The sequence below is a fragment of the Danio aesculapii genome, chromosome 7, assembly GCF_903798145.1.
Source record: "Danio aesculapii chromosome 7, fDanAes4.1, whole genome shotgun sequence".
Lineage (NCBI taxonomy): Eukaryota > Metazoa > Chordata > Actinopteri > Cypriniformes > Danionidae > Danio > Danio aesculapii.
In genome coordinates, this window is record NC_079441.1 from 27474673 (window position 1) to 27546761 (window position 72089).

Consider the following 72089-nt stretch of genomic DNA (forward strand, 5'->3'; position numbering starts at 1 on the left):
TTTTTTTTATTAAAAACTGTTTTTATTCTAGCTGAAATAAAAACAAATAAGACTTTCTCCTGCAGAAAAAATATTAGCAGACATACTGTGTAAATTTCCTTGCTCTGTTAAACATCATTTGTAAAATATTTAAAAAAGAAAAAAAAATTCAAAGGGGGGCTAATAATTCTGACTTCAACTGTATGTTTGAGAGTTTTAAACACTAGACCACAGATGTGCATAACGTTTCTTTTATGTCACTGAAAATGATCAAGGACCACACAGGAAACAATTTACCCCCATTTAACCACTTTACTGTATGCTCCTCATCATTACTCACGTTTTAAATGCAACAGCGTTTCTGTCAATCCCAGTGAGCGTAATTAAATTTCGCTAATGCTAGCGAATAACAATGCTAGGCAAATAATATTCTGATTGTGTGATCGTATGACAAAAACATAGAGCTTTTGGTGGATGGATCTAGTTAAGCATTAGTGGCTTCTTCCTCTCTTTGCTGTTTCTTCATCACTTGCTTTCAACTGTAATCCAGCAGCAGCTCATTGTCAGGTAAACCCATTTTTTCTTTGTTCACTGTCTTGGGAATTATTTGTTAGATTCTTTTATTTTTATTTTTGCAGATTATTGGTTACTTCAGATGTTGCTAGTCCATTGTTTTATGTTGTAAATTTGTATAAAGTATTTTATAGATCATTTTTGTGGAGGAAATGAATGAATGCATGATTGTAGACTGACAATGCAGATATATTCTGTCATGTATTTCAGCTTAATACAAATGTAAAAAAACAATCGGACACCGTATAATCACCACCACTTTTAAATGGCAAGTTTAATTAGCAGTTTACAATGCATTATCTAATAACAAGGTTTAATGATGTACATGAAATCTCTGGTGAAGCCTTTGTGTTGTCTAAGAATAAAGCTCCTCTAATCTGTTTCATAGCTTAAAATGAGGTTGAATTAGTTCATGTATTTACTAGCATGAACAAACAATAAACAATTATTTATTACAATCATTTGTTTACATTTTCCCAGAGATGGGCTGCAGCTGGAAGGGCATCCGCTGCGTAAAACATATGCTGAATAAATTGGCGGTTCATTCCTCCGTGGCGACCCCAGATTAATAAAGGGACTAAGCCGGAAAAAATTAATGAATGAATTGATTTGTTTACATTAGTTAATGAATAAAATGTTGTTCATAATTTCAAATTGTTCATCATGTTAATAGTGCATTAACTAATTTTAATAAGTAACAACTTTAATAGTGCAATAGTAAATGCTTCAGTCAAAAAAATTATGTGTTATTTCAACCCATTTCTGAGTGTAATGTGGACTAAACCAACGCCCTGGTTAATTTTTAAAATTAAATTAAAAGGACCAAATTTTACCCAACATTACCCAAATTGGGTTTAAATAACCCAGCATTTCTTACAGTGTACAAGTATCATTCATTATTAGTTTATATAAGTTAGTAAGTATATTAACATTAACTAATTAAACCGTATTGTACAGTGTGACTTTTTAGCTGCTATTTAAATGGATCTTTCATACACAAAAGCTTCCTGCTGAAAATGTTCATGTGTATAGATTGCACATTTTTCTCACTAATGTCTTTTTAGCCATAAACAACTGAATAATGAAATATGTAAAACTATCAAGGAAAAATTATATCATTTTTGTAAAGTTGGACTTTGACGCCATTCATCTGTGCACTGATGTTAATTTCACAAATTGTATTTTCCCTCCAACTGGCTTTCATTTTCATGCAACATTGCAGAGACACTCTCAACATTTGCAGCGTCTTACATTTGCAGTCAGTATCATTCGTCCATTTAGACTGCATGAGGAAATTCTTAGTAATGACATTTTATCAAGACAAAAATCTAGACAAAAAAAATAGGACATGATATTGTGAAGTTTAAGTAATCAGTGATGCACTAACAATCCTGACAACCAATTTGTGTTGCATCTGGTGACACTGTGTAAACTATAAAGCTTAACAAATTAACTGTTTTTATTTTAGTTCATACATCCAGAGCCCATCCAGGACAGGAAATGGTTTGTACTGGAACATTGAATAACAAGACTTTCAGACTGGAAATAGGACAATTTCCATGGGAAATTGATGACTCGAAATTGAAATTCCTGGAAAAGATTTTCTGCATATCCAAAACTGAAGCTGTGATTATCTGGATTATTTTCTCATTTAACCTTTCCCTAATGTCTCTTGCATTCTATGGTTTGTGCTGTCTGTTTAAACCTAACCATTCTGTTCCCATATTTGTCATAAACCTCTTCATCGCTGATGTCATACAGATTTGTTTCAGACCTATCATTACTTTTGGTATGTTCAATCTTATTGTTGGAATCCTCTACTATGTTTATTCTATGGGCATAATAGCTAACATAGGCTTCATGGTCTGTATATCTATGGAAAGATACATCATGATCAAATACCCTGTTTGGTACAGACTTCATAACACGTCAAAGAATACATTTCTAATATGCGTCTTTGTTTGGGCAGTACCATGTGCATGTATGGTAATTGATGTGACTATCGCATTTAAAGGGCATCTGGAACATTTGTTTATTGTAAGTGTGTTTCTTTTTTTGTTGCCTTATCCACTTGTTGTGTTTTCCTTTGTGGGCTCCTGGAGAGCCCTCTCTCATTCAATCTCAGTCACTCCCGATGAAAAGAAGAGGATTTTGTGGATTCTGGCTCTTGTACTTTTCAATTACACAGTGTTGTTCATGCCAAGCATTGTCGAAAGCAGCATTTTGTCATTATCCTTTGAGAGCGGTCGGTCAAATCCTTTTTACTTGCACTCAGTGTCAGAAACCCTAATATACTTAAATCCACTTGCTGACACTTTGCTCTATATTTTCTTAAGGAAAGATGCTAATAGCATGTTTAAATGTTTATGTTGTGAAAGGTCACGTGACGATCAGACGCAGAGAGCAAACTCCGTCAATTCTTTTTCTGGGAGGAGTGAAGTGCAAATCAGTGTCCAAACATAGAGTAAAACTGCTGTAATCTGAGTAAATTTCATTGGTCTGTATAGGTTTGTTGACTCCTAATACAGATGTTTACATTTTTGCAATTGTAAATATACATTTTATGTCTTGTTAAATTATTTAAATGCTGTAAAAACTGATTTAAATGTGATTTGTGAAATATTGAGTGATGGTATAAATGCCCATTACTGCACATATTTACGATACCATCAGTCATTAATCTGGAATTTAGGTATGGAATGATACCTGTATCCTACATATCAATATTGTATACTGCTCTTAATGTTGGTGCCATTGTATTTCTGAAGAATATTTGTGAATAGATATGTTTATCATGTATATACTGCTGAATTCATATAAATACTAGCTTTAGTTGTTAGCCCTGGAAAGGGTCTAACAAAACAAAATGTTCTGCTATATATCTCTGTGAACATAAAAATGTTATAAAAACAGTACGCAAGCATTTCTATTCCACTGAATTTTCTATCACCTTGATTAAAATTGTGGTTAGCAAACTGATTTTTAGAATGTGTTTATTTTTGAAAAATGAGAAGTAACTTTTGGGCTGTGTTGTTTCTTCCCTGACCCACTGCGATAAACTACATTTTATCAGTGCTTTGCTGAGTATGAAAATAAATGATTTTCCCTAAATAATTTCTTCTCTCTGCTCTGATTGTGGTGGACTATTTAAATTCACCAGCAATAGCAGCAGAGGTGAATCCTGCAGCTTTAGTCTGGATAAAAACTAATACACTAGCGGTCAAAAGTTTGGGGTCAGTAGGATTTTTAAATGTTTTAAAATAAGCTTCTCCTGCTCACCAAGACTGCATTTATTTTGATCATAAATACAGTACAAATTGTCAAATTGTGAAATGTTTTTGCACTAAAATAACTGCTCAAAAGTAGTTTATAATTTAATTTAATAATTTATTCCAGTGATTTTAAAGATGACTTTTCAGCTTCATTACTCCAGTCTTCAGTCACATGATTCTTCAGAAATCACTCTAATATTAATAATAATAATAATAATAATTATTATTATTATTATTATTATTATTATTATTATTAATGGTAATAGTAATAAAAGCAATAATGACTGGACTAATAATTTCAATTGAAACTACATACAATAAGTAATAAATAAATATTTAATAAATAAGTATTTAACAATTTAAACATTTTTAAACATTTAATAAATGTTGCCTTGATGATCAGAATAATTTTCTTTAAAAAAAGAAAACTTCAAAAAAAAACTGACCCCACCCAAACTTTTGACTGGTAGTGAATATACTTTTAGAGAAAACCGCTATATTAATGGATCTTTAAACTCTACACTGCATCCTGTTCAAATTCGCAAACCATCATTTATGTCATTCATAAATAATTGAATAATGAAAAAAAAATACAACTGTCAGTGAAAATAAACACAAGTTGCACAGTGGGTAGTGCTGTCGCCTCACAGCAAGAAGGTCGCTGGTTCGAGCCTCGACTGGGTCAGTTGGCATTTCTGTGTGGAGTTGCTCCCTGTGTTCGCGTGGGTTTCCTCTGGGTGCTCTGATTTCCCAGACAAGTCCAAGAATAGGTGAATTGGGTAAGCTAAAAATGTCCGCAGTGTGTGTGAATGAGAGAATGAGTGTGTATGGATGTTTCCCAGTGATTGGTTGCAGCTGGAAGGGCATCCGCTGTGTAAAACATATACTGTACAAGTTGGCGGTTCATTCCGCCGTATCAACCCCAGATTAAAGCCAAAAAGAAAATGAATGAATAATAAATGTGGACTTTGATGCCACTTACCTGTGGAGTGGTGCTAAATGTGCGTTCCTGGTCCTCTAGGAACGGGGTTGAGAAACACTGCCATACACTAACCATTGAACTCCTTTTGTTTTTTCCTAGAATGGAGGTCAATGGTTAGCATACAGGATTTCAGCTTTCTTCAGAATATCTCCTTTTGGGCGGGGGGTTGAGGGAGGGGACCAATGGAGGGGACACAGATAAAGTACCCCAACTCCGCTGGAAAACCGCGGACTTGGCAACACTGGCTTGAGCACGCGCAAGTGGGTGTCGCTGTCAGTCTCTATGGAAACTAGGCAAACTTCAGGCAAACTCTTAAGCTACAGTTGATTGCGGGACACATTTATACATTTCTTCTGCTTTGATTAATGTTGTTTTCCAATATCACTGCGAAATGAAGACAAAAATGATTGTATCCACATCAATGAACGCGGGAGAAAGAGCCAGGGCTGAAGCTGATGACACGGGTAAAGGTGTTGCGTCTTTAGCTACAGGTAACTTTACAGTCTAACGTTACATTTGTCTTTAAAATGACATTAAAATACAGACTTAACGTGACCAACATAGACGTATCCATTCCTGCATTATTTACTATTACTACTACTGCTTTATTGGAATATTATCATCCTTTTCTAAATGTCTACTTGTTTTATGTTGCTGCTCTGACTAACGTTATTAAGTTTGATATTAAAATTTCAAAGTAAACAATACTTTTAAGCATATATGTATACATCATGTTTTCTTGTCAGAAATATTACATGTTTAGCAAGTTATTGTGGTACATGAAATGAAAATTAAACTGGTTATTGTTTAATAAATTAAATTAAATCAAACTTAAATGAAAATACATATGTTGAATCTGTTAGGTTAGATCTGTTAGATTACTAGTTTTAGGGTTTGAGTTATTATGACTAAGGTTAACATTACTTTTAAATGACTTTTTACCTAACTTGTTTATAACATACACTCTAAATCTGTTAAGTAAGACTTGTATTATATTGTATTTTAACTTTAGGTTAAAGAAAATTGGATTTTTTTTAATTACATAAAGTACATGATTAAGTTTTGAAATACTTTTTTTCATGTCATACATTGTTTAACTGAGAGGTGTATCTGTCCCCATTTCAAAAGTTTGCATGGTTTTATTGTGCTATTTGAGTGTGCATAGCCAAAGCTGAAGGATGTGATTTTTTTCTAAGAAAATATACATTTTACATAAAATACATTTAACCCATTATTTGCCTAAAAGGGAATGAAAATGCAATGTGTTCTTTTATAGCATTTCATGTTAAATGCCTAACAGTAAGATTTTTTTTCTTTGAAAGATCTGGATTCTCGGAGTGCAGCTGCTGATGGCACAAAAGTTAATGCCGAAACAACAAAAACCAAGGTGTCAGAGAGTGACACCAAGCCTTTAGGCCCTAGGTGATAAGTGCAGTTTTTAATAATATCCAAATGACATTTGCTTAGATTCATTAGCTTAAGAATAAAAAATACTGATTGATATTTCCTGTATCCTCTTCAGAATTACCAAAGACTTCTTAAGGGAGCACTGCAAGAAAAACAAACTGTACCTGACACCAAGGCTGAATGACACACTTTATCTTCACTTTAAAGGTTTGAAATTGCCTACACAGAAGAGTCTAATGTTGAATCTTCATCTTTCTTTTCAACTCTTTCAATAAAGCTGTCAATTCTCTATTGTAGGTTTTTCTTGTATAGAGGGTTTGGAAGAATATACTGGCCTGCGTTGCTTATGGCTCGAGTGTAATGGCATTCGGAAGATTGAGAATCTGGAGAATCAGACAGAGCTTCGCTGTCTGTTCCTCCATCAGAATCTCATTCACACTCTGGAAAACCTGGAACCACTCAGCAAGCTTTGCTCGCTCAATGTCTCGAACAATTATATTAAGGTCATTGAGAACATATGTGAGTAATAAACTGATTGTCAAACCTTTGACCCTGTCATTTATTGTCATTTATCAATACATTAAAGTTTTGTTTTTCAGCGTGTTTGAGCGACTTGTCCACTCTACAGATCTCTCATAACACACTGGAGAATGTGTGTGACATGGAGGAGCTTTCACACTGTCCATCCATCAGTGTCCTTGATCTGTCCCACAATCACATCAGTGATCCAGCCCTAGTTAATATTCTAGAGAAAATGCCTGACTTGGTAAAATACAGTGCATTTCTCTCCTCAGTTATGCTTGCTTGTAAATGTTGATTAAATTGCTAGTTAATTTATGTTTGTTTGATTTTTCCAGCGGGTGTTAAATCTAATGGGCAATGAAGTCATTAAAAAAATCCCAAACTACAGGAAGACTCTGATTGTGCGTCTGAAGCAGCTGACCTATCTAGACGATCGGCCTGTATTTCCCAAAGATAGGTTAGCAGCAGCGTTTACTGTTTAAAAAATAGCATTGTCAGATTATTATCTGCAGTTTTCTCCACAAAGTTTATATTTGTAACCGGTTACTCTAGAGCAGGGGTGCCCGATACAGTCCTGGAGGGCCGGTGTCCTGCAGAGTTTAGTTCCAACCCCAATTAGACCCACCTGAACCAGCTATTCAAGCTTTTTCTAGGTGTACTAGAAACTTCCAGGCAGGTGTGTTGAAGAAAGTTGGACCTAAACTCTGCAGGACGCCAGCCCTCTAGGACCGAGTTTGTGCAACCCTGATCATAGAGGGTGTTGCTTTATATTTTGCATTATTTCACAGAGCATGTGCCGAAGCCTGGGCAGCTGGTGGTTTGGAAGGTGAGCAAAAAGAAAGGGAATGTGGCAAACAAGAGAGAGAAGGAAGATCCAGGAAAGTTTGGATGCAATGACTGCTATTCGAGAGACTGCTCTGAAACGGCAGCAGGACCGAGAGCTTTCAGAGAAGGCAAACACACGTTCGCTTTACCTATACATTACAGTTCAAACAAATTCAAAGAGTAAACAAGCACTCACATTCTCTTACTCTGGATTTACCATACAGTATCATTAATCCTTTTTTACGATTTTACCCTCAGGAATTATAGAGTTTCCAAGTCCAGTTGCTGAGGACCAGAGCCCTCATGATGAAATATCAGATATTGAACCAGCAGAGAGTGACTCGGATAGTAAAACAACACAAGAACAAAATGATGCATCTCCATCATCATCAGAGATGGGACAACAATTTCAACTCTGCATCTGATGAGGATCAGATTATTCAAACATACTAAATGATTCAGACCAGTCAAAACCAGAATGGATTGAGAGTCTTCATCCATCATTTGACCAGGAACAGATTAGTCAATCAGCAGCATGGGGACTGAAGCCTAAAGAGGAGAAGAATCAGATTATGAGCATCTACACAAAACCATCACAGTCCGATCAGAGCGTTTCAGTCTCAGTCTCAGGTCCCGGTGCTCTTGTCACTGAACTGATCTCTGAGGATGAAATAGAGTCTATCACCCTGTCGGATAAACCGACACTAACAATTGATGTGAGTCTTTACACCATTATAACTCATTTGTTTTTAGAATACAGTTTCATTTGAGTTCTTATAGTATTTCAATTCAAATAACATTTTCGGATTCTCCCTAGGATCTTCCAGATCTTGAAGATGAAGAAAAATAGCCCCATACTCCAAATAACATCACAGGTAGGAGCAGGTGTTTTCTTAGAGATTTCAGACACCTTTGTTATTAGTGACACCAATGGCCGTTTAGTGAACTGCCGCCTCACACTTGTTCACACATAACGGCCTATATAATGCACTAAAGTGTTTTTCAGCCAGTGATAAACTTCCGGTGAAAAGTTGATGGGACTAATTTCAGTTTCATATGGGTTTTTTTAATAGAGCATCGAAAATGTAAATTAATTAAAATAAAATCTGTTAAATAGACTTAAGCATTCATTTAGTTGTTAGTTAGCGTAAAACGTGATGAAAGCCTGTTTAAACGCAAGCGCCTTCAGGAGCAGCAGATGAGTTCAGAAACTCCACTGAAAATACTGTGGTAAAATAAATGTCTATATTTTAAAGACATGACACAGAACAATGTAATTTAATTTAGTGCTTTTTGCCTGTTCTGAAACCCACTTTATATTGTATTTAATCAGGCAATGAAGATGATTGATTTTAAAGAAACCAGATCTTATACGTGGCGATTTTATAAAACATGACAGTTCATCGGAAGCGCTTGAGCTGGCTTACTGAAAAGTAAAAGTCCCTCTCTGTGCATATACCTCATTGTACATGAGTCGGAATATTATTTAATATTTATTATATATATTTATATTTATATATTTATATTTATTATTTAATTCCGGCTCTGGGTAGGGTTGCACCAGCTGTTTGTAAGTTTTTTCTTAAACTGGAACGTAAAGTCCACAGTAGGGGCTTAGTAACTACTAGCTAGTTTGTAACTAAATTCGTTCTCACTTCGGTTGCACCACCACATGTTCTTAAGGCAAACCGTAGTTAGTAGGTCGTAAGCTCTCTGTAAAGTCATGCATAGTTGCATTGAATGACGTAATATGCAATAAAAAGCATTTAAATAATAATAATATCAATAAACTGCTTTTAAATTCTGCAACTAATGCATCTATATGTCCTATGAAAAGTAATAAAAAATCACATTTTTATGGTACATTAAATTACAGTCAGTCACTAATAGCAGACGACGCACACACCTGCATCGCGAGATGTGAATGCATGCGAAATACACATGAAGTTCTCAAGTCGTTTTCACAGTTGTGACAGAAAATTGGGGCCACATCCAATGGAAAAATTACAATTTTTAAATGCTACATTTTTTAGAGTGGGATCCATCCAAAGATTGAGGTGATCTCCGGCAGTGACACAGAGTCAGAAGCTGTTAAGAGTTTGTATCACTGGCCTCAGACAGACACCGTGGCCCTTGATCAATCTCAGCAGCTTATCAGTGTCTCAACTAAGAGAACTAAGAGTCCTGCCTTCACCAGTCTAGCAGAGGCTGGAGATGACATCCCAAAGGCAACGGAAAAAAGAAAGACTGTTCTGATTGAGGAACTGGACTGAGTCTTTGTGATTGAATGGAATAGATATAACCATATTGCGTCTGAAGGCCTTTCAGCACAAACATTGAATATCAAAATATAGGGCTTGTACCATATAGATAAAGATGTTTAATTTGTTAAAAGAATATGTTAATCATTTAAATAAAAATGTCAAATAAATTACTTTGCTTTGAATTTTATTGCAAATATTGTAAATTTAAAATGACACATATACACAAACAGTTCCCTCAAATTACAACTTGTAGTGTCATTTTTACCTGATCCTTTAACACAAACTCAAAAAATGACTTTTACTGCTTGTTCAGTCCACTTATTTAAAATGAGTTGAAACCACAATTCTTAAGGTTTTATGGGGACAACTTAATTGTTTTTAAGATCAATACACTTAAATTAGCAAATAAAAAAAAAACGATCAAAGCCCCCGATCAAATCACATGATTTTTATTGTCAGTTACAAAAGTCACTATGTCAGATTATGCGATTTTTTATTTATTTATTTATTTTTTTGATAAATTTGTATAGGATCAAACGTTTTCTTGCTGCTGCTTATATGCTTTAATTTCCATGCCACTCGCGGCAAGTTCAGGCGAGTAAGTGTTTAAAAAGAAACCCATGGCAAGAAAATATACATTTAGATTTCAAAGAAAATATCTTAATATTATTAAGAAATCATAAGTTTGAGCCTGTCCATGTCGTAAAGAATGCCCTAATGTGGTTATAATGTTGTGGTATAAGGTTATAATAATGTGGTTATTAGTTGTCAGCAAGCATCAGTGTTTCTTGAGATTGAAATTGAAAAATTTGAAATTGAGATAAGAAATATAGTTATAGCAACACTTGTTACTGCTTTGGGAAATAACGGTCATCGTAGATGTCACAAGATGACAGATTGTGAAGAAACGTGTAGTCTGGCAGATTTGTTTCCTACAACAAGTCAAAATTTCATCAAGTAAAAAATCACATTATCTGACATAGTGACTTTCATAAACGACAATAAAAATCATGTGATTTGACTGGGGCTTTAATCGATTTGGGTTGTGAGAACATGAAGGAATTGTGTGGAACCAAGCATTTTTTACAGTGCAATTTACAAATATTTAATAGTGTACACATTTGAACATTGAACATTACTGTTTTTTATACAAAACAAGTTTTTAAACAAGCAAGCGCATAATTAGACTCACCAACTCTCTTACATATTAAATCACACACTAGAGGAAATATCAAATACAAAGAAAAAGACTCTATGCAGATGTGTGCCTGTAGACCCGACATTGCCATCAGTTCGCATTTGTGTTTATCAGTTAGATCCGAATCAGCAGGAGAAGAGAGCAGCATATCAGGAGCAGGTCTTTCCTGACAAAATGAGCGAGTCCTTGAGGGTTTCCTGATTGGTTGATCAGTGTTGGGTACCAGAGGTGTGGTTGCAGTCACAGCTTCAGTACGACTGGCACATATATCATAGAGGTTCCCTGCAAATGCTGTTTTCCGGGACTCTGCCCTCAAAGACTCCCAGATTTCTGCTGCATCGCCGCGACAACCTGACAACACTCCACTAACACACACCTGGAAGGCATCCCATGACCTGCGGATATGAAAATTGCAATGTAATAAGATAATGAGATGAAGCTGTGTTCAATGCGACGTATTTGTCATGTGTCTCACTTGCAAATGGAGTTGATGTCCTGAGGGTTTTCATCTGTCTTAGAGCTCACACTGTCACCCAGAGTGAGCAGACACTCAGCGAAGCCCCTATACACAGCACTACATGGAGGAGTCACTGCTGCACTCAGCACACACCAACAGAGACCTGAGGAAACACCCAAAAAGCTCTGATAGGATTTTGATTTCGGTGTACATCTTTTTCTAATTATTAAACAGACTGGACCACAAGTGTAGATAACAACGGTTAAGGACGTTAATTCCTTTTTTGCTCTTAATTGAATAAAAAAACTGTAATTCTGTTGTTCAATTCTGTCAGTTAATTATGCTGTCAGCATTGTTCCTGTTGGGAACAGATTTTGACGCCATTCATTAAATTTCTTTTCGGCTAAGTCCCTTTATTAAACCAGCATATGTTTTATGCAGCAGACGCCCTTCCAGCTACAACCCATCACTGGGAAACACCCATACACACTCCTACACACACATACACTACGGCCAATTTAGTTTATTCAATTCACCTATAGCGCATGTTTTTCAACTGTGGGGGAAACCGGAGCACCCGGAGGAAACCCACGCAAACACAGAGAGAACATGCAAACTCCACACAGAAATGCCAACTGATCCAGCCGGGACTCGAACTTGCAACCTTCTTGCTGTGAGGCAATCGTGCCATTGTGACTCCCAAATGCCAGTGACAGATTCAAAAACAAGACTAACGTCCAATGCTAATGAGGGAGAGATAATGACAAGTGGGCGGGGCTTTCACTCTCTGATGACATATACAAAGGTAGTATGCCAATCAAAGTGTTTTTGCAGACTGTTCTTATGAAGTGTGATTATAAAAATAAAATGAATATATTTTTAACATTAGCAGCTGGTTATATTCACAGACAGTTGTCACATCCCCTTGAAAAACTGTTTGATAGTTCTAATATCCTGTCAGCCTTGTTACTCCTAGCTAACCGAGTTTGACACTATAGAATTGACAATTTTCCCCCAAGAACTCCACTTTCTACCATAAATAGTATAAGCACATAACATAAATGAAATCGTGATTAAAGTAAGAAACAATTGACAACTGGCCATTGAATTAAAAAAAACACACCCAAGGTGGTGATGTGGAATGGAGTAACGGGTATTTTTCTAATAGCTCATCATCAATTATTTCACTTATACTACAGTTACCACACCTAAAGACTAAATAATTGTTCAATTGTTGCTCTTAAAATAGTTTTGGACGCAGTATAGGTTTCTTATGTATTTTATAGAATTATACATTGACAATCGGGGAGGTCAACTTTTTTCGGTAGTAGTTTGGTAATACATGCTTCAGTAAATCATATTTATGAATGTATTTAAATTCCATTTAATTTATTAATAAAATGTATAAATTTTCAGTGTTTTGTAGGATATTTAGTGACTATTTTAGAATTTACTGTAGGTCAAACTACAGAATATGTGTCTAATTTTTCTTTTCTTTTTTTTTGCTACATGCAGATATAAACACCTAATTTAGAATAAATGTGTTTTGTGAATACTTAAGATTCCTATCGGTGCTCTAGAACTGCCAGTTTCAGACTTTTGAATTATATTTTTCCTTGCATTATTGGCGCAGTATGCTTTCACAATGGTATAAACCAGTGTTTCTCAACCACGTTCCTGGAGGACCACCAACACTGCTTGTTTTGGATGTCTCCTTTGTCTGTCACAACCATTACAGGTCTTTCAGTCGATACTGATAAGCTGATGAGCTGAATCAGGTGTGTTTGGTTAAGGAGACATGGAAAATGTGCAGAGCTGGTGGTCCTCTAAGAACATGGTTGAGAATCACTGGTATAAACCGTTATAGGGGGGGATCAAATGTATATTTATCTCAAGCCTTATGTATTTGTGTCAAGCCTGAGTTTCTAATTCTAAAATACAGTTTTAGTGCTAATAACAGAGGCTTGGGCCAATGTGTGATGTTTCACAATGTTCACAGCCTTGAGGGTAAAATGAAATATAGGGTTTAAACTGATTTGATATACTATACTACTATACAATAGCAATACTATTGTGTTTTAAACCATACTATACTAGTGTGTTTATACTATAGTATTTACAACACTTTGTTTGTAAATTCTACAGTATACTGAAGTAACTATACTAAATTGTAAATAATAAATACCATAATATACTTTATTTTATACTGCAATAACCTGTGGTGTGTATTTGTTGTGTATCAGTGTGTGTTTGTATGAGATCTTTTAGGATCAAGAGTATCGGAAACATAATTGTGCCTTTTGCTGATATAATTGCATATTGGCTTAGAATGTTCATCCACCAATTAGAATCAAGCATTAAACAGTATACAACAGTACAACATACAGTTGAAGTCATAATTATTAACCCCCCTGAATTATTAGCCGCTGTTTATTTTTTCCCCAGTTTCTGTTTAACGGAGAAAAAGATTTTTTCAACACATTTATTTATTATTTTTTTTATTTTATCTTTGCCATAATGACAGTAAATAATATTTTCACACACACACACACACACACACACACACACACACACACACACACACATATATATATATATATTTTTTTTTTTTTTTTTTTTTTTTTTTTTTTAACTAGGTTAATAAGGTTAACTAGGCAGGATAGGCTAATTAAGTAATTTATTGTATAACAGTGGTTTGTTCTGTAGACTATCGAAAAATATATAGCTTAAAGGGGCTAATAATTTTGACCTTAAATTTTATTTTATTTTTTTTATTAAAAACTGCTTTTATTCTAGCTGAAATAAAACAAACAAGACTTTCTCCAGAAGAAAAAATTATTATCAGACATACTGTGAAAATTTCCTTGCACTGTTAAACATCATTTGGGAAATATTTAAAAAAGAAAAAAAATTCAAAGGGGGGCTAATAATTCTGACTTCAACTGTATATGGAAAAATTAACTGACAGGTCTGCTGAAAACTTTCTTGCTTAATTTAAATTTTCTTGCTGTTTCTTAGTGTTTTTTTTTTTTCTAAGTAAAGCCAATTCTCTTTTCATTAAAAATTCTCCATATTATTCATTATTCAGATATACAAACTATAGCAATAGTCTATTGTTTCTGTATGTTAATGTTTCTGTATGTCTATGCGACTTGCTGTACGTCACATGGATTAATCTGAGGATTAGACCCAGAGCAAAAACCATGTTTAATCTTGCTGCAGAACAGCTCAAAAGAACAAATCTCCTCCATTTTACCATTTCCCAACTATAACCACTTGATATGTTTATCTTGAATGAAAAATACAAGTGTATTCAGTAGTTTAGCCAGGTGTTATTCTTTTTGAATGCTATGCCATGGTATATACAGCACACTATATATCATGACTGTGGCTACAACTTCACTTTTATTCTCTGATAAATAACAGAAGAATTGAAAAAGCAAATGTTTGCATATATAACATGCAGGATTTTAGATTAAATTAAAATCAATTATTTGTAATTTAATAATTAAATATGTGAAATAACATTGAAATTAAATATATATATATACATATATATATATATATATATGAGACAAATTATGACATATCACATTATTACACACTCCAAAACAAACAAGCCTGAAAATAAAAAGAAAATAATTACAAATGGACATTTACTCACTGAGGCAGATTGAAATGAACAGCAGCAGATGCATTCCGTTTGAGCAGCCAGAGTTTTGAACTGAAGATCACACACACTGGAACACCTTAATGTTTACACACTTCAACAAACAGTCGAGTATGAATCATCCATTGCTTCTTCAGATGCTTCATTCACCTTCCAGTCGTCAACTGTTGAGCTTGATGGATGAAAGGGAATGCGACATCTGATTATTAAAAGGGGGGAAAACTGTGGGATTAAAGATCATTTCCGGCTACAGCGTTTATTATATCAAAGTGTGTACCTTATATTACAATGGTTCTATATGCTTTAGAGTTATTGGTCTTTGTCTCTCTCTCTCACACACACACACACACACACTCACTTTCTCTCCTACACAAACACAATATACAAACAGATGGAATAACCCCAGTAGGACTGTTATTTTAATTCCAGCATGGTACTTTCTAATAAACACACAGTGGACTCGGTTTGATTGACAGCCTTGGATTATGTCATTGCGTAAATCTAAGGGGAGAGCAGAATAAAGACGGATTACAACCTCTTATATAAAGCCATTACTATCAGCTGCACTCTCTCATTTTCTCTGCTCACTATTTCCTAGTATTTGTTTGTTTTGGACATGGAGTAATGGTGGTATCATTGTGTTCTTTAAGTAGGCTGAGATCCTATAAGTGGAGATAGATTTTGCTTTTCAGAGTGTTAGGGAAACAGTATTTTATTAAATATACTCCGTTTTCAATAATTCAGTGCTTAAATACGATAATTATTTTTTTTTTTTTTTTTTTTTTTTTGCTTTTAATTATATACATTACCAGTCAAAAGTTTGGGGCCATGTTTTTTTCAAGTTTTTTTTTTTTAAGAAAATGATTGTGTTAATCATAGCAGCATTTATTACTTCCATAGTATTTGTTGTTTTTTATTATTATGGACGTTAATGGTAAGAGGTTTCTAGCTTTAAAAAAAATCTTCTTGTTAAACAAACAAACAAAAAAAATAGAAAAAAAAATGAACTTTTATTGAAGGGTAATAGAATGACCAATAGAATAGAACTAATAGAATGGTAAGTGAGGGAGAGTGGGGACAAATGCAACACTTTGGCATTTCCTTCAGCTTCTCAGAGACAACCCAAAATTGTAATATAATAAACCCACATCTATGGACACCACATTGCTAAAATATGTGTACATATGATAATAATATGCAGAATTTAAACTTGAGTTGAGTTACACACAAACGATTTGTGTTGTTACAAACATGAAGGACATAAGTTAACTAATTAGTTTTCAGGAAATTTAAGTGGATTCAACATAAAGCAATTAAATTGTCCCAACGAAAGCTCAAAAATTGTGTTGATTTAGCTCAATTCAAACAAGAAGTTTGAACAAACAGCCAAATGCTATTTTTTAGTTTAGGGGTAGTTGCAACATTCAATAAAATGTAAATATTAAATAAAATCTAAAACATCAGGTTGGATTTTATTTATTTATTTATTTATTTTGTAAACAGACTAAATGTAAATTGATTAAATTGTTAATTGTGACTATTAAAGAACAAGCAACAACCAATTATCAGGCCTAAAAAACGGAATAAATGTTTTTACTGAAAATCTAGACTGAACCTTTACTAAAGTACTTCTTGAACTTTGAAATTAATTAATTAATCATAGAATTCAATTTTTCAAGTTAAATTACACTGAAACTGTGATCAAATTAAAAGTGTATATTGTTAATATGGTAAGCTTTTAAATGAGTCTTGTAATTATTGCAACTGCCCCAACTCTGTCAACCCTAATTAAACTGTCTACGCTAGGAGGATACAATAGCTTTAACGGCTTGATAGCTATACCTATTTAAAGCTAAGAAAACAGTGGTTTAAAATATACGAATGAATAATATTTCACGAAAACAGATTAGATAGTATGAGAACTTTTCTGAACATTAAAAAAAATCTTTTAATACCTAAAAAATAGTTTTATACTGAAGGAATGGTCACACCATGGGCGGATTTCTCTCAGATTGAAGAAGGGTCTAACTGAGAAAATGTACTGTAGTATGAATATCATCACTCTAGCTCATTCCTGGAGGAATGAGTCTTGTTGAAACTGTCCCATGTTGCAACCATCCTCTAAATGATAACATAAAATGAAAAAGAAAGGAAACGCATGGATAGTTTTAGTAGGTTTTTTCCAAATTTATGGTAGAGACAGCTTTTGGGTACGGATCTATTTAACTCAGTTGCCTTTATGAAAATCTACCATTAGGTGGGAGTAACGTCGCATATTAGTCACAGTTGTATGACGCGTTGCTACTAAACGGAAGTGACGCAGTTTGTGTGTATGTGGGGCTGTCATGGATGAAGCAGCTTCACCGGCTCGTCGTCGCGGTGGTCCGACGGGGCTCTCCGCCGTGCAGACCGACACCATCGAGGCTCTGACGGAGCTGGAGGATCTGGAGCGGGTTTACGCGCAGCTGTGTGCCGAAGAGGTAAATATTTACCAGCGGAGGAAGGGTGTGCTCGTTACTTTCTAAGACAGGGACTGCTATGAAGAGTAGATAAACTCTTTTTATATGTGTTAGATAGCGTATTACGTTTAAAAGTGATTGTGTGTGTCAACAATGAGATTAGGAGGATGTTGATATGCGCTGGCATGAACTGTAAACAAATGCACCTCTCTGACAGGCGGAAGTGCAGGTGGAGTTGGACACTCTTATGGGACAGCAGAGCAACATAGAAACAAGATGCCTCTCCCTGCAGAGGATGGGGTGAGTGTTTTTGATTACAACTAACCTAACGTTACACAACAACAGGTGTCCTGACATTTTATCCTACCCATCAGAGTATGCTACCAACACTGTATTTGGTTCTGAGGTTGGGGTTGGGGATTAGGAAGGTTAGGGCGATATAACAGTTTCATATCACACTACTCCACATTAAAATTTACACTGGTAGCAAAATCTTTTTGAATGGGAGGTAGGATTATCTGACAACACCGGTCAAACGTTTGGAATCAGTAGTGTTTTAAAAAGAATCTGTTGTGGTTTTATTTTTCCTTTTCCTTGTATTTATTTATTTATTTGTTTCTCTGTAGTATTGAGACCCATATGTATAAGTGTATATATATATATATATATGTATGTATGTGTGTGTGTGTGTGTATATATATATATATATATATATATATAGAGAGAGAGAGAGAGAGAGAGAGAGAGAGAGAGAAAGAAAGAAAGAGAGTGCGTCCAGAAAGTATTCCTAGGGCTTCACTTTTTCCACATTTTTTTTTGTTACGGCCTTATTCCAAAATGGATTAAATTAATTTATTTCCTCAGAATTCTACACACAATACCCCATAATGACAAAGTAATAAAAAAAAATTTTGAAATTGTTGCAAATTTATTTAAGTAAAATACCTGAACATACCACAGCCTTTGCTCAATACTTTTTGATGCACCTTTGGCAGCCCAATTACAGCCTCAAGGTCTTTTTAAAATATGATACATAAGCTTGGCACACCTGTTCTTGGGAATTTTTGCCCATTCCTCTTTGCAGCACCTCTCAAGCTCTATCAGGTTGGATGGGAAGCGAAGATGTACAGCCATTTTTAGATCTCTCCAGAGATGCCTCAATAGGTTTTGGATTAGGGCTCTGGCTGGGGCCACTCAAGGACATTCGCCGAGCTGTTTGAAGCCATTCCATTTATATTTTAGCACTGTGCTTTGGGTCATTGTACCTGCTGGAAGATGAACTGTCGCCCCAGTTTGAGGTCAAGAGCACTCTAAAGCAGGTTTTCATTCAGGATGTCTCTGTACATTGCTGGATTCATCTTTTTCTCTATCCTGACTAGTCTTCCAGTTCCTGCTGCTGAAAAAACATCCCCACAGCATGATGCTATCACCACCAATCTTCACATGGTGAAATTTTGTGGAAATAAATGAATTTAATTCATTTTGTAATAAGACTGAAACATATAAAAATGTGGGAATACTTGAATACTATGAATACTTTCTGGATGCACTAACAAAACAGAAATCAGCATATAATAATTAATTCTGAAGAATTGTGTAACAACTTTCAATAAGAAAGCAATTGTTTTCTGCTCTCCAAGGCTCTAAATTTTCTCTAAAACTGTTGAGTTGCTTCATATTTTGTTGAAGCTGTAATATAGTACCATTAAAGAAAAGTATGCTTTTATTCATCAAGGACACATTCAATTGTTCAAGAGAGAAAGTAAAGCTATTTATAGTGTAAATTCAAATAAATGCTGATATTTTTTTAAATAAATTATTTTCTTAAAAAATATGAGGTAGCAAAACATATTTTTAACATGAATACTGATATTTAATTTATACCATAAAGATATCAAGCTAAAAACATAAATGCATGTATTCTTCAGGCTAAAAGATTAATTTCTGTAAATCGGAAAAATGCATGCACACCAAATATAGGATGTTAGCTGGAAGAAATGGTTACAAATGTGACAATGGAAAAAATAATATGTATATATTAAGAGATAAATACAAGGATTTTGAGGGATTTGGGGATCATTCAAGTTGTAAAATGTGTTGATTGCTGTATAAGAAGGGTACATTCATGTAAAATACTAAGAAGTTTTTTGTTGTTGTTTTATTTTATTGTTGTTTATTATTTTTTAAATATTTGTTGTTTCTCTGTAGTATTGAAGTCCATAAGTACAAATGTAATAAAATTACATTTAAAAAAAAAAATATTACAGCCATCATAAATGGTTGAGTGGCAACAATAATCAAGCATAATAGAACAGCAAATGTGTGTAATCGGTGACACATTGTAATAAAACATTTGTAATGTTTGTAGTTTGTAGTAATAAATAAAGTTGTAATTAATTTTTACTATGTTTTGATCAAATAAACAGGCATCTTTGAAAATCTTACTGATCCCAAACATTTGAACAATAGTGTATTATATTCCAATAAAAAGTATATGTCAGTGTGCTGATGAATAAAATGTGTGTGTTCCTCAGACCCAACCTGCAGCTGATCGAGGGAGACGCTGTGCAAGCTCTCTGGCATGATCAACTTCACATGCAGCCTGGCAGAAAATGTCAGCAGCAAAGTCAGACAGCTGGATCTCACCAAGGTGCCAACATCAACATCACTCTCATGATCATAGGTGTGTGTCACACAGTCCCCTTCAATTTTGTGTGGTTCTTTACAGAAAAGGCTGTACCAAGCGATTCAGCGGGCTGATGATATTCTGGACTTGAAGTTCTGCACAGATGGTGTTCAGACTGCCCTACGGACAGAGACTATGAACAAGCAGCTGCCCACATTCATCGCTACCTTTCTCTTGACCAGTCTGTAATCGAGCTCAGCAAGCAGGGTGGAGAGGGTGAGCTGTTTTTTGACTGCAAGACGTTTTTTCCTGCAAGTGTTACCATTGCAACTATTGGATGAAATAGTTTTTTGAAAAAACATTTATTTTTTGACAAGGGTGCTGTTATGGGGGAAATTAAATAAATGGCTGATTTGGAGGTTGTTCCTGAACAGTATATAACAATTATTTATTTCAGTAACCCACATTTCTTCAACCAGCCATGTTGGTGAAATTAAATATGCTTGCCAAAAAATAGACTTATTTGATATTTGTTTTATCTTTATTTGGAACTTGAAGGCACATTAACAATTTTATTTATTGAATAGTTAATGGCATTAGTACAAAAACAGCTTAAAAAAGCTCATCTTTTAGCTGGATAGTTGTGAATCTGTAGTTTATTAAGAAAAGTATTAATATATAGTGTTGTTTAAAAGTTTAGGATCCATAAGATTTTAATGTTAAGAGGAAGTATCTTAAACGAAACCATGCTGCTTTTATGTTTTTATTTATTTAATGATTTTCACACAAATTTTTCACACATTATTCTAATATACTAAAGGCTTTGGATTTGTTGGCCAAGGAACATTAATACCTATTAATAGTAATGTTAAAATTAGATATTTTTATGCTATGTCACAGAACCAGCCCTAATACTGTCAACATATATCGGTTAGTTCTTTCACTTCTTAAAGGTGTCAGATGTTGCTTAAACAAAACCAAAAATGTTCATCCATGTTCACAAACACATGTAAAAAGTTACATTCTGAACCACAAAGTTCATTATGAAAAAATAAATACCTGGAATGGCAACAACAATAATAGAAAGATTCCCTTTATGTGTCCGAATTGAAAAGAAACAAAGACCAAATGTGCCCAAACCCGACCCGATCCCCCCTCCGGTTTACACATAAAAAGTCAAATATCAGGTTGCATTTTGTTCCAACAGACATCAAAGTACAATAAAAGTGTCGTACGGACCAGATACAAAAGGAGCGCAGAACCTCTGATTAGAATTAGAAAACTGAACACTCTCAAGCCCAAACCTGGGACATACAACACAGACAAAGACCCACATTAAAGATGCTTAGTGCTGAAGCAGACAAAACTAAACCCCGCGCGAGAAATACAAAGTTTATTATACAAGTTTACTATAATTCTGTATTTTTTGTGGCAAACATATATATATATATATAAAACATAATTATTTTTTCTATGATGTTTTCAGTACTTAAAAAAAAAAGTTCAAAAGAACAGCAATTAAAAAAATACATTATACATGTCTTTACAGAAATGCTTGGTTAATCTTTGTTGAATGAAAATTAATGAATGTATTTCTAACAATAATAATCAATTCGTAGCAATGTTGACTGTTAAATGTGATGTGTAGAAATAATATACATTGTGCATATCTTGTTCAGATTAAAGTCACAAAGGTATTCATAATGATATGCTTATATATTGAATATTTATTGTGTGCTATACATTGCACAGGCAGTGCAGTTGAAGCCAGCCTTGCATTGCTTCAGGAGGCAGAGCGCAATCTGAAGACACTGGTTACCACACGTCTGGAGGAAGCAGTTGCCACAGGCGACTTGCCTCAAGTTGAGCGCTTTTTCAAGATCCTTCCTTTACTGGGACTCCATGAGCAGGGACTTGCACGCTTTGCTCAATACCTTTGCAGTCAGGTAGGAGCATGTTTGCTTGTCCACCCTACATTACAATAAAAATAGTTTGGTTTGGCTATATGGGTTGGAGTATTAAAGTCCCAATGAAATCAAAATTTAGAATGTTTATTTGCTACCGCATGTTGTTAACCTTAAATGGATAGTTTCTTTATTCTGATATTCTCAAAAATGTTGGAAAAAAACAGCCATGGCTTTTCATGGTATTTTTTGTCTTTTTATGATGGATGTCAGTGAATGCTTTTACCCCTACATTCTTCAGAATATCTAGTTTTGTCTTCAACAGAGAAAATTAATTCATAAAAGATCAGAACCACTTGAGTATGAGGAAATGATGAGGAAATTATATTTTTGGGTGAATTTTCTTTTGAAAATGAACAAATAATTTGAAGTTATTCCACTAAAAATAAACTTTTTGTTTTGGTAAACTAATCAAAATCTTACCATTTACTTCTGTTCTGGAATGGCAGTCTTTCTCCGATCCATTATTTTGCTGCAACTGATGTGATCAGGAGTGCAAAAATAAAATCCCACCACGTACTCGTTATTCCATTTCAGTTGGAAATACATCATCATAGGGGTGCATGATTAATCGAATGCGAGTTTTATGCTTATTATGTCAGTGAAGCCAGTTCTCCAGCCACCTGCTTTAAGATGGAGCATGCTTGTTTACTAGCTATGGTTTACTGAGAAGCTACACAAAAAAATAGCAGACTATTTAATCGAAAATAATCATTGGGTGCTTCTCAATCAGCCCCCTTGTTCAGTAGTCAGTGCACTGATCAGGGCATCAGGAAATTTGAGTGCTGTCTCAACTGCAAAATTCTTCCAGTGCACTGAAATATTCGCGTCCTAAAAAGTCTCACAATACATTGATTCGGAAGCATGAAATATGAATCACGTGACCCAAATGATCAAACGTAATGGCAAAAGAGAGACGTTTTTCTAAAATGGATGCATAATTTTTTATTTTGAACATGAATGAACATGGCTAGATAGGTTTAGGAACATCTATCAAATGACTGTACTTGTATAATGGTTGTAATGTTGCTGGTAAATTATTTAGCTGAACTGTACTTTTAAAAACATGGTAAAATTAAAATATGGAAAATTGCAGTTTGGAGTATGTACAACGAGGACATGTCACACTCAGTGTGTCCCAATATTTAGTGAACCAAGCTGATCGCTGTCTTTATCAGTGCCCGAATTAGTGCACACAACCTACTGATGAATGACCTCGGAAGCTAGGGTGATGATTGAGATGATCCCATTCTGTGATTTGACAGCTGTTTGCATCACTTTACAGTAAGAGTGCCCTTTCTGTCGGCGCCAATAGCCTAGTGGTTTGTGTGCCGACACATAGCACCGACATGCCACGGCGACGCGAGTTCGATTCCGGCTCAAGGTCCTTTGCCGATCCTTCCCCTCTCTCTGCTCCCAATGCTTTCCTCTCTGGAATCTCTACTGTCCTATCATAATAAAGATGAAAATACCCCTAAAAAAATAATTATAAAGAGTGCCCTCTCTTAGGAGATTTACTACTGATCACAGAGCTGTGCTTCCTGGACAAGCTGTGCATGACAATCACAGTATTGCTAAATGGTTATTTCAATTTAATTTCAATTTAACATGCTGTCCTACATATTCATACTGGAATAAAAGTCTGCAGCAATGTCCATAATCCCTCAGAAATGAAGACTAATGTGTTTTTCTCACTTCTCTTCAGTTGGCCAGTAAGGCAGAGAGAATTTGATCTTGGCTGTTGGCTCTGATCTCGGTGAACGCAGAGCACCAGTTATCTTTGCTGACACTCTTACACTGCTGCTTGAAGGTACGAGCAGAATGCACTGCATTTGAATACTGACAATGTTTGTAATGGACTCAGAAGAATAGAGATCAACTAGTCTTTGTCTGTATCTGTTAGGTATTGCACGCATTGTAGAAAACCCATCAGCCCATAGTGGAAACATACTATGGACCGGGCCCGACTGCACACACTTCTCGCGCACCTTCAGACAGAGTGCGACAAACAGGCTCAGAAAATAGTGGATAACTTCATCAACAGAGGTATTACAACAATAAGGTTTGTGTACTGTTTGTATCTACAGTCTCTGTAGCTATGTTTCCATCCAAAGATGTGCATTTAATTTATGCGCAAACTGGAATATTGCTATATAAGACATGCGAATAAAGCAGCGTTTCCATCCAAGTAGTCAAAGAGAACAAAATCGTCACTTCCTGATTATCTTGGCGCCAAATATCAAAGGTAAAAATTGAGTTTTCTGTGATAGGAGAAGCTGCGTATTGTGGGGTTTAAAGGCGTAAGACGTGGAGCGCAGACGCTCTTGATTCTGGAGGTCATTAATAATATAATAACACAAACACTGAAATAATTTTAAAAATTTAGAATGACCAAAACAACATTTCAGATGTTTTTAGATGTGCTCAGCCGCTGGTTTGTTCATTCACACACATTTTTACCATCACATGATCTCTTATAACAAAATCACATGACCTTTTTAATGCATATTCTGGAATTTGTTCGGTAAAAAGTGTTTCCATCGTAGTTATATGCGCATCTTTTCTTTTTTTTGTCATGGAATTTTTATTCTTGAAATATGCATTTTACATTTTATTTAAACCCACAAACAATCCCCAAATAAAACAACAACATTTCAAATAATATGTAAGTAAATAAATAAAATAAACAAAATAAAATACAGAGGAAAAAAAATAAAATAAAATAAAATAAAATAATAATAATATCAAACCACATACATACATACATACATACATACATACATACCTACATACATACATACATACATACATACATACATACATACATACATACATACATACACACACATATACCTTCACTCATCCACATCTAAGGTTTTAAGTGATTAAAAAATGCAGTAAATTGTTGCCATTTTTCAAAAAACTGTTCTCCCCTACCTCTGATATTGTATTTAATTTTCTCAAGTTTAAAAAGAAGACCAATCTTTGAGCCACAATGAAATAGAGGGGGGTTGTGGGGAGGTCCAAGACAACACTATTCTGCGTCTAGCGAGAAGAGATGTGAAAGCCACAATGTCAGCGTGTCTCCGGTTTAAACGTTGACACTGAGAGGGAACACCAAAGATAGCGATTAAAGGGCAAACAGCTAACTTGACCCCCAAGAATATCAGAAACAATTTTTAAAAAAGTAATCCAATAATTTGGCAACTTGGGACAAAATACAAACATAGACTAAGGTTACATGGTGAGAGTTTACATTAATCGCACATATCTGAAACATTATGCGCATCTTTTCTTATCGGATAAAAACTTTATCCTACTCAGTTACGTGCAGAGAAGTTTTTTTTATGTGCATATTCAAAATTTATGCGCATCTTGGTGTTTTCAATGAACATTTTGATGCTCATATCCAAAATGCGCATAAAAATAGGTGGATGGAAACGTAGCTTGTGTTGTGCTGTGACCAGATTTATGAACAGTTTGTCTCAGTGAAAAACCCTCTATGGCAGTTTTGGCACACACATATATATGGCATATTTCATAATAATAATACTAATAATAATAATAAAAAGATGTGGAAGGGTTATTTTATGGTTGATCGTATTACTTATAAACTTCCAAAAATTAGGGTACAACATTATTTCACAAATCACACAACAGGATTTACTAAGGTTTGCGTTAGTCCGTTTACTGGAATGTACCATTATGTAACACAAACATGAAATAATGGCTCAAATTTTGGAAGTAAAAAATTACTAATTTTGTACTTCACATGGTATAATAGTTCTTCTAGAAGGAGGAATGCATTGAAAAAAGGGACACATTTCCTTATTTGGAAAGCTTCATAAACGTTATCCCAATACTGCTGCTGTTTGGAAATTGTAATTAAAAATGAGCTGCTGTTTTTGCACATTGTTAGTGGATCACCTGCAAACCTTAACTCTCATCCTTGCTTTATGAAATTTCACTTTCATAAGAGTTTCTCTGGTTTAGTAAACATCCCATGGTGTAAACGTTTCTGTACAATAAATACATTTTTTCCAATAGTTTCAGGTTGTCCAGAGCAGCATGATGAGGGGCATGACTACAGAAAAGATTGAACCCAGGTGCAGTTTGTGTTATAGTTCTGTCATCAAAATTATTTGAGCATTTCGAGAATGTGAATGGTTTAATTTATGGTTGTATGTTTTATCTAGAGACCTGGATCCTGTGTTATGTGAGGTTACCTTAATGAATTCAAGAGCCGAGTTGTATTTCCGATTCTTGAGGCGGCGTATAGTCGCTGACTTTGAGGTTGCAGATGCAATGGCGGATGAAGCTGTTATGCAAGGTAACTCCTACCTTGTTTTTTTTAAGCGCCAAATCAACATATCAAAATGTTTATTCAAAAAATCGCATCTAAAATTAATGTTATTTTAAAGATATTTCCAAAGTATATTTTTGCGAACTGTGTATGCCTTTGTGTATTTAAACTTATGCTTGACTATACTGTATAACTTGCTTGTTTATATTAAAATACAAATATTTAAATTTAATACAAAGTTTTGTATATTTTTGTATTTATTTTTTATCATTTAGCTTTTTATTGCAGTTTCCAAATTTACATTCAGCTGTATGGTACTTAGGGTTTTTCACATTGGGTTCACAAAGCAACCAAACATAGAAATCCAGAAATCGTAGAGATGAAAGATAATATAAAATACAAAAATTCCTTAAATAATTAAAAAAATAAAATTACATGAATGATTAATGGACATTATAAGAACGATCAAAGAATACACTCATAATTGTTTTGTATATCATCATAATGAAAACAGATTTGTTGCTTTTCAATTACTATACAGTTGTGTACTTATTGTATACTTTTTCAAACTATATACGTATGAAACTGAGACGATGTTAAATTCAGCACAATAAATGTTCATTTTTAATGTATTTATTTTTAAATAGGTATTAATCTTCTCACTATTTTTCAATATTTCAATATTTTTACATGAAATAACAATATAAAATTCACATCTTCTGATTACTGTACATTCTATATTATTTCTGGCTTTAATGGGAGAATATATTCTACCATTTTCTCCATGTCTCATTAAACTCCTCAGTCTGTAAACGACCATTCATTGTAGCCTCTCCATCTTATAGATACCATAAGTTATTTCAAACCAGTCCCTAAATTGAGGTATTTCGAGCTGTAACCATTTTTTGGTTATGATTTTTTACAGGCCTTTCAGCAAAATTTCATCAGTTTTTGTTAGATTTTTCTTCTAACATAGGATATTTGAAGCCTAAGTATAGAGTTGAGAGAGAAAAAATCAAGAGGGATATGGGATATAATCTCTAAACATTATGAATTTCTTGCCATGAATGTTAAACTTTTCCAGAATGTGTGTGTATAATTTGCTTTATTTGAGCCACATAGTCTCTAACAGACTGCATTTTTGTTTAGTATTTCTTCTGCTCATGGGTGACATATTTTTAGTATTTCATGTACAGAATGTGTCCGTATTTATACATAAATATACACAGTGCGCACGTGTATAATATTTACTTAATTACTATTTACTTCAGTAGTTTGACAGCACATTTATATATGAATAACACAGCTAGGTTTAATTATAAAACTCTATTTGGCCATACAAACCAGGCATGACTGCAAAAGAAATAGTGCTGAATGAATCCACTGATTTATGCTTATTCTTATTTAGGTGGGATTTAGTCGAAAAGCATTTGCTTGTATTGTTTATTGTTTGTTTGACTTTTTTATTTCTAGAGCATCAGCAGAGTTTAGAACAGTTACTGAAGAATTGCCAGCTGAGCCGCACTATGCAGGAGCTGATTGGCTATTACATTCCTATGGAGGAGTAGTACATGAGAGAGTCTGTCACAAGGTGCTTCATGTATTCAGTAGATAAATCCATATATTCATGTGTAAATCTACATTATATTCGAGTTACAAATGTCAATGACCATTCAAAAATTTGGATGTTTTTTTTTATAAAATGATAGTAAAGAAATGACCAGTGTTGCTGAAATTTGTTGTCAAAATAAACAGTTCTTGTCATGAAATAGCATTGGTTGCTGACATGGCATTAAATAAAAAATACATTACATTGTCAAATAAACAGAGTTCTTTTAAATATTCTCTTTTGAATAATCACGTATCAGAATGGCTGGAGGAATGTACTCATGGGATGTTTAATATGATTTTATATAGGCAGTTGCGATGGACACCGCTGAGGTTGGACAGCTGAGCTCCAGCGTGGTGGATGATGTTTTCTACATTGTAAAGAAATGCATCAGTCGGGCCCTCACCAGCAGCAGCTCTGACTGTGTGGTGTGCCATGATCAATCACGCAACCAGCGTTCTGGAACAGACTTCAGGTACATAGACACACACCTACAATTATCCTTGCCTTACTATTGTCAGATAACATGTCTCTTCATGCCTTATATACTGAGAGTACTTGGATTGATGTTTTTAGAAATATATCCCTGGAAATAATTTATTATAAGTTTCATATATTATATGTATACACAAGTATAATATATCTTAATATAAGCAAGTTATTTATTCATGTTTAAATATAATGTATATATTGTAGTGTCTATCATCTATTATATCATATATCATATCATATCATTATATCATATATTATTATATCATATCATTCTATTATATCATATCATATCATTATATTATATTATATTATATTATATTATATTATATTATATTATATTATATTATATTATATTATATTATATCATATCATCATATCATTATAACATATCATTATATTATATTATATCATATCATTATATTAAATTGTATTATATTATATTATATTATATTATATTATATTATATTATATTATATTATATCATCATATCATTATACCATATCATTATATTATATTATATCATTATATTATATTATATTATATTATATCATTATATCATTATATCATATCATTATATCATATCATTATATTATATTATATCATATATCATTATATCATATCATTATATTATATTATATTATATTATATCATCATATCATTATACCATATCATTATTATATTATATTATATTATATTATATTATATCATATTCAATTCAATTCAATTCACCTTTATTTGTATAGCGCTTATACAATGTAGATTGTGTCAAAGCAGCTTCACATAAAAGGTCACAGTAAATAGGAACAGTGTGGTTCAGTTTGTAGTGTTTAAGTTCAGTTCAGTTGAGCTCAGTTCAGTGTGGTTTAATAATCACTACTGAGAGTCCAAATACTGAAGAGCAAATCCAACGATGCGCAGCTCTACAGATCCTGAACCATGCAAGCCAGTGGCGACAGCGGAGAGGGAAAAAAAACCTCACTAAAGGCGGAAGTGAAGAAAAAAAACCTTGAGAGAAACCAGGCTCAGTTGGGCATGACCATTTTAATTTCTCCGCTGGCCAAACGTCTTGTGCAGAGCTGCAGTCTCAGTGGCGGAGGCTGGAAGCTGGCCTCAGCGAAGACTCGTCTGTCTCTGGAGCGTCACAGGAAACAGTCTAATGTTCTCCACTCTTCCATGACCATCGCAGTAGTTGCTCAGGATTCGGCCAGGTCCAGGATATGGAAACCTTGGGATCATCTCGTCGTTGGTCTTGGATCTAATCAGTGTCTCTGCATAGTCTGAGGGCCTCGGGAAGAGTATCCCGAGGTGGAAATGGAGAATAAAGAAAATAATTAGCGTAGCTGATGTTCACAGTGTATATCAGCAAGATGCATAACCTGTGTGGAAGCCCCTAAGTGGTGCACTAAGTGTATGCTTTACTGAACAGATAGGTCTTTAATCTAGTTTTGAATTGGGAGAGTGTGTCTGAGCCTCGGACGTTATCAGGAAGGCTATTCCAGAGTTTAGGAGCTATAAATGAGAAGGCTCGACCTCCTTTACTCGACTTTGCTATTCTAGGTACTACCAGAAGCCCTAAGTTTTGAGACCTTAAAGAGCGAGTTGGATTGTAGCGAGACAGAAGATTGGTTAGATAAACAGGAGCTAGATTATTTAAAGCTTTATATGTAAGAAGCAATATTTTAAATTCAATACGAAACTTAACAGGCAGCCAGTGTAAGGAGGATAAAATTGGGGTGATGTGATCAAATTTTCTAGACCTGGTTAGAACTCTGGCAGCTGCATTTTGTACTAATTGAAGTTTGTTAATAGAGGATGCTGGGCAGCCAGCAAACAGAGCATTACAGTAGTCCAGCCTAGAAGTCATAAAAGCATGGACTAGCTTTTCTGCATCTGAGATGGATAGCATACTTCGTAACTTAGCGATATTTCTCAGATGAAAGAAAGCAGTTTTTGTGACATTGGATATATGATTTTTAAAAGTTAAATTGCTGTCTAATATGACACCCAGATCTTTTATAGTAGAACTAACGCTAACTTTGTATCCCTCTAATTGTAGGTCGAGTTGTGAGATCTGCTGTGTACAGGATTTAGGCCCAATAAGTAATAATTCTGTTTTGTCTGAGTTTAAGAGAAGATAATTGTTGGTCATCCAGTCTTTAACATCTTTAATACACTCAGTTAGCTTGGACAGATTAGACGTCTCGTCAGGTTTAGTTGAAATATATAATTGAATATCATCTGCATAGCAGTGAAAGCTGATCCCATGTCTTCTAATAATGTCTCCCAGGGGTAGCATGTATATTGTAAACAGTAAAGGGCCTAAAACTGATCCTTGAGGCACCCCGTATTTTACTGGGCTGATTTGTGAAGGCTGTCCATTTATATTTACAAACTGGTAACGGTCAGATAAGTATGATTTAAACCATTGTAGGGCATGTCCCTGGACACCTGTAGACTTTAAGCGATTAATAAGGATACCATGGTCAATGGTGTCAAATGCCGCACTAAGATCGAGTAGAACTAATAGCGAGATGCACCCTTGGTCAGCAGCTAAGAGTAAATCGTTGGTTATTTTCACTAATGCAGTTTCTGTACTGTGATGAGCTCTGAAACCTGACTGAAACACTTCAAAAACATTGTTGGTCTGCAGAAAGGAGCATAATTGAGCAGAAACAACGTTTTCTAGTATTTTAGATATAAATGGAAGGTTTGAAATAGGCCTATAATTAGCTAAGTTGCTGGGGTCCAGTTGTGGTTTCTTAATAATAGGTTTAATAACAGCTAACTTGTAAGGATTTGGAACATGGCCTAAAGATAAAGAAGAGTTGATAACGTTAAGAAGAGGTTCTCCTATAACAGGTAGCAATTCTTTCAATAACTTTGTTGGAATTGGGTCCAATATACACGTAGCTGATTTAGAGCTATTTATAATTTTGTCTAGCTCTTCCTGTTCTATGATTTTAAAGCACTGTAGGTTATTTAGATTCAGAGGCGTGTTTACTGGATCTGAAGTATAAGGCGGTGCAGAAAGTTTAATATCTCCTATTTCTGTCTAAAGCCTTCTATTTTATCACTGAAAAAATTCATGAAGTCATCACTACTAATTTGCGGTGGAACGTTTTGTTCCAAAGATGACCGATTATTTGTTAATTTAGCGATGGTGTTAAATAAGAATCTAGGATTGTTATGATTATTTTCTATCAGTTTGCGGAGGTGCTCAGCCCTGGCAGATTTTAAAGCCCTCCTATAGCGGGACATACTGTCTTTGTATGCAATTCTAAAGACTTCTAAATTAGTTTTTTTCCATTTACGTTCCAGGGCACGGGTTGCTGTTTTGAGAGCGCGGGTATGACTATTATACCACGGTCTAGTTTTATTCTCTCTAGCCTTTTTTAGTTTGATGGGTGCCACAGTATTTAAAGTGCTAGTAAAGATGGCATCCATACTGCTGGTTACTACATCAAGGTCATTTGCGTTTGCGGGTGCATTTCGAAGTAGAGAAAGATCAGGTAAGTTATTTATAAATTCATCTTTAGTGGATGGAACAATAGTTCTACTAGGGCGATATATCGGAGCGGATTATATTATATCATATATCATTATATCATATCATATCATCATATTATATCATATATCATTATATCATATCATATCATCATATTATATCATATATCATTATATCATATCATATCATCATATTATATCATATCATATCATTATATCATATCATTATATTATATCATTATATCATATCATATCATATTGGTCAAATATGGAAATACCAATAAGTTGCTGATGTATTGATAAATAATCAAACAAACATCAAATAATGTGAACTGTTGGAAAATTCATATCTAAAAACGTTCTATAAGTTTTCCATCTCTTTTCCTGTGTCCAGGGAGGTGTTGGTATGCAAGCTGCGAGCGGGATATCCCGTCAGTGCTCTGCAGGACCTGCAGCGAGGGGTCAGCAGTGCCGTCAGCCTGATGCAGAGCAGCCTGCAGCAGGGCAAGATAACGAACCTCACACAGACCCTCGGCATTGAGAGCCAGGAGCAAGCCAAGAGCGCATACTTGGTGAGCATCCAGTCTGCCGACCTGTCTCATCTTACACTTTACAACTTACAACTGTCATTTTGATGTGTTTTCTGTTGTAGTTTTTGTAATTGCTTCAATCAGTTCTTTTTGATCGTCTCCATAGATGTTTCTTGTTTGCTTAGTCTGTATGGACCCTTTCACACACATGTTATGATGTTTTATCAGCATCTTAAATCCTTGAAATGTTTTAATTTTAAGTTTTTTGAAAATTTTAAACGTATGAACATTTATATGTATGTTTTAGGGTTTCACAATACCATTATTTAGTCTTACGATATTATACCAGCTGAAGTATCACGATACCAAGTAGGATTGCGATACTGTAATTCATAACTCAGATTTTAAAGAAAATAGTCAGAAATACTATATTTATGGTATAATAGGCCTACTTGAATGTAATTCGTAATTCCCTTGAGGTCAAAAAGTATTATTTGCACCTCACTTCACCTAAAATGTATTCATTACAAAGATACAAATTATACTGATTTAAATTTGTTACAAAAGAGCGTTTTTTCCTACAAAAATACGCCATATGAAGTCCTCAAAAATTGTTTCACTGCTTCCTGTTGCTATTTTGGGTTTTTCATTTATTTATTTGTTTTTCAGTCTTATCAGGTAACAATCCAAGTAATTCAAAATTTCACTTTGTGAGTGATTCTTTTAAAGAGATTGTTGCGGTTGTAGTAGCTACTAAATCATGTTGCCAGGAGCAGAAGTGACCCAATTAAGATGTGCGTTCCAACTGAAGCATTAGAAAATGTGCAATAGGCGACCATAAAAACCATAAATTCTAAAGTTTTGCAACCTTAAAGGGTTCCACAGACTATTGAAATAAAATTGTCTGTTGTTGCACAATCTTGTGAGCATTTTAGTGACTTTTTCCACATGCAACATTATCTATTGTAGATAAACCATTAATGACGATACTACCATTTACAAACTACAGTGGCACCGCCAGTATTTTGGAGCCATAGCATCACGATACTACCATAGTACTGGTAAACTGTGCAACCCATCTCGCATCAAATTACAAAAAATGAATTACCCGGAAATCTGAAAAGGGTCCATATTTAGCCCTTGTGTTACATTTATCTGTTGTTTGAGTGCTCATTACCTGAGTTTTCTGTTCCTTGTTCTATTTTTGCTCTCTTTATTAAATCTCTTGCACTTGGATGCTTCTCATAGTGATGGGAGAAACAAAGCTTTTTAAAACAAATCAATTAATACAGTTCCTTTAAGCATTAAAGTATTGCTTCACCCAAAAATTAAAACTCGGTGAGAGAATGAGTCCTTCATTCATCTTCAGAACACAAATTAAGATGTTTTCGACTAAATCTGAGAGCTCCCTCATCCTCCATAAGATAGGACTTTCATGATTACTTTTTTCAATTTCTTACCTGTACCTATTTTGTCAGCAAACACACACTCAGGAAGTTTTTAACCCTTTCGTTATGTTTGTGGCAGTTTAAAGGTCTCTCTCTCTCTCTCTCTCTCTCTCACACACACACACACACACACACACACACACACACACACACACACACACACACACACACACACGCACACAATGTGTACTCCATATAAAAGCCAGAAACTAAACTTTTTAGCACTGCAACTGATGATCAACAGTAAAAACAGTAATTACACATTGTACCCCTTCCCAACAGGAAACGCCTCCAACAAAGAAAGCATAATCATGTGATGGCTTTGCAATCAAAATATGTCATTATAATTGAAGTCAATGTGGCAAATACAGCCATAAACTTAAAGAAAAGGTAGTATATTTGCCCAGAGTGTATTGAGTTTTTGAAAATTTGTCTGCTCCCCATGCTTTCCTGTCTACTCTACACTGTCCTGTCCAATTAAAGGTGACACCCCCCATCCAACAACAGTGTTAAAATAAGATTTGTCACCAAAAATCATTCCATTTGCAGATGAAACACAGAGAAAGTTAAATTAGAAATGCAGACTCAAAATGGATGAAAACATCCCCAACAGCATACAAGTGTGAAAATAATGATGTGTTTGTTTCTCAGGTGACTCTCAATAATGTGGAGGTCTGCAGTGAGAATATCAGCACCCTGAAAAAGAATCTCGAGTCTGTGCCATTATTTTTTCTTTTAGCCAACCTATTAAGCACATACTCAGGTTATATGCTCACCCTTAATGCCACAATGCAATTCAAAATAGTTTTGAATGCATTTATAGTTAAAGCAGACCTTTTACAACCCAACATGTCATAAATGTTGCATGTAAAAAAACATATCCTACAATATTTAAATGGCAAGATGAAGATGCCACATACTTAAATTTTCAGACATGTTTGGTTAGGACTTTCATCGATAGCTTGTATATAGTAGTTTGCTGTTCCTGAAAATTAGACATGCCACCCAGAAACCATTTTACTTCATTTAGTCTTATGGTTCAACTAAAATATGTTGAATCTGTCTGCCTAGTGCTGACACAATGTTGTTCCAACTGTCCTAAAATGCTTTCTTTTCTTCACGTTCATCTCAGAGTGATTGTGCCAAGCTGTTCAGCCAGGGGAGCAGGCTCAGATCATGCCAAGGCGAAGATAGACAGCTGTCTGTCTGATCTGGTCAACACCTCCAGCAAATTCAAAGACCTCCTCCAGGTCAGTGGTTGTCTGTTTCTATACTATCATTGAACAGTAAGTGCATAGTATGTTTTTATTTGTAAGCTATACTTTATTAAATGTATTTTTAATGGTTGAAATGAGGTTATTGTAACATTTTATTTGAAATTCATTCATTAAAATACTTGCACAAAGTTAGCATGAAACAGAAGTTTCCATTTTTTTCTTACTGTGATACAGTTGAAGAATCAATTATATCCAGTTCAGAATATCAATTATATAATCAATAATTATTTTTCAAATATTTCCCAAGAGTTTTTTTAACAAAGAGAAGATTTTTTCAACACATTTTTCAACACTAGTTTTAATAACTAATTTTGTTGTCTTTGCTATGATGATAGTACATAATATTTTAAGAACTATTTTGCAAGACACTAGTATTCAGATTAAAGTGTCATTTAAAGGCTTGATTAGGTTAACTAGGCAAGTTATATTAATTATGCAAGTCATTGGACAACAGTGGTTTGTTCTGTATCCAATTAGAAAAAAAATCTTTAGGGGGCTAATAATATTGATCGTATTTTTACTTTTTATGTTTCATTCCAGCCAAGCTAAAAGAAATATGAATTTCTCTAAAAGAAAATATAATAGCAAATACTCTTGCTTGGTTGAACATCACTTGGCAAATATTTGAAATATCAAAAATAAAATTTACTTCTAGGCTAATCATTTTGTTGTGAAGATACAGAAATCAACTGGTGAGTGTCCAGGTCAATGTAGCATCAAAATACAACACAAGATTGGCTTCTGTAGTTCAGGATTCCTTCAAGCGAATATAAAGTAGCTGTGTAGTTCAACGGTATCTGGATGCTGTCTTGATGATGCAAGCTGAGACTGCATATCTCAGTGATGGAATGTAAGACACATTGGTTATTTCTCAATATGCGTTCTTCAGCGATCTTGCGTTCTCATGTAACGTCATCATCAGCTGCCAAAGTTCAGTTCCAATACCCAAGGCCGCAAGAACAGAGGATGTGTTCTTGTGTGTCAGATGTGTTCTTGATGTTGAGGACGCATCGATGCAGACTTGAGCACCGAACCCTCTCGAAAAGTCCCCAGAAGTCATTGTGACTGGATGTGGGAAGCGCAGCAATTAATAGATTTATTATTAAAGTTCAGAGATATCACTTATTTATCTCAGAAGTTTCCCTAAATGAAACGGTGAATATAAACATTACCATGAAATCTTAATAAAGGCGTAAACACATTAAGAGTGTTGATTTGCTGAAATTCCTATAAAAATCTGTTTTATTTGTATTGTGTAGCGTATATTTGTAAAGTCTTCATGCATAGTATAAATTGTGAAAAGGGGAAAAACAATAAATTGTTGTTTGAATGCTGTAATGTTTAAATCATTTTCCATTAAAACACGTGAAGGTCATGTGACCACCAGGAAGAATCCAACATCTCATTTCTCAGAGCATGCGTTATGTGTTCTCGCACTCTCCCGAGTTCGTTCTTCCTAGGTGACCTGGCAGGTCCGTTCTCTGCATTCTTGGAATTGAGAAACAGCCATTGTACTCAATGGAGCTAGTAACATCACTGTGAGGGGTGGGGTTAAGTGAGCACATTAAAAAGCATTGGATGCAGCTGAGATTTAAAGATTGCATTGCACCGGGTCTGCATCCAGACCCCTCTTGTGTAGTTTGTGAGATAGTTCTTGCTGCCTCTATAGCCATCATGTCAATATTCAGAAATATTTTCAAACATTTAAAAGGACGTTTCTCATTTCCTGTCTCTTTTTATGTCCACATTCAATGGCATGTTAAAACACCTGTGAAACAGCTTCTGAAATTAGAGAAAAAAGTAAGGTGGGCCTAATTTAATACTTTGGGAATTGATTGGATCATTACCATGACATGCACACGACAGGAGAAGTGGTTTTGAGGGGGAGGTAAGGTTATGATACTTCATTTAAGATCATGAGGGCAAATGAATTTATTCATAATATTGAAGTGCACAGATTAATCATCACATATGACTTGTGGAGCTGCGCATCGATGGATTTGCTCTTCAGTGTTTGGACTTTCAGCAGTGAAATTTAAACCACACTGAACTGAACTAAACTGAACTTCAACTCTGAAAACTGGATGCAGTTTCAATTTACTGGAACTTTTATGTTAAGCTGCTTTGACACAATCCACATTGTAGAAATGTATATAGATTTAATAGAAATAAAGATGAATTGAACATATAACACTACACTAAAAATAATCATTGTAAATTTTGACTTTATGGCTACTTTAAAGGGCAAGATCATCCGTCTGTTTTTGTGCTAATGGTTTGTATATGTACAGGAGGGTCTCCAGGAGCTTAACAACACTGCTATCAGGCCACAAGTAAAGCCCTGGATCAGCAGCTTCCTGTCTGTCTCGCACAATATTGAAGAGGTATGAAATAACAATAACACACCTGCTACTTGACAAAGTGAAAACACATGTCTTCACTGTTGACAATAACAGCGATAGAAATATTAACAGTACCTTCAATCATAAAGTTTTGTGTTGTGTTTTTATCTTAGGAAGAGTTTAGTGAATATGAAGCCAATGATCCCTTTGTTCAGCAACTCATTGTCCAGTTGGAGCAGCTTATGGCTGAGTTTAAGGTATATAATGTTTAATACACATCTATTCATTAACACACATGCACACAAACCCATTTATTCAACGTTTCTCTGTAGGTTGGACTGTCTCCGGTCATCTCGATACTCTGACTAGTCTGATGACCAGCTTAATTGCAATGGAGATGGAGAAGACTGTGTTCAAATGCACCTTCAGCAGGGTTGAGATGTGAACTCGCCTGCATATATTAACAACATAACTGCTTGAAATCACAGACAATTCTAACAATCTTCTCATTCTTGCCTGTAGCTTGGGGGATTACAGTTTGATAAGGAGCTGCGGGCTTTGGTTGCATACCTGTCTTCCGTCACTTCCTGGGACCATCCGGGATAGTTCGCCCGACTCACACAGATGGCAACTATTCTGAATTTAGAGAGGGTGTGTGACTTTTTTTGGTCTTTGAAAGTGTTATCCATGGCACTGGTCGATGGCTATAAGGACTGTGTTTGATGTTTGATTTTTCTTCTTTCAGGTGTCTGAGATCCTGGATTACTGGGGTCCTAACTCTGGACCTTTGACGTGGCGTTTGACCCCGGCTGAGGTTCGCCAGGTTTTGGCTCTAAGGGTAGATTTCCGCAGTGAGGACATCAAAAGATTACGGCTCTAACAAATATGAATATATATTTGAGATTTTTATCCATGGTGTTTGGAGTACTTAAATGGAGGTATGTTATCTCTAAACATTTGTATACAAATAACGGCCATGCTTTTTTATGTAATAAATGTATAACCAGCCAACTTCATGGATCAAATTCTGTCATTGAACTATTCTAAAGCTTGTACTTTAAATTATTAGTCCTTAGAATTAAAGGGGCTATATCATAGACTGGGATATAGAGTTGAAGTCAGAATTATATTATTTAAATATTTCCCTAATGATGTTTAACAGAGCAAGGAATTTTTCACTGTATGTCTGATAATATTTTTTCTTCTGGAGAAAGTCTTATTTGTTTGATTTCAACTACAATAAAAGCAGGTTTTAATCTTTTTAAAACCATTTTAAGGTTAATATTAGCCCTCCTTAAGCAAATATTTTTGATAGTCTACAGAACAAACCACTGTTATTCAATGACTTCCCTGATTACCCTAACCTGCCTAATTAACCTAGTTAAGTCTTAAAATTGCACTTTAAGCTGAATATTAGTATCTTGAAAAATATCTAGTCAAATATTATTTACTGTCATCATGGCAAATATAAAATAAATCAGTTATTAGACATGAGTTATTAAAACTATTGTTTAGAAATGTGTTGAAAAAAATTAGCTCTCTGTTAAACAGAAATTGGGGGAAAATATACAGGGGGGCTAATAATTCAGACTTCAACTGTGTATAACATTTGAAGATGTTACTGACTTTTATTAAAAGTTTTAGTGTATAAAGTGCTAGGAAATGGGTGAAGAGATTATAATGAAACAAAACAAGGCATTTTCAGAAGTCCTGGTTTGATGTTGTAAAAGCCTGTAGAGTGATTTTCGTGTCATGACAAGAGTGTTTTTCTTTTTGTGTGTGTGAATATCAAAATGACATGTTCTGTTTTCTGTCTCCTAAAGATTTACATAGCTTTAGTCCTCCGTGATGCCATTGGATTGCAAAGCATGAGCAAAAACATCACATTGCTACAAATCTGATGAATTCTCTCACCCACTTTGTTTTTTTAAGTGAGCAACACATTTTATTAGGGCTGGGGAAATAATTATAATTTAAAAATCGATTTATTTATAAGATTGATATTGATTAATTTTTTTTATTTTTTATTCCATTTCAGTTTTCAAAAGCTTTGAATCATTTTTCCATATTGTAATTAAATGACAGTTTAAGAGTTAACATTATTTTATTATACAGCTCTAGGGCTCTTATTTTCTATTTACCAAACTCCATATGTAAACTGATGATCACTGTTCATTTTTAGAACCATCAATTGTATTTTTATGAAATCTGAAGTCATTAACTTTTAAAAGGTCTGTTAATGTTTGTACAATATGATTTGTTTTACTAATATGTGAACATTTACAAAAAAAAATCTGCAGTCATTGAATCTAATCAACTTAAATAAGCAAATCAAAATCAGAACATCTGAATCAGTACCCAGCCCTAATATTTCATATATTTATTTAAGGCAAAGAATGAAAAAGAACTTTGACATGAGTATGTTGGGTCATTCAGTCGCATTTTAGTTTTGTGTGTGTGCGAGATGAGCAACAAGTTACTTGGCTGCAGTTCAGCTAACAGCCACCAGTGTTGCTAATAACAAAGCTTTCTAAATTCTGCATTTTAAACACATAAATTAAAGTGGTCCCAAACTTTTGAGATTTTTTTTCTGATATATGGAAGAAGTTGTGGACAGGCAGCCACTGACTTCCATAATAGGAAGAAAAATACTATTGACGTCTGTTTCCAGCATTGTTCAAAATACATTGTGTTTAAAAGAAGAAAGGAACTCAAGTATGTTTGGGAACAAATGGTGGAGGAGTTTCCCGGTGATGGTTTGTGGCTGTAAGGCATCAGCTGCGTAAAACACATGCTGAATAAGTTGGTGGTTCATTCCGCTGTGGCGACCCAAGATTAATAAAGCCGAAAAGAAAATGAATGGTGAATTTTCATTTTTGAGATGAACTATACCTTTAGAAGTCTATAGCATCTGCCCACAAATGTACTTTTCAGCTAAATACTAAAATGATTGGGTAATTTGGTTCCATTTTACTGGACAATTCATTAATGTGGGAGGAAATGCGATGATGTGAAGGCTTCAAACTGAATATATATATATATCTATATAATATATATATATATATATATATATATATATATATATATATATATATATATATATAAAAGCAACTATTTATCCATAACTACAGAAGTGTCTTACAAAATCAGAACTAAATAATTGTTTGCTTAAATATCACACCAGAAAAAGAGTCTCACTTGTCATATAGTTGAAAAGCAGTTTACTTCAAACCATTTACCTTTTCTAACTGCATTAATCTGCATGTGTAGAAATAGTTCACCTGGGCCAGAAGCTCTGATGCACTCGGATATTAAAACAAAGAAAGAAAAACCAATGAGAAGCATTTGATTACACACTACATGAAGCAGTCTCTCTGTGTGCGCATGTAACATGGTCATGAAGTGTGGCAGTAGGCAAACCTCGAGTCTGCCGCCTTCATCACAACAAACAAACGACATTAAATATAAAATGAGTAGGACCCGTCCGCTGACCTCCCGTCAGTCTCCGTGTAGTGCTGTGCCTGACAGCTCGTGCTTCTGCTCTCAAACACACACACAGCTCATCTGCCCTATCCGAGTCCTGGAGGAAGTTTCAATGAGAACTACGGATGATGCTCAATTGTCGTCGCACAGAAGCACAGACCGTCCTGCGCGTCTCTAGTCCATCTTAGGTCCCGGTTGTTCGTCAGAGTTTCCTCTTGATGATGGTGTTGGCGCAGATCAGCCGGTCCCGCTCCTGCTCGCGCTGCCGCAGCTCCTCCTTTAGCCGTGCCTCGGTGACGCGCAGCTGCCGAATGGTGTGTCTTCATCTCCTTCATTTTAATCTCCATCAGCGCGATGATGTCCCGCTGCTCGTTCAGCTTCCGCAGCAAGCTCCGTGGACGTTGTGCCGGTGGTGAGCGAGTACGAGTGATCCGCCCCGCACAGCGCGAAAGTCGGCCACTGAGCATGACTCGATGACCGCGGACTCCTCGCCGCCGGACACCACCGCTGCGATGCACGAGCCGTCCCCGGAGGACGTGAGGTCCACGGGCGCGATGTACTGGCCGTTCTGACCGATTTGCACAACGGTGGTGTTTTCGATGTCCCCCTCCTCCTCTTCCTCCTCCAGCGGCGCGGTCTCGTTTGCGGTGGACACGACGTTGGTGATGATGGGCACGACCGCAGAAATCTTCCTGCTCCGGCCACGTCTGCCCCGTCTCTCGTTCACCCCGCGCAGAGGGAACAACGTCGGGACGCGTATGGTGTAGGTCTTTCTGCCCCCGGGGAAGTGGACGCTGCAGACTCGGTGACCAGTGGTGGGCTGGAAAGTGCTAAAGCAGCCGCTCACCCCGGCCCGCGAAATGTTCTTCAGCCATATCTCTCGCTGAGTGGGGTCCTTCGGAAAGGTGTAGAATCGCAGATCTCGGTCCCGGTGTGAGTTGTTGTAGCATCCGGGCACGCAGCAAGTGAAGCCGGGCATGATTGTGTAGAAGATGCACCAGTAATACTGCAGTGCCTTACAAGTTTACCTAATTTTGTTTTGTTTGGTTCCTTCGTGTGCTGTTATCCAGACCAGCGGCATACAAGCGGAACTACACGTCCCACAATACTTACAACTTCCTGTTTTGGTTTCAAATGCTGGTCGATCTCGCGTCTGCGCAGATTGGCGCCTTTTGAGGACTTCACTGTGTAAAAAACACGAGTGTCATAATACTGTGTTTACGTCTTTAACGTGCACTGTGAGCATCAAAATGAGACATTTCGTCATGTTTACGCAATAAACAGAGCTAGTTTTATCACTAGACTGTGTGAATCAATGTTACAGTGGTGTATTGCATTCCCCATCACCACTTCCAACGTTTTAAATACAAAATATAGGCTACCTTTATACAAAATGAATCCAAAAAGCCAAACAAACAAATAAAAAAATATTAATATTAATACATAAATCATATAAAACATTAAAAGCATATCCTCATACTACTGTAATGTAAATGCGGGCCAAAGCACAGCTTAGCTTGATAATGAGACTCCCTAATTACGATAAGTAATTTATTCATTTTGAATAATGTGCTGTCTTTGTCAGAGAAACTGAAAATAAGGACATCATGACATAAAGCATGATCAATAGAGAAAAGCTACAAAAAATGATAACTGTAAGCCTATACTTTAATAGCTATACATAATGACACAACCCATAATAGTAGCCTGTGATCATATGATATACAGAGGTCCAAAGCATCTACTCAAAGGTCAAACTAAGGTGCTTATCTTCACGATAAGCCCCAAACACTATGTAAATATGCTTTTGTACCTATAAGATAAACAGAATGTTCTATTAGAGATTAAAACTTTTTTAAACAAATGATAACATTAAATATTGAATTTTCCCTTCACTTTCTGTGATGTTTTGAATATTTGCAGCCACACTGCCGAAATATATTTTTTACACATACATGTTTTTAACTTTATATTTTAATTTCTGGAAAGGGCAGAATAGTTAATTTTTTTTTAAGTAATGTAGGCTATATAGAAGTCATGAAGCAAGTGGAATTGGTGTTAACACTTAACAGAGTCGTAATTTTTAATTAAATTACTTTTATTACAGACAATTGTCAATCTCTCTAATCGCAAATCCTATAGGGGAATTACCAACCTACGTCACGCGGGTTCAACCACGCATACCGGTTGCAATAGCAAACATGTCGTGTTGTGCCGTAGGATGCCAAAATTGAAAGTCCAAAAATAGAAAACTTTACTTTGACCGTACACCACACTGCTTTTAATGCCGACCACAGACGTCTTTGGCTAACAGCCATCAGAAGAGCTGAATGGAGTGAGGACCTAATTAAAAATGCTCGACTCTGCAGTTCTCATTTTATATCAGGTGAGTTCACGCTATGCTGAATCATACACATTACTCTTTTTTTGATTGCAGCAATGATTTCAGCAAAAACAGTTAAATGTGTGAATTAAACTGCGGACACTGAATGCTTAGAATGAAATGTAAAAATGTAAGTTCACACACCCTGCCGGACAGGTGCAGTTCGCTGTCAGAATGCAGTTGGTTTGCTTGTTGATGATTACCCAGGCCTTGTACAGTTCTGTCTTCTTTCCTTGTCTTTGGCTTGGCAGAACCTCTTTTTTAGCACTTGAATCGGGTATGGAACGTTATTTCTTGCACATAACTACACAGAACAAAACTGTTGGCATCCAAAGACTTGTAGGCCTTTAACTTCTCTCTTGTAAAAACACTTGGAGCTTCAATGAGATTGTATATTTGGGGCTGGATGCTTGGCCATTTCGTCTTATCCAATATCCATTGGGAGGGTGCTATCGCAAATGGACCTGTCAGATGAACGCTGCTCACTTTAACATTAATTTTGCCAAATAACTGGGTGACAAGCTGTTATAATACACTAAAAGCATTATGTAAATAATATATATATAAATGTAATCAATATAACTTATCTCTAATACAACAACAAACTCTGTGCCGCATCGGATGTCATTCCCTTGCTGTAAATGCTAGTGCTCCCGGGTTTTTTCTGCAACCTCGCTGCGCACGCATCCTGAATGTTTACAAACCGGTAATTTGTCTATATATTACTTATCTCTTTTTATTCCATTTTTTTAAGTTACACAAATGTGGAAAATAATAAGGTAAAACATAGTACACTCTTGCAGATTAACTCACATTTGTGTATATGAACGTTTGCAAGTAAACGATTAAGATTAATTTAAACACTTTTAACTATCACATCAATAGGGAGGTGTCACGGAGGTGCAGTGGGTAGCACGATCGTCTTACAGCAAGACGGTCGCTGGTTCGAGCCTCGAGTGGATTTTCTCCGGGTGCTCCGGTTTCACCCACAAGTCCAAAGACATGGGGGTGAATTGAATAAGCTAAATAGGACGTAGTGTGTATGAGTGTGAATGGGTTGCATCTGGAAGGGCATCCGCTGCGTAAAACATATGCTGGATATGTTGGCGGTTCATTCCGTTGTGGCAACTCCTGATTAATAAAGAGATTAAGCCGAAAAAAGAAATTGAATGAATCACATTAATAGTTGTATTGTTTTCATTACATGCAATAGAGATTTGTCAAGAGCCGAGGCATGCCAACATGTTTCAAACTACTTTTTTTTGCTGGATTGTTGAATATGGTAAATGATCCAAGTCCTATATTTGTAAAGTCCTATATCAAAATATCTAACACCAAAAACACGTTTGAAAATTACCCAATCTCCTTTTGGGCGGGGGGTTGAGGGAGGGGACCAATGGAGGGGACACAGATAAAGTACCCCAACTCCGCTGGAAAACCGCGGACTTGGCAACACTGGCTTGAGCACGCGCAAGTGGGTGTCGCTGTCAGTCTCTATGGAAACTAGGCAAACTTCAGGCAAACTCTTAAGCTACAGTTGATTGCGGGACACATTTATACATTTCTTCTGCTTTGATTAATGTTGTTTTCCAATATCACTGCGAAATGAAGACAAAATGATTGTATCCACATCAATGAACGCGGGAGAAAGAGCCAGGGCTGAAGCTGATGACACGGGTAAAGGTGTTGCGTCTTTAGCTACAGGTAACTTTACAGTCTAACGTTACATTTGTCTTTAAAATGACATTAAATACAGACTTAACGTGACCAACATAGACGTATCCATTCCTGCATTATTTACTATTACTACTACTGCTTTATTGGAATATTATCATCCTTTTCTAAATGTCTACTTGTTTTATGTTGCTGCTCTGACTAACGTTATTAAGTTTGATATTAAAATTTCAAAGTAAACAATACTTTTAAGCATATATGTATACATCATGTTTTCTTGTCAGAAATATTACATGTTTAGCAAGTTATTGTGGTACATGAAATGAAAATTAAACTGGTTATTGTTTAATAATTAAATTAAATCAAACTTAAATGAAAATACATATGTTGAATCTGTTAGGGTTAGATCTGTTAGATTACTAGTTTTAGGGTTTGAGTTATTATGACTAAGGTTAACATTACTTTTAAATGACTTTTTACCTAACTTGTTTATAACATACACTCTAAATCTGTTAAGTAAGACTTGTATTATATTGTATTTTAACTTTAGGTTAAAGAAAATTGGATTTTTTTTAATTACATAAAGTACATGATTAAGTTTTGAAATACTTTTTTTCATGTCATACATTGTTTAACTGAGAGGTGTATCTGTCCCCATTTTCAAAAGTTTGCATGGTTTTATTGTGCTATTTGAGTGTGCATAGCCAAAGCTGAAGGATGTGATTTTTTTCTAAGAAAATATACATTTTACATAAAATACATTTAACCCATTATTTGCCTAAAAGGGAATGAAAATGCAATGTGTTCTTTTATAGCATTTCATGTTAAATGCCTAACAGTAAGATTTTTTTTCTTTGAAAGATCTGGATTCTCGGAGTGCAGCTGCTGATGGCACAAAAGTTAATGCCGAAACAACAAAAACCAAGGTGTCAGAGAGTGACACCAAGCCTTTAGGCCCTAGGTGATAAAGTGCAGTTTTTAATAATATCCAAATGACATTTGCTTAGATTCATTAGCTTAAGAATAAAAAATACTGATTGATATTTCCTGTATCCTCTTCAGAATTACCAAAGACTTCTTAAGGGAGCACTGCAAGAAAAACAAACTGTACCTGACACCAAGGCTGAATGACACACTTTATCTTCACTTTAAAGGTTTGAAATTGCCTACACAGAAGAGTCTAATGTTGAATCTTCATCTTTCTTTTCAACTCTTTCAATAAAGCTGTCAATTCTCTATTGTAGGTTTTTCTTGTATAGAGGGTTTGGAAGAATATACTGGCCTGCGTTGCTTATGGCTCGAGTGTAATGGCATTCGGAAGATTGAGAATCTGGAGAATCAGACAGAGCTTCGCTGTCTGTTCCTCCATCAGAATCTCATTCACACTCTGGAAAACCTGGAACCACTCAGCAAGCTTTGCTCGCTCAATGTCTCGAACAATTATATTAAGGTCATTGAGAACATATGTGAGTAATAAACTGATTGTCAAACCTTTGACCCTGTCATTTATTGTCATTTATCAATACATTAAAGTTTTGTTTTTCAGCGTGTTTGAGCGACTTGTCCACTCTACAGATCTCTCATAACACACTGGAGAATGTGTGTGACATGGAGGAGCTTTCACACTGTCCATCCATCAGTGTCCTTGATCTGTCCCACAATCACATCAGTGATCCAGCCCTAGTTAATATTCTAGAGAAAATGCCTGACTTGGTAAAATACAGTGCATTTCTCTCTCAGTTATGCTTGCTTGTAAATGTTGATTAAATTGCCAGTTAATTTATGTTTGTTTGATTTTTCCAGCGGGTGTTAAATCTAATGGGCAATGAAGTCATTAAAAAAATCCCAAACTACAGGAAGACTCTGATTGTGCGTCTGTCTGAAGCAGCTGACCTATCTAGACGATCGGCCTGTATTTCCCAAAGATAGGTTAGCAGCAGCGTTTACTGTTTAAAAAATAGCATTGTCAGATTATTATCTGCAGTTTTCTCCACAAAGTTTATATTTGTAACCGGTTACTCTAGAGCAGGGGTGCCCGATACAGTCCTGGAGGGCCGGTGTCCTGCAGAGTTTAGTTCCAACCCCAATTAGACCCACCTGAACCAGCTATTCAAGCTTTTTCTAGGTGTACTAGAAACTTCCAGGCAGGTGTGTTGAAGAAAGTTGGACCTAAACTCTGCAGGACGCCAGCCCTCTAGGACCGAGTTTGTGCAACCCTGATCATAGAGGGTGTTGCTTTATATTTTGCATTATTTCACAGAGCATGTGCCGAAGCCTGGGCAGCTGGTGGTTTGGAAGGTGAGCAAAAAGAAAGGGAAATGTGGCAAACAAGAGAGAGAAGGAAGATCCAGGAAAGTTTGGATGCAATGACTGCTATTCGAGAGACTGCTCTGAAACGGCAGCAGGACCGAGAGCTTTCAGAGAAAGGCAAACACACGTTCGCTTTACCTATACATTACAGTTCAAACAAATTCAAAGAGTAAACAAGCACTCACATTCTCTTACTCTGGATTTACCATACAGTATCATTAATCCTTTTTTACGATTTACCCTCAGGAATTATAGAGTTTCCAAGTCCAGTTGCTGAGGACCAGAGCCCTCATGATGAAATATCAGATATTGAACCAGCAGAGAGTGACTCGGATAGTAAAACAACACAAGAACAAAATGATGCATCTCCATCATCATCAGAGATGGACAACAATTTCAACTCTGCATCTGATGAGGATCAGATTATTCAAAACATACTAAATGATTCAGACCAGTCAAAACCAGAATGGATTGAGAGTCTTCATCCATCATTTGACCAGGAACAGATTAGTCAATCAGCAGCATGGGGACTGAAGCCTAAAGAGGAGAAGAATCAGATTATGAGCATCTACACAAAACCATCACAGTCCGATCAGAGCGTTTCAGTCTCAGTCTCAGGTCCCGGTGCTCTTGTCACTGAACTGATCTCTGAGGATGAAATAGAGTCTATCACCCTGTCGGATAAACCGACACTAACAATTGATGTGAGTCTTTACACCATTATAACTCATTTGTTTTTAGAATACAGTTTCATTTGAGTTCTTATAGTATTTCAATTCAAATAACATTTTCGGATTCTCCCTAGGATCTTCCAGATCTTGAAGATGAAGAAAATAGCCCCATACTCCAAATAACATCACAGGTAGGAGCAGGTGTTTTTCTTAGAGATTTCAGACACCTTTGTTATTAGTGACACCAATGGCCGTTTAGTGAACTGCCGCCTCACACTTGTTCACACATAACGGCCTATATAATGCACTAAAGTGTTTTTCAGCCAGTGATAAACTTCCGGTGAAAAGTTGATGGGACTAATTTCAGTTTCATATGGGTTTTTTTAATAGAGCATCGAAAATGTAAATTAATTAAAATAAAATCTGTTAAATAGACTTAAGCATTCATTTAGTTGTTAGTTAGCGTAAAACGTGATGAAAGCCTGTTTAAACGCAAGCGCCTTCAGGAGCAGCAGATGAGTTCAGAAACTCCACTGAAAATACTGTGGTAAAATAAATGTCTATATTTTAAAGACATGACACAGAACAATGTAATTTAATTTAGTGCTTTTTGCCTGTTCTGAAACCCACTTTATATTGTATTTTAATCAGGCAATGAAGATGATTGATTTTAAAGAAACCAGATCTTATACGTGGCGATTTTATAAAAACATGACAGTTCATCGGAAGCGCTTGAGCTGGCTTACTGAAAAGTAAAAGTCCCTCTCTGTGCATATACCTCATTGTACATGAGTCGGAATATTATTTAATATTTATTATATATATTTATATTTATATATTTATATTTATTATTTAATTCCGGCTCTGGGTAGGGTTGCACCAGCTGTTTGTAAGTTTTTTCTTAAACTGGAACGTAAAGTCCACAGTAGGGGCTTAGTAACTACTAGCTAGTTTGTAACTAAATTCGTTCTCACTTCGGTTGCACCACCACATGTTCTTAAGGCAAACCGTAGTTAGTAGGTCGTAAGCTCTCTGTAAAGTCATGCATAGTTGCATTGAATGACGTAATATGCAATAAAAAGCATTTAAATAATAATAATATCAATAAACTGCTTTTAAATTCTGCAACTAATGCATCTATATGTCCTATGAAAAGTAAATAAAAAATCACATTTTTATGGTACATTAAATTACAGTCAGTCACTAATAGCAGACGACGCACACACCTGCATCGCGAGATGTGAATGCATGCGAAATACACATGAAGTTCTCAAGTCGTTTTCACAGTTGTGACAGAAAATTGGGGCCACATCCAATGGAAAAATTACAATTTTTAAATGCTACATTTTTTAGAGTGGGATCCATCCAAAGATTGAGGTGATCCCGGCAGTGACACAGAGTCAGAAGCTGTTAAGAGTTTGTATCACTGGCCTCAGACAGACACCGTGGCCCTTGATCAATCTCAGCAGCTTATCAGTGTCTCAACTAAGAGAACTAAGAGTCCTGCCTTCACCAGTCTAGCAGAGGCTGGAGATGACATCCCAAAGGCAACGGAAAAAAGAAAGACTGTTCTGATTGAGGAACTGGACTGAGTCTTTGTGATTGAATGGAATAGATATAACCATATTGCGTCTGAAGGCCTTTCAGCACAAACATTGAATATCAAAATATAGGGCTTGTACCATATAGATAAAGATGTTTAATTTGTTAAAAGAATATGTTAATCATTTAAATAAAAATGTCAAATAAATTACTTTGCTTTGAATTTTATTGCAAATATTGTAAATTTAAAATGACACATATACACAAACAGTTCCCTCAAATTACAACTTGTAGTGTCATTTTTACCTGATCCTTTAACACAAACTCAAAAAATGACTTTTACTGCTTGTTCAGTCCACTTATTTAAAATGAGTTGAAACCACAATTCTTAAGGTTTTATGGGGACAACTTAATTGTTTTAAGATCAATACACTTAAATTAGCAAATAAAAAAAAAACGATCAAAGCCCCGATCAAATCACATGATTTTTATTGTCAGTTACAAAAGTCACTATGTCAGATTATGCGATTTTTTATTTATTTATTTATTTTTTTTGATAAATTTGTATAGGATCAAACGTTTTCTTGCTGCTGCTTATATGCTTTAATTTCCATGCCACTCGCGGCAAGTTCAGGCGAGTAAGTGTTTAAAAAGAAACCCATGGCGCAAGAAAATATACATTTAGATTTCAAAGAAAATATCTTAATATTATTAAGAAATCATAAGTTTGAGCCTGTCCATGTCGTAAAGAATGCCCTAATGTGGTTATAATGTTGTGGTATAAGGTTATAATAATGTGGTTATTAGTTGTCAGCAAGCATCAGTGTTTCTTGAGATTGAAATTGAAAAATTTGAAATTGAGATAAGAAATATAGTTATAGCAACACTTGTTACTGCTTTGGGAAATAACGGTCATCGTAGATGTCACAAGATGACAGATTGTGGAAAGAAACGTGTAGTCTGGCAGATTTGTTTCCTACAACAAGTCAAAATTTCATCAAGTAAAAAATCACATTATCTGACATAGTGACTTTCATAAACGACAATAAAAATCATGTGATTTGACTGGGGCTTTAATCGATTTGGGTTGTGAGAACATGAAGGAATTGTGTGGAACCAAGCATTTTTTACAGTGCAATTTACAAATATTTAATAGTGTACACATTTGAACATTGAACATTACTGTTTTTTATACAAAACAAGTTTTTAAACAAGCAAGCGCATAATTAGACTCACCAACTCTCTTACATATTAAATCACACACTAGAGGAAATATCAAATACAAAGAAAAAGACTCTATGCAGATGTGTGCCTGTAGACCCGACATTGCCATCAGTTCGCATTTGTGTTTATCAGTTAGATCCGAATCAGCAGGAGAAGAGAGCAGCATATCAGGAGCAGGTCTTTCCTGACAAAATGAGCGAGTCCTTTGAGGGTTTCCTGATTGGTTTGATCAGTGTTGGGTACCAGAGGTGTGGTTGCAGTCACAGCTTCAGTACGACTGGCACATATATCATAGAGGTTCCCTGCAAATGCTGTTTTCCGGGACTCTGCCCTCAAAGACTCCCAGATTTCTGCTGCATCGCCGCGACAACCTGACAACACTCCACTAACACACACCTGGAAGGCATCCCATGACCTGCGGATATGAAAATTGCAATGTAATAAGATAATGAGATGAAGCTGTGTTCAATGCGACGTATTTGTCATGTGTCTCACTTGCAAATGGAGTTGATGTCCTGAGGGTTTTCATCTGTCTTAGAGCTCACACTGTCACCCAGAGTGAGCAGACACTCAGCGAAGCCCCTATACACAGCACTACATGGAGGAGTCACTGCTGCACTCAGCACACACCAACAGAGACCTGAGGAAACACCCAAAAAGCTCTGATAGGATTTTGATTTCGGTGTACATCTTTTTCTAATTATTAAACAGACTGGACCACAAGTGTAGATAACAACGGTTAAGGACGTTAATTCCTTTTTTGCTCTTAATTGAATAAAAAAACTGTAATTCTGTTGTTCAATTCTGTCAGTTAATTATGCTGTCAGCATTGTTCCTGTTGGGAACAGATTTTGACGCCATTCATTAAATTTCTTTTCGGCTAAGTCCCTTTATTAAACCAGCATATGTTTTATGCAGCAGACGCCCTTCCAGCTACAACCCATCACTGGGAAACACCCATACACACTCCTACCACACCATACACTACGGCCAATTTAGTTTTATTCAATTCACCTATAGCGCATGTTTTCAACTGTGGGGGAAAACCGGAGCACCCGGAGGAAACCCACGCAAACACAGAGAGAACATGCAAACTCCACACAGAAATGCCAACTGATCCAGCCGGGACCTCGAACTTGCAACCTTCTTGCTGTGAGGCAATCGTGCCATTTGGACTCCCAAATGCCAGTGACAGATTCAAAAACAAGACTAACGTCCAATGCTAATGAGGGAGAGATAATGACCAAGTGGGCGGGGGGCTTTTTCACTCTCTGATGACATATACAAAGGTAGTATGCCAATCAAAGTGTTTTTGCAGACTGTTCTTATGAAGTGTGATTATAAAAATAAAATGAATATATTTTTAACAATTAGCAGCTGGTTATATTCACAGACAGTTGTCACATCCCCTTGAAAAACTGTTTGATAGTTCTAATATCCTGTCAGCCTTGTTACTCCTAGCTAACCGAGTTTGACACTATAGAATTGACAATTTTCCCCCAAGAACTCCACTTTCTACCATAAATAGTATAAGCACATAACATAAATGAAATCGTGATTAAAGTAAGAAACAATTGACAACTGGCCATTGAATTAAAAAAAACACACCCAAGGTGGTGATGTGGAATGGAGTAACGGGTATTTTTCTAATAGCTCATCATCAATTATTTCACTTATACTACAGTTACCACACCTAAAGACTAAATAATTGTTCAATTGTTGCTCTTAAAATAGTTTTGACGCAGTATAGGTTTCTTATGTATTTTATAGAATTATACATTGACAATCGGGGAGGTCAACTTTTTCGGTAGTAGTTTGGTAATACATGCTTCAGTAAATCATATTTATGAATGTATTTAAATTCCATTTAATTTATTAATAAAATGTATAAATTTTCAGTGTTTTTGTAGGATATTTAGTGACTATTTAGAATTTACTGTAGGTCAAACTACAGAATATGTGTCTAATTTTTCTTTTCTTTTTTTTTGCTACAGCAGATATAAACACCTAATTTAGAATAAATGTGTTTTGTGAATACTTAAGATTCCTATCGGTGCTCTAGAACTGCCAGTTTTCAGACTTTTGAATTATATTTTTTCCTTGCATTATTGGCGCAGTATGCTTTCACAATGGTATAAACCAGTGTTTCTCAACCACGTTCCTGGAGGACCACCAACACTGCTGTTTTGGATGTCTCCTTTGTCTGTCACAACCATTACAGGTCTTTCAGTCGATACTGATAAGCTGATGAGCTGAATCAGGTGTGTGTTGGTTAAGGAGACATGGAAAATGTGCAGAGCTGGTGGTCCTCTAAGAACATGGTTGAGAATCACTGGTATAAACCGTTATAGGGGGGGATCAAATGTATATTTATCTCAAGCCTTATGTATTTGTGTCAAGCCTGAGTTCTAATTCTAAAATACAGTTTTAGTGCTAATAACAGAGGCTTGGGCCAATGTGTGATGTTTCACAATGTTCACAGCCTGAGGGTAAAATGAAATATAGGGTTTAAACTGATTTGATATACTATACTACTATACAATAGCAATACTATGTGTTTTTAAACCATACTATACTAGTGTGTTTATACTATAGTATTTACAAACACTTTGTTTGTAAATTCTACAGTATACTGAAGTAACTATACTAAATTGTAAATAATAAATACCATAATATACTTTATTTTATACTGCAATAACCTGTGGTGTGTATTTGTTGTGTATCAGTGTGTGTTTGTATGAGATCTTTTAGGATCAAGAGTATCGGAAACATAATTGTGCCTTTTGCTGATATAATTGCATATTGGCTTAGAATGTTCATCCACCAATTAGAATCAAGCATAAACAGTATACAACAGTACAACATACAGTTGAAGTCATAATTATTAACCCCCCTGAATTATTAGCCGCTGTTTATTTTTTCCCCAGTTTCTGTTTAACGGAGAAAAAGATTTTTTCAACACATTTATTTATTATTTTTTTTATTTTATCTTTGCCATAATGACAGTAATAATATTTCACACACACCACACACCACACACACACCACACACACACACACAACACACATATATATATATATATATTTTTTTTTTTTTTTTTTTTTTTTTTTTAACTAGGTTAATAAGGTTAAACTAGGCAGGATAGGCTAATTAAGTAATTTATTGTATAACAGTGGTTTGTTCTGTAGACTATCGAAAAATATATAGGCTTAAAGGGGCTAATAATTTTGACCTTAAATTTTATTTATATTTTTTTATTAAAAAACTGCTTTTATTCTAGCTGAAATAAAACAAACAAGACTTTCTCCAGAAGAAAAAAATTATTATCAGGACATACTGTGAAAATTTCCTTGCACTGTAAACATCATTTGGGAAATATTTAAAAAAGAAAAAAAATTCAAAGGGGGGGCTAATAATTCTGACTTCAACTGTATATGGAAAAATTAACTGACAGGTCTGCTGAAAACTTTCTTGCTTAATTTAAATTTTCTTGCTGTTTCTTAGTGTTTTTTTTTTTTCTACGTAAAGCCAATTCTCTTTTCATTAAAAATTCTCCATATTATTCATATTCGATATACAAACTATAGCAATAGTCTATTGTTTTCTGTATGTTAATGTTTCTGTATGTCTATGCGACTTGCTGTACGTCACATGGATTAATCTGAGGATTAGACCCAGAGCAAAAACCATGTTTAAATCTTGCTGCAGAACAGCTCAAAGAACAAATCTCCTCCATTTTACCATTTCCCAACTATAACCACTTGATATGTTTATCTTGAATGAAAATACAAGTGTATTCAGTAGTTTAGCCAGGTGTTATTCTTTTTGAATGCTATGCCATGGTATATACAGCACACTATATATCATGACTGTGGCTACAACTTCACTTTTATTCTCTGATAAATAACAGAAGAATTGAAAAAGCAAATGTTTGCATATATAACATGCAGGATTTTAGATTAAATTAAAATCAATTATTTGTAATTTAATAATTAAATATGTGAAATAACATTGAAATTAAATATATATATATACATATATATATATATATATGAGACAAATTATGACATATCACATTATTACACACTCCAAAACAAACAAGCCTGAAAATAAAAAGAAAATAATTACAAATGGACATTTACTCACTGAGGCAGATTGAAATGAACAGCAGCAGATGCATTCCGTTTGAGCAGCCAGAGTTTTGAACTGAAGATCACACACACTGGAACACCTTAATGTTTACAACACTTCAACAAACAGTCGAGTATGAATCATCCATTGCTTCTTCAGATGCTTCATTCACCTTCCAGTCGTCAACTGTTGAGCTTGATGGATGAAAGGGAATGCGACATCTGATTATTAAAAGGGGGGAAAACTGTGGGATTAAAGATCATTTCCGGCTACAGCGTTTATTATATCAAAGTGTGTACCTTATATTACAATGGTTCTATATGCTTTAGAGTTATTGGTCTTTGTCTCTCTCTCTCACACACACACACACACACACACTCACTTTCTCTCCTACACAAACACAATATACAAACAGATGGAATAACCCCAGTAGGACTGTTATTTTAATTCCAGCATGGTACTTTCTAATAAACACACAGTGGACTCGGTTTGATTGACAGCCGTTGGATTATGTCATTGCGTAAATCTAAGGGGAGAGCAGAATAAAGACGGATTACAACCTCTTATATAAAGCCATTACTATCAGCTGCACTCTCTCATTTTCTCTGCTCACTATTTCCTAGTATTTGTTTGTTTTTGGACATGGAGTAATGGTGGTATCATTGTGTTCTTTAAGTAGGCTGAGATCCTATAAGTGGAGATAGATTTTGCTTTTCAGAGTGTTAGGGAAACAGTATTTTATTAAATATACTCCGTTTTCAATAATTCAGTGCTTAAATACGATAATTATTTTTTTTTTTTTTTTTTTTTTTTTTGCTTTTAATTATATACATTACCAGTCAAAAGTTTGGGGCCATGTTTTTTTCAAGTTTTTTTTTTTAAGAAAATGATTGTGTTAATCATAGCAGCATTTATTACTTCCATAGTATTTGTTGTTTTTTATTATTATGGACGTTAATGGTAAGAGGTTTCTAGCTTTAAAAAAAATCTTCTGTTAAACAAACAAACAAAAAAATAGAAAAAAAAATGAACTTTTATTGAAGGTGGGTAATAGAATGACCAATAGAATAGAACTAATAGAATGGTAAGTGAGGGAGAGTGGGGACAAATGCAACACTTTGGCATTTCCTTCAGCTTCTCAGAGACAAACCAAAATTGTAATATAATAAACCCACATCTATTGGACACCACATTGCTAAAAATATGTGTACATATGATAATATATGCAGAATTTAAACTTGAAGTTGAGTTACACACAACGATTTGTGTTTGTTACAACATGAAGGACATAAGTTAACTAATTAGTTTTCAGAAATTTAAGTGGATTCAACATAAAGCAATTAAATTGTCCCAACGAAAGCTCAAAAATTGTGTTTGATTTAGCTCAATTCAAACAAGAAGTTTGAACAAACAGCAAATGCTATTTTTTAGTTAGGGGTAGTTGCAACAATTCAATAAAATGTAACTATTAAATAAAATTCTAAAACAATCAGGTGGATTTTATTTATTTATTTATTTATTTTGTAAACAGACTAAATGTAAATTGATTAATTGTTAATTGTGACTATTAAAAGAACAAGCAACAACCAATTATCAGGCCTAAAAAAACGGAATAAAATGTTTTTACTGAAAATCTAGACTGAACCTTTACTAAAGTACTTCTTTGAACTTTGAAATTAATTAATTAATCATAGAATTCAATTTTTTCAAGTTAAATTACACTGAAACTGTGATCAAATTAAAAGTGTATATTGTTATATGGTAAGCTTTTAAATGAGTCTTGTAATTATTGCAACTTGCCCCAACTCTGTCAACCCTAATTAAACTGTCTACGCTAGGAGGATACAATAGCTTTAACGCTTGATAGCTATAACCTATTAAAGCTAAGAAAACAGTGGTTTAAAATATACGAATGAATAATATTTCACGAAAACAGATTAGATAGTATGAGAACTTTTCTGAACATTAAAAAAAAATCTTTTAATACCTAAAAATAGTTTTATACTGAAGGAATGGTCACACATGGCTGATTTCTCTCAGATTGAAGAAGGGTCTAACTGAGAAAATGTACTGTAGTATGAATATCATCACTCTAGCTCATTCCTGGAGGAATGAGTCTTGTTGAAAACTGTCCCATGTGCAACCATCCTCTAAATGATAACATAAAATGAAAAAGAAAGGAAACGCATGGATAGTTTTAGTAGGTTTTTTTCCAAATTTATGGTAGAGACAGCTTTTGGGTACGGATCTATTTAACTCAGTTTGCCTTTATGAAATCTACCATTAGGTGGGAGTAACGTCGCATATTAGTCACAGTTGTATGAACGCGTTGCTACTAAACGGAAGTGACGCAGTTTGTGTGTATGTGGGGCTGTCATGGATGAAGCAGCTTCACCGGCTCGTCGTCGCGGTGGTCCGACGGGGCTCTCCGCCGTGCAGACCGACACCATCGAGGCTCTGACGGAGCTGGAGGATCTGGAGCGGGTTTACGCGCAGCTGTGTGCCGAAGAGGTAAATATTTACCAGCGGAGGAAGGGTGTGCTCGTTACTTTCTAAGACAGGGACTGCTATGAAGAGTAGATAAACTCTTTTTATATGTGTTAGATAGCGTATTACGTTTAAAAGTGATTGTGTGTGTCAACAATGAGATTAGGAGGATGTTGATATGCGCTGGCATGAACTGTAAACAAATGCACCTCTCTGACAGGCGGAAGTGCAGTGGAGTTGGACACTCTTATTGGGACAGCAGAGCAACATAGAAACAAAGATGCTCTCCCTGCAGAGGATGGGGTGAGTGTTTTTGATTACAACTAACCTAACGTTACACAACAACAGGTGTCCTGACATTTTATCCTACCCATCAGAGTATGCTACCAACACTGTATTTGGTTCTGAGGTTGGGGTTGGGGATTAGGAAGGTTAGGGCGATATAACAGTTTCATATCACACTACTCCACATTAAAATTTACACTGGTAGCAAAATCTTTTTGAATGGGAGTAGGATTATCTGACAACACCGGTCAAACGTTTGGAATCAGTAGTGTTTTAAAAAGAATCTGTTTGTGGTTTTATTTTTCCTTTTCCTTGTATTTATTTATTTATTTGTTTCTCTGTAGTATTGAGACCCATATGTATAAGTGTATATATATATATATATATGTATGTATGTGTGTGTGTGTGTGTATATATATATATATATATATATATATAGAGAGAGAGAGAGAGAGAGAGAGAGAGAGAGAAAGAAAGAAAGAGAGTGCGTCCAGAAAGTATTCCTAGGGCTTCACTTTTTCCACATTTTTTTTGTTACGGCCTTATTCCAAAATGGATTAAATTAATTTATTTCCTCAGAATTCTACACACAATACCCCATAATGACAAAGTAATAAAAAAAAATTTTGAAATTGTTGCAAATTTATTTAAGTAAAATACCTGAACATACCACAGCCTTTGCTCAATACTTTTTTGATGCACCTTTGGCAGCAATTACAGCCTCAAGTCTTTTTAAATATGATACCATAAGCTTGGCACACCTGTTCTTGGGAATTTTTGCCCATTCCTCTTTGCAGCACCTCTCAAGCTCTATCAGGTTGGATGGGAAGCGAAGATGTACAGCCATTTTTAGATCTCTCCAGAGATGCTCAATAGGTTTTGGATTAGGGCTCTGGCTGGGCCACTCAAGGACATTCGCCGAGCTGTTTTGAAGCCATTCCATTTATATTTTAGCACTGTGCTTTGGGTCATTGTCCTGCTGGAAGATGAACTGTCGCCCCAGTTTGAGGTCAAGAGCACTCTAAAGCAGGTTTTCATTCAGGATGTCTCTGTACATTGCTGGATTCATCTTTTTCTCTATCCTGACTAGTCTTCCAGTTCCTGCTGCTGAAAAAACATCCCCACAGCATGATGCTATCACCACCAATCTTCACATGGTGAAATTTTGTGGAAATAAATGAATTTAATTCATTTTGTAATAAGACTGAAACATATAAAAATGTGGGAATACTTTGAATACTATGAATACTTTCTGGATGCACTAACAAAACAGAAATCAGCATATAATAATTAATTCTGAAGAATTGTGTAACACTTTCAATAAGAAAGCAATTGTTTTCTGCTCTCCAAGGCTCTAAAATTTTCTCTAAAACTGTTGAGTTGCTTCATATTTTTGTTGAAGCTGTAATATAGTACCATTAAAGAAAAAGTATGCTTTTATTCATCAAGGACACATTCAATTGTTCAAGAGAGAAAGTAAAGCTATTTATAGTGTAAATTCAAATAAATGCTGATATTTTTTTAAATAAATTATTTTCTTAAAAAATATGAGGTAGCAAAACATATTTTTAACATGAATACTGATATTTAATTTATACCATAAAGATATCAAGCTAAAAACATAAATGCATGTATTCTTCAGGCTAAAAGATTAATTTCTGTAAATCGGAAAAATGCATGCACACCAAATATAGGATGTTAGCTGGAAGAAATGGTTACAAATGTGACAATGGAAAAAATAATATGTATATATTAAGAGATAAATACAAGGATTTTGAGGGATTTGGGGATCATTCAAGTTGTAAAAATGTGTTGATTGCTGTATAAGAAGGGTACATTCATGTAAAATACTAAGAAGGTTTTTTGTTGTTGTTTTATTTTATTGTTGTTTATTATTTTTTAAATATTTGTTGTTTCTCTGTAGTATTGAAGTCCATAAGTACAAATGTAATAAAATTACATTTAAAAAAAAAATATTACAGCCATCATAAATGGTTGAGTGGCAACAATAATCAAGCATAATAGAACAGCAAATGTGTGTAATCGGTTGACACATTGTAATAAAACATTTGTAATGTTTGTAGTTTTGTAGTAATAAAATAAAAGTTGTAATTATATTTTTACTATGTTTTGATCAAATAAACAGGCATCTTTGAAAATCTTACTGATCCCAAACATTTGAACAATAGTGTATTATATTCCAATAAAAGTATATGTCAGTGTGCTGATGATAAAATGTGTGTGTTCCTCAGACCCAACCTGCAGCTGATCGAGGGAGACGCTGTGCAGCTCTCTGGCATGATCAACTTCACATGCAGCCTGGCAGAAAATGTCAGCAGCAAAGTCAGACAGCTGGATCTCACCAAGGTGCCAACATCAACATCACTCTCATGATCATAGGTGTGTGTCACACAGTCCCCTTCAATTTTGTGTGGTTCTTTTACAGAAAAGGCTGTACCAAGCGATTCAGCGGGCTGATGATATTCTGGACTTGAAGTTCTGCACAGATGGTGTTCAGACTGCCCTACGGAACCAGGACTATGAACAAGCAGCTGCCCACATTCATCGCTACCTTTCTCTTGACCAGTCTGTAATCGAGCTCAGCAAGCAGGGTGGAGAGGGTGAGCTGTTTTTTGACTGCAAGACGTTTTTTCCTGCAAGTGTTACCATTGCAACTATTGGATGAAATAGTTTTTGAAAAAACATTTATTTTTTGACAAGGGTGCTGTTATGGGGAAATTAAATAAATGGCTTGATTTGGAGGTTGTTCCTGAACAGTATATAAACAATTATTTTATTTCAGTAACCACATTTCTTCACCAGCCATGTTGGTGAATTAAATATGCTTGCCAAAAAATAGACTTTATTTGATATTTGTTTTATCTTTATTTGGAACTTGAAGGCACATTAACAATTTTATTTATTTGAATAGTTAATGGCATTAGTACAAAAACAGCTTAAAAAGCTCATCTTTTTAGCTGGATAGTTGTGAATCTGTAGTTTATTAAGAAAAGTATTAATATATAGTGTTGTTTAAAAGTTTAGGATCCATAAGATTTTAATGTTAAGAGGAAGTATCTTAAACGAAACCATGCTGCTTTTATGTTTTTATTTATTTAATGATTTTCACACAAATTTTTCACACATTATTCTAATATACTAAAGGCTTTGGATTTGTTGGCCAAGGAACATTAATACCTATTAATAGTAATGTTAAAATTAGATATTTTTATGCTATGTCACAGAACCAGCCCTAATACTGTCAACATATATCGGTTAGTTCTTTCACTTCTTAAAGGTGTCAGATGTTGCTTAAACAAAACCAAAAATGTTCATCCATGTTCACAAACACATGTAAAAAGTTACATTCTGAACCACAAAGTTCATTATGAAAAAATAAATACCTGGAATGGCAACAACAATAATAGAAAGATTCCCTTTATGTGTCCGAATTGAAAAGAAACAAAGACCAAATGTGCCCAAACCCGACCCGATCCCCCCTCCGGTTTACACATAAAAAGTCAAATATCAGGTTGCATTTTGTTCCAACAGACATCAAAGTACAATAAAAGTGTCGTACGGACCAGATACAAAAGGAGCGCAGAACTCTGATTAGAATTAGAAAACTGAACACTCTCAAGCCCAAACCTGGGACATACAACACAGACAAAGACCCACATTAAAGATGCTTAGTGCTGAAGCAGACAAAACTAAACCCCGCGCGAGAAATACAAAGTTTATTATACAAGTTTACTATAATTCTGTATTTTTTGTGGCAAACATATATATATATATATAAAACATAATTATTTTTTCTATGATGTTTTCAGTACTTAAAAAAAAAAAGTTCAAAAGAACAGCAATTAAAAAAATACATTATACATGTCTTTACAGAAATGCTTGGTTAATCTTTGTTGAATGAAAATTAATGAATGTATTTCTAACAATAATAATCAATTCGTAGCAATGTTGACTGTTAAATGTGATGTGTAGAAATAATATACATTGTGCATATCTTGTTCAGATTAAAGTCACAAAGGTATTCATAATGATATGCTTATATTATTGAATTATTTATTTGTGTGCTATACATTGCACAGGCAGTGCAGTTGAAGCCAGCCTTGCATTGCTTCAGGAGGCAGAGCGCAATCTGAAGACACTGGTTACCACACGTCTGGAGGAAGCAGTTGCCACAGGCGACTTGCCTCAAGTTGAGCGCTTTTTCAAGATCCTTCCTTTACTGGGACTCCATGAGCAGGGACTTGCACGCTTTGCTCAATACCTTTGCAGTCAGGTAGGAGCATGTTTGCTTGTCCACCCTACATTACAATAAAAATAGTTTGGTTTGGCTATATGGGTTGGAGTATTAAAGTCCCAATGAAATCAAAATTTAGAATGTTTATTTGCTACCGCATGTTGTTAACCTTAAATGGATAGTTTCTTTATTCTGATATTCTCAAAAATGTTGGAAAAAAACAGCCATGGCTTTTCATGGTATTTTTTGTCTTTTTATGATGGATGTCAGTGAATGCTTTTTACCCCTACATTCTTCAGAATATCTAGTTTTGTCTTCAACAGAGAAAATTAATTCATAAAAGATCAGAACCACTTGAGTATGAGGAAATGATGAGGAAATTATATTTTTTGGGTGAATTTTCTTTTGAAAATGAACAAATAATTTGAAGTTATTCCACTAAAAATAAACTTTTTGTTTTGGTAAACTAATCAAAATCTTACCATTTACTTCTGTTCTGGAATGGCAGTCTTTCTCCGATCCATTATTTTGCTGCAACTGATGTGATCAGGAGTGCAAAAATAAAATCCCACCACGTACTCGTTATTCCATTTCAGTTGGAAATACATCATCATAGGGGTGCATGATTAATCGAATGCGAGTTTTTATGCTTATTATGTCAGTGAAGCCAGTTCTCCAGCACCTGCTTTAAGATGGAGCATGCTTGTTTACTAGCTATGGTTTACTGAGAAGCTACACAAAAAAATAGCAGACTATTTAATCGAAAATAATCATTGGGTGCTTCTCAATCAGCCCCCTTGTTCAGTAGTCAGTGCACTGATCAGGGCATCAGGAAATTTGAGTGCTGTCTCAACTGCAAAATTCTTCCAGTGCACTGAAATATTCGCGTCCTAAAAAGTCTCACAATACATTGATTCGGAAGCATGAAATATGAATCACGTGACCCAAATGATCAAACGTAATGGCAAAAGAGAGACGTTTTTCTAAAATGGATGCATAATTTTTTATTTTGAACATGAATGAACATGGCTAGATAGGTTTAGGAACATCTATCAAATGACTGTACTTGTATAATGGTTGTAATGTTGCTGGTAAATTATTTAGCTGAACTGTACTTTTAAAACATGGTAAAATTAAAAATATGGAAATTGCAGTTTGGAGTATGTACAACGAGGACATGTCACACTCAGTGTGTCCCAATATTTAGTGAACCAAGCTGATCGCTGTCTTTATCAGTGCCCGAATTAGTGCACACAACCTACTGATGAATGACCTCGGAAGCTAGGGTGATGATTGAGATGATCCCATTCTGTGATTTGACAGCTGTTTGCATCACTTTACAGTAAGAGTGCCCTTTCTGTCGGCGCCAATAGCCTAGTGGTTTGTGTGCCGACACATAGCACCGACATGCCCACGGCGACGCGAGTTCGATTTCCGGCTCAAGGTCCTTTGCCGATCCTTCCCCTCTCTCTGCTCCCAATGCTTTCCTCTCTGGAATCTCTACTGTCCTATCATAATAAAGATGAAAATACCCCTAAAAAAATAATTATAAAGAGTGCCCTCTCTTAGGAGATTTACTACTGATCACAGAGCTGTGCTTCCTGGACAAGCTGTGCATGACAATCACAGTATTGCTAAATGGTTATTTCAATTTAATTTCAATTTAACATGCTGTCCTACATATTCATACTGGAATAAAAGTCTGCAGCAATGTCCATAATCCCTCAGAAATGAAGACTAATGTGTTTTTCTCACTTCTCTTTCAGTTGGCCAGTAAGGCAGAAGAGAATTTGATCTTGGCTGTTGGCTCTGATCTCGGTGAACGCAGAGCACCAGTTATCTTTGCTGACACTCTTACACTGCTGCTTGAAGGTACGAGCAGATGCACTGCATTTGAATACTGACAATGTTTGTAATGGACTCAGAAGAATAGAGATCAACTAGTCTTTGTCTGTATCTGTTAGGTATTGCACGCATTGTAGAAACCCATCAGCCCATAGTGGAAACATACTATGGACCGGGCCGACTGCACACACTTCTCGCGCACCTTCAGAAAGAGTGCGACAAACAGGCTCAGAAAATAGTGGATAAATTCATCCAACAGAGGGATTACAACAATAAGGTTTGTGTACTGTTTGTATCTACAGTCTCTGTAGCTATGTTTCCATCCAAAGATGTGCATTTAATTTATGCGCAAACTGGAATATTGCATATAAGACATGCGAATAAAGCAGCGTTTCCATCCAAGTAGTCAAAGAGAACAAAATCGTCACTTCCTGATTATCTGGCGCCAAATATCAAAGGTAAAAATTGAGTTTTCTGTGATAGGAGAAGCTGCGTATTGTGGGGTTTAAAGGCGTAAGACGTGGAGCGCAGACGCTCTTGATTCTGGAGGTCATTAATAATATAATAACACAAACACTGAAATAATTTTAAAAATTTAGAATGACCAAAACAACATTTCAGATGTTTTTAGATGTGCTCAGCCGCTTGGTTTGTTCATTCACACACATTTTTACCATCACATGATCTCTTATAACAAAATCACATGACCTTTTTAATGCATATTCTGGAATTTGTTCGGTAAAAGTGTTTCCATCGTAGTTTATGCGCATCTTTTCTTTTTTTTGTCATGGAATTTTTATTCTTGAAAATAGCATTTTACATTTTATTTAAACCCACAAAACAATCCCCAAATAAAACAACAACATTTCAAATAAATATGTAAGTAAATAAATAAAATAAACAAAATAAAATACAGAGGAAAAAAAATAAAATAAAATAAAATAAAATAATAATAATATCAAACCACATACATACATACATACATACATACATACATACATACATACATACATACATACATACATACATACATACATACATACATACATACATACACACACATATACCTTCACTCAATCCACATCTAAGGTTTTTAAGTGATTAAAAAATGCAGTAAATTGTTGCCATTTTTCAAAAAACTGTTCTCCCCTACCTCTGATATTGTATTTAATTTTCTCAAGTTTTAAAAAGAAGACCAAATCTTTGAGCCACAATGAAATAGAGGGGGGTTGTGGGGAGGTCCAAGACAACACTATTCTGCGTCTAGCGAGAAGAGATGTGAAAGCCACAATGTCAGCGTGTCTCCGGTTTAAACGTTGACACTGAGAGGGAACACCAAAGATAGCGATTAAAGGGCAAACAGCTAACTTGACCCCCAGAATATCAGAAACAATTTTTAAAAAAGTAATCCAATAATTTTGCAACTTGGGACAAAATACAAACATATGACTAAGGTTACATGGTGAGAGTTTACATTAATCGCACATATCTGAAACATTATGCGCATCTTTTCTTATCGGATAAAACTTTTATCCTACTCAGTTACGTGCAGAAGTTTTTTTTATGTGCATATTCAAAATTTATGCGCATCTTGGGTGTTTCAATGAACCATTTTGATGCTCATATCCAAAATGCGCATAAAAATAGGTGGATGGAAACGTAGCTTGTGTTGTGCTGTGACCAGATTTATGAACAGTTTGTCTCAGTGAAAAACCCTCTATGGCAGTTTTTGGCACACACATATATATGGCATATTTCATAATAATAATAATAATAATAATAATAATAAAAAGATGTGGAAAGGGTTATTTTTATGGTTGATCGTATTACTTATAAACTTCCAAAAATTAGGGTACAACATTATTTCACAAATCACACAACAGGATTTACTAAGGTTTGCGTTAGTCAGTTTACTGGAATGTACCATTATGTAACACAACATGAAATAATGGCTCAAATTTTGGAAGTAAAAATTACTAATTTTGTACTTCACATGGTATAATAGTTCTTCTAGAAGGAGGAATGCATTGAAAAAAGGGACACATTTTCCTTATTTGGAAAGCTTCATAAACGTTATCCCAATACTGCTGCTGTTTGGAAATTGTATTAAAAATGAGCTGCTGTTTTTGCACATTGTTAGTGGATCACCTGCAAAACCTTAACTCTCATCCTTGCTTTTATGAAATTTCACTTTCATAAGAGTTTCTCTTGTTTAGTAAACATCCCATGGTGTAAACGTTTCTGTACAATAAATACATTTTTTCCAATAGTTTCAGGTTGTCCAGAGCAGCATGATGAGGGGCATGACTACAGAAAAGATTGAACCCAGGTGCAGTTTGTGTTATAGTTCTGTCATCAAAATTATTTGAGCATTTCGAGAATGTGAATGGTTTAATTTATGGTTGTATGTTTTATCTAGAGACCTGGATCCTGTGTTATGTGAGGTTACCTTAATGAATTCAAGAGCCGAGTTGTATTTCCGATTCTTGAGGCGGCGTATAGTCGCTGACTTTGAGGTTGCAGATGCAATGGCGGATGAAGCTGTTATGCAAGGTAACTCCTACCTTGTTTTTTTAAGCGCCAAATCAACATATCAAAATGTTTATTCAAAAAATCGCATCTAAAATTAATGTTATTTTAAAGATATTTCCAAAGTATATTTTTGCGAACTGTGTATGCCTTTGTGTATTTAAACTTATGCTTGACTATACTGTATAACTTGCTTGTTTATATTAAAATACAAATATTTAAATTTAATACAAAGTTTTGTATATTTTTGTATTTATTTTTTATCATTTAGCTTTTATTGCAGTTTCCAAATTTACATTCAGCTGTATGGTACTTAGGGTTTTTCACATTGGGTTCACAAAGCAACCAAACATAGAAATCCAGAAATCGTAGAGATGAAAGATAATATAAAATACAAAAATTCCTTAAATAATTAAAAAATAAAATTACATGAATGATTAATGGACATTTATAAGAACGATCAAAAGAATACACTCATAATTGTTTTGTATATCATCATAATGAAAACAGATTTGTTGCTTTTCAATTACTATACAGTTGTGTACTTATTGTATACTTTTTCAAACTATATACGTATGAAACTGAGACGATGTTAAATTCAGCACAATAAATGTTCATTTTTAATGTATTTATTTTTAAATAGGTATTAATCTTCTCACTATTTTTCAATATTTCAATATTTTTACATGAAATAAACAATATAAAATTCACATCTTTCTGATTACTGTACATTCTATATTATTTCTGGCTTTAATGGGAGAATATATTCTACCCATTTTCTCCATGTCTCATTAAACTCCTCAGTCTGTAAACGACCATTCATTGTTAGCCTCTCCATCTTATAGATACCATAAGTTATTTCAAACCAGTCCCTAAATTGAGGTATTTCGAGCTGTAACCATTTTTTGGTTATGATTTTTTACAGGCTTTCAGCAAAATTTTCATCAGTTTTTTGTTAGATTTTTCTTCTAACATAGGATATTTGAAGCCTAAGTATAGAGTTGAGAGAGAAAAATCAAGAGGGATATGGGATATAATCTCTAAACATTTATGAATTTCTTGCCATGAATGTTAAACTTTTCCAGAATGTGTGTGTATAATTTGCTTTATTTGAGCCACATAGTCTCTAACAGACTGCATTTTTGTTTAGTATTTCTTCTGCTCATGGGTGACATATTTTTAGTATTTCATGTACAGAATGTGTCCGTATTTATACATAAATATACACAGTGCGCACGTGTATAATATTTACTTAATTACTATTTACTTCAGTAGTTTGACAGCACATTTATATATGAATAACACAGCTAGGTTTAATTATAAAACTCTATTTGGCCATACAAACCAGGCATGACTGCAAAAGAAATAGTGCTGAATGAATCCACTGATTTATGCTTATTCTTATTTAGGTGGGATTTTAGTCGAAAAGCATTTGCTTGTATTGTTTATTGTTGTTTGACTTTTTTATTTCTAGAGCATCAGCAGAGTTTAGAACAGTTACTGAAGAATTGCCAGCTGAGCCGCACTATGCAGGAGCTGATTGGCTATTACATTCCTATGGAGGAGTATTACATGAGAGAGTCTGTCAACAAGGTGCTTCATGTATTCAGTAGATAAATCCATATATTCATGTGTAAATCTACATTATATTCGAGTTACAAATGTCAATGACCATTCAAAAATTTGGATGTTTTTTTTATAAAATGATAGTAAAGAAATGACCAGTGTTGCTGAAATTTGTTGTCAAATAAACAGTTCTTGTCATGAAAATAGCATTGGTTGCTGACATGGCATTAAATAAAAAATACATTACATTGTCAAATAAACAGAGTTCTTTTAAATATTCTCTTTTGAATAATCACGTATCAGAATGGCTGGAGGAATGTACTCATGGGATGTTTAATATGATTTTATATAGGCAGTTGCGATGGACACCGCTGAGGTTGGACAGCTGAGCTCCAGCGTGGTGGATGATGTTTTCTACATTGTAAAGAAATGCATCAGTCGGGCCCTCACCAGCAGCAGCTCTGACTGTGTGTGTGCCATGATCAATCACGCAACCAGCGTTCTGGAAACAGACTTCAGGTACATAGACACACACCTACAATTATCCTTGCCTTACTATTGTCAGATAACATGTCTCTTCATGCCTTATATACTGAGAGTACTTGGATTGATGTTTTTAGAAATATATCCCTGGAAATAATTTATTATAAGTTTCATATATTATATGTATACACAAGTATAATATATCTTAATATAAGCAAGTTATTTATTCATGTTTAAATATAATGTATATATTGTAGTGTCTATCATCTATTATATCATATATCATATCATATCATTATATCATATATTATTATATCATATCATTCTATTATATCATATCATATCATTATATTATATTATATTATATTATATTATATTATATTATATTATATTATATTATATTATATTATATTATATTATATCATATCATCATATCATTATAACATATCATTATATTATATTATATCATATCATTATATTAAATTGTATTATATTATATTATATTATATTATATTATATTATATTATATTATATTATATCATCATATCATTATACCATATCATTATATTATATTATATCATTATATTATATTATATTATATTATATCATTATATCATTATATCATATCATTATATCATATCATTATATTATATTATATCATATATCATTATATCATATCATTATATTATATTATATTATATTATATCATCATATCATTATACCATATCATTATTATATTATATTATATTATATTATATTATATCATATTCAATTCAATTCAATTCACCTTTATTTGTATAGCGCTTATACAATGTAGATTGTGTCAAAGCAGCTTCACATAAAAGGTCACAGTAAATAGGAACAGTGTGGTTCAGTTTGTAGTGTTTAAGTTCAGTTCAGTTGAGCTCAGTTCAGTGTGGTTTAATAATCACTACTGAGAGTCCAAATACTGAAGAGCAAATCCAACGATGCGCAGCTCTACAGATCCTGAACCATGCAAGCCAGTGGCGACAGCGGAGAGGGAAAAAAAACCTCACTAAAGGCGGAAGTGAAGAAAAAAAACCTTGAGAGAAACCAGGCTCAGTTGGGCATGACCATTTTAATTTCTCCGCTGGCCAAACGTCTTGTGCAGAGCTGCAGTCTCAGTGGCGGAGGCTGGAAGCTGGCCTCAGCGAAGACTCGTCTGTCTCTGGAGCGTCACAGGAAACAGTCTAATGTTCTCCACTCTTCCATGACCATCGCAGTAGTTGCTCAGGATTCGGCCAGGTCCAGGATATGGAAACCTTGGGATCATCTCGTCGTTGGTCTTGGATCTAATCAGTGTCTCTGCATAGTCTGAGGGCCTCGGGAAGAGTATCCCGAGGTGGAAATGGAGAATAAAGAAAATAATTAGCGTAGCTGATGTTCACAGTGTATATCAGCAAGATGCATAACCTGTGTGGAAGCCCCCTAAGTGGTGCACTAAGTGTATGCTTTACTGAACAGATAGGTCTTTAATCTAGTTTTGAATTGGGAGAGTGTGTCTGAGCCTCGGACGTTATCAGGAAGGCTATTCCAGAGTTTAGGAGCTATAAATGAGAAGGCTCGACCTCCTTTACTCGACTTTGCTATTCTAGGTACTACCAGAAGCCCTAAGTTTTGAGACCTTAAAGAGCGAGTTGGATTGTAGCGAGACAGAAGATTGGTTAGATAAACAGGAGCTAGATTATTTAAAGCTTTATATGTAAGAAGCAATATTTTAAATTCAATACGAAACTTAACAGGCAGCCAGTGTAAGGAGGATAAAATTGGGGTGATGTGATCAAATTTTCTAGACCTGGTTAGAACTCTGGCAGCTGCATTTTGTACTAATTGAAGTTTGTTAATAGAGGATGCTGGGCAGCCAGCAAACAGAGCATTACAGTAGTCCAGCCTAGAAGTCATAAAAGCATGGACTAGCTTTTCTGCATCTGAGATGGATAGCATACTTCGTAACTTAGCGATATTTCTCAGATGAAAGAAAGCAGTTTTTGTGACATTGGATATATGATTTTTAAAAGTTAAATTGCTGTCTAATATGACACCCAGATCTTTTATAGTAGAACTAACGCTAACTTTGTATCCCTCTAATTGTAGGTCGAGTTGTGAGATCTGCTGTGTACAGGATTTAGGCCCAATAAGTAATAATTCTGTTTTGTCTGAGTTTAAGAGAAGATAATTGTTGGTCATCCAGTCTTTAACATCTTTAATACACTCAGTTAGCTTGGACAGATTAGACGTCTCGTCAGGTTTAGTTGAAATATATAATTGAATATCATCTGCATAGCAGTGAAAGCTGATCCCATGTCTTCTAATAATGTCTCCCAGGGGTAGCATGTATATTGTAAACAGTAAAGGGCCTAAAACTGATCCTTGAGGCACCCCGTATTTTACTGGGCTGATTTGTGAAGGCTGTCCATTTATATTTACAAACTGGTAACGGTCAGATAAGTATGATTTAAACCATTGTAGGGCATGTCCCTGGACACCTGTAGACTTTAAGCGATTAATAAGGATACCATGGTCAATGGTGTCAAATGCCGCACTAAGATCGAGTAGAACTAATAGCGAGATGCACCCTTGGTCAGCAGCTAAGAGTAAATCGTTGGTTATTTTCACTAATGCAGTTTCTGTACTGTGATGAGCTCTGAAACCTGACTGAAACACTTCAAAAAACATTGTTGGTCTGCAGAAAGGAGCATAATTGAGCAGAAACAACGTTTTCTAGTATTTTAGATATAAATGGAAGGTTTGAAATAGGCCTATAATTAGCTAAGTTGCTGGGGTCCAGTTGTGGTTTCTTAATAATAGGTTTAATAACAGCTAACTTGTAAGGATTTGGAACATGGCCTAAAGATAAAGAAGAGTTGATAACGTTAAGAAGAGGTTCTCCTATAACAGGTAGCAATTCTTTCAATAACTTTGTTGGAATTGGGTCCAATATACACGTAGCTGATTTAGAGCTATTTATAATTTTGTCTAGCTCTTCCTGTTCTATGATTTTAAAGCACTGTAGGTTATTTAGATTCAGAGGCGTGTTTACTGGATCTGAAGTATAAGGCGGTGCAGAAAGTTTAATATCTCCTATTTTCTGTCTAAAGCCTTCTATTTTATCACTGAAAAAATTCATGAAGTCATCACTACTAATTTGCGGTGGAACGTTTTGTTCCAAAGATGACCGATTATTTGTTAATTTAGCGATGGTGTTAAATAAGAATCTAGGATTGTTATGATTATTTTCTATCAGTTTGCGGAGGTGCTCAGCCCTGGCAGATTTTAAAGCCCTCCTATAGCGGGACATACTGTCTTTGTATGCAATTCTAAAGACTTCTAAATTAGTTTTTTTCCATTTACGTTCCAGGGCACGGGTTGCTGTTTTGAGAGCGCGGGTATGACTATTATACCACGGTCTAGTTTTATTCTCTCTAGCCTTTTTTAGTTTGATGGGTGCCACAGTATTTAAAGTGCTAGTAAAGATGGCATCCATACTGCTGGTTACT

General features: G+C 35.0%; 5 protein-coding genes and 2 pseudogenes across 5 annotated transcripts in view; 4 read left to right on the top strand and 3 right to left on the bottom strand.

Moving 5' to 3' along the window:
- The first annotated feature begins 5096 nt into the window (after positions 1-5096).
- LOC130232842 (dynein axonemal assembly factor 1-like) lies at positions 5097-9937 on the top strand (annotated as a pseudogene).
- A 1199-nt stretch (positions 9938-11136) lies between these two features.
- LOC130231488 (neuritin-like protein) lies at positions 11137-15177 on the bottom strand. The gene is given in 5 exon segments (XM_056460818.1): positions 11137-11207; positions 11210-11230; positions 11233-11417; positions 11498-11642; positions 15144-15177. Coding segments are annotated over 5 exon segments (456 nt in total).
- A 2296-nt stretch (positions 15178-17473) lies between these two features.
- LOC130231948 (conserved oligomeric Golgi complex subunit 4-like) lies at positions 17474-38715 on the top strand (annotated as a pseudogene).
- A 2601-nt stretch (positions 38716-41316) lies between these two features.
- LOC130232844 (THAP domain-containing protein 11-like) lies at positions 41317-42259 on the bottom strand. The gene is given in 4 exon segments (XM_056462827.1): positions 41317-41505; positions 41507-41575; positions 41577-41636; positions 41638-42259. Coding segments are annotated over 4 exon segments (774 nt in total). The 5' UTR covers positions 42166-42259; the 3' UTR covers positions 41317-41388.
- Positions 42260-45185: 2926 nt separating this feature from the next.
- Positions 45186-49920, top strand: LOC130232795 (dynein axonemal assembly factor 1-like). The gene is given in 12 exon segments (XM_056462781.1): positions 45186-45273; positions 46105-46204; positions 46306-46397; positions 46488-46709; positions 46790-46956; positions 47047-47118; positions 47120-47172; positions 47504-47670; positions 47800-48257; positions 48359-48415; positions 49578-49611; positions 49614-49920. Coding segments are annotated over 12 exon segments (1713 nt in total). The 3' UTR covers positions 49817-49920.
- A 1202-nt stretch (positions 49921-51122) lies between these two features.
- On the bottom strand, positions 51123-55170 carry LOC130231491 (neuritin-like protein). Its single transcript, XM_056460820.1, has 3 exons — positions 55137-55170; positions 51486-51630; positions 51123-51405 (listed from the first exon to the last, which is right to left on the bottom strand). Exons 1-3 carry the CDS (start codon positions 55168-55170, stop codon positions 51123-51125), a joined length of 462 nt encoding a protein of 153 aa, XP_056316795.1.
- A 2310-nt stretch (positions 55171-57480) lies between these two features.
- The window catches only part of LOC130231949 (conserved oligomeric Golgi complex subunit 4), a 22845-nt gene continuing 8236 nt past the window's right edge, over positions 57481-72089 (top strand). Inside the window, exons 1-11 of the mRNA XM_056461493.1 lie at positions 57481-57632; positions 57829-57911; positions 60146-60260; positions 60340-60514; positions 61994-62187; positions 63915-64020; positions 64113-64270; positions 66264-66322; positions 66413-66546; positions 67997-68115; positions 68441-68607. Coding sequence (XP_056317468.1) covers positions 57498-57632; positions 57829-57911; positions 60146-60260; positions 60340-60514; positions 61994-62187; positions 63915-64020; positions 64113-64270; positions 66264-66322; positions 66413-66546; positions 67997-68115; positions 68441-68607 — 1445 coding nt within the window. The 5' untranslated portion in view covers positions 57481-57497. The remainder of the gene's footprint in view (positions 57633-57828; positions 57912-60145; positions 60261-60339; positions 60515-61993; positions 62188-63914; positions 64021-64112; positions 64271-66263; positions 66323-66412; positions 66547-67996; positions 68116-68440; positions 68608-72089) is intronic.

Excerpts from the sequence above, each read along its gene's own strand:
- LOC130231491 (XM_056460820.1), bottom strand. The coding sequence starts at position 55,170 with ATGCATCTGCTGCTGTTCATTTCAATCTGCCTCA. Across the intron at positions 51,631-55,136 it reads GTTCATTTCAATCTGCCTCA|GTCTCTGTTGGTGTGTGCTG; the intron begins GTGAGTAAATGT and ends GTGTTTCCTCAG. Across the intron at positions 51,406-51,485 it reads GACATCAACTCCATTTGCAA|GTCATGGGATGCCTTCCAGG; the intron begins GTGAGACACATG and ends TCATATCCGCAG.